We start from the raw sequence: 60,948 nt of genomic DNA on the forward strand, positions 1-60,948 counted from the left end.
CTCTCATCTATTATTAAGAGGGCAGGACAAATCATTTTCAAATTTATATGCTGAAACCTGTCCAGGGACAGGCACGGGGCAGTAAAGGTTGGGGGAAGGTGGGGTGAAATGGTGCTGAACACAAGGGAAGGTGGCTGAGACTGTATTTCTGTATTTGTGGAGAGAGAGCGGCGGAGGAGATGCTGAAGGAGGATAAACGCAGATAAAAACAGCATCAGAGGAAGGAGCGCGCTAGATTAATGCTAACTGCTGTACGTGTGCAAAGTTCCTGCAATGCAGCACACACCTTAATTTTGATCATTAAGAGATGAGAGTCTGGTGGACCTGCAGCAGCAGTATTAGCAAAGATAATGGCATTGATTGGAGGACACCCTCTGTGTGCTCTGTGTAAACAGTGGGCATAAATACCAAAACAGCAGGGTGGTAATGTGAGAGCACAACGTCCAGCCAGATTGATGTTCTTAGTGATTCACTAACCCCCTCTGTCTAACATTCTTAATTGTCTAAACAGCCGCGACCCTGACAGCTGCACAGGTACCTCAGAGAAAGAACAAAAAGACAAGTCTTGGACTGGAAAAAGAGAAAGTGGCAAGACAGCTGGCGACGAAAAACAAGTCGAGCTTTTTAGACATTCGGTTTAGAAGTTAGCACAGAATCTGAGCCGAAAAATGGAAAATGTAAAAAGAAGTGCTTGGAATTTGGTTTACACCAAAGGAAACTGAAATGTGATGTCAAATAAAATCTAAAAAGAGTTGGTTTTTTTGTGTTTTTTTTTTTTTAAAGTGCGTTACACTCGAAGGTCCGCTGGGTTTTTGAGCAGCAAAGACATGAACAAGCTCGTGAAGATCATGACTTCTTATATAACCAAGATTTCTGTGAATTATTTTTTTAAAATCCACACAAAACTCACTATTTTGAAACGTTTACTTTTTCTCCCAAAGAAATAAGCCGAAACCCTTCAACTAAAGTAAATAAATAAATAAATAAATAAAAATAAAACACACAAAAGTCTTCTACTTTCTAACACTTATGAACAAATGAATGCTTTGTCAAACTGCTTCTATACATTAAATTGGTCTCTTACTGTTGCCACTTGTGTGAGGTGTCTGGGCTGGAAAAACACAAGTGGGAGCAAGACCACAGGGGAAAATTAGCAACATACAATTAGAGAAAGAAAATCTCCATATCTGGTTCTCCAGCCTTTATAAGATGAGGTAGAGTGAATTGAAAAGGAGAAATAATGAATTTAGCCGGGTGAAGAGCAAGAGAATCCTCCCTTAGCCTAACAAGCAGCTCGTATCCTCAGGGCAATTAGTCACTGTCATATGAGGGCAAATGTAGAACCCTTTGCATGCTTGTTAAGTAAAAACTTACACAGAGGTCACTGACATGTAAGAGAAATGCAGTGTAACCACTGAGCTATGGAACATTTTCACAGTAAAAGAAGCAGACAAAACTCCAGCAGTACGGAAAAAAAAAAAAAAAAAAAAAAGCTGCGCAGCTTTAAATATAATCAAACTTAGTCTTATTAACCACAGGGAAAGTGTGTAATCAATGAATGTACAGCAGGACACAATGGGCTATTTGGTGCTTTGCCCAATAGTGATCATCTTTATTTGTGTCTAACGTCACTGGCCAAAACACATAAGCCCCCCCGATCAAGACCGTACGTGGAATAAATGTGTTCTGTGTGTACCAGTGTGGTGAGGTTACATTCAGCTGTAAATAACTGCTGAGAGAGCAGACTTCCTGACAGAGTACAGAGCCCAGACTCTTCTGTTGTCTTAATATCTGTTGTGTTTCTGTAAATGCTTGTGTGGGATTTTACTGATTTTCACTCAACCTTTTCACGTGCTCCTGACATATTTCTGCGCGCGCACTTCGGCCCAGTGCTTCACCCAGCTAACGCCAAATAAATCCTCCATGTGCGGCAAGATGAGGAATAAAGGGAATTTCACAGCGGTTCAATGTGCGATTGTTTAATTTCATCATTTCTATGCATTATAAATGTACATTTCTTTCAGGGTTGGATTTTTCCAATACATACAGGGAGGGATATATAGGTCAGAGACCCCGGTGCCTTATCAGTAATTCGCCATTGCCTGGTTATTAAGGACAGCTTAGGTGGAGAGGGCTGGAGTACCAGGAGGGGTTAAGGTGAATTGATTGCCTGTGGACATGTTAAACATGACCCTGTCAGGCCTCCACTCCACTCCTAAAATGCACCAACCTGTGCACCTCACTCCAAGTAATCAGCTGTAGAGGCTTTAATAAAATTCAGAGAGCCCCGAGAACTCCCCCTGGGGACTGTACCAAGTTGGAAATAATCAAAACCCGCGGCAAGAGACATTTGCACTGTGTTACCGTAGGAAGCATAACAAAATGCCTGGTGCTCGGAGCCCTTAAAAAAATGTTTTCAGGAGGAAAAAAAGGGAAAAAAAAAGTTGTGGTTTTATGAGTGTAATGGAAGCACATAGGTTGTTGTTGTTCACTGTTAAACAGATTGGAAAGTAATCACCAAAGTGTCTGTTCCTCTGCTGACTGGGTTCAGATGCAGCAGCTTGCAGCAGAGGGGCAGTGGCAGGGTAATTACGGGGTAACTTGGGCTCAATCTGTCTGTAGACGCCCTCCCTCTTGGAAGGGGGTGTTTTCCTTGATTAGCCCGACTCAGGGTGAAGCCCCCTCTGCAAACGGCAGATTGAAGTTCATCACAGGGGTCTCAGCTGCCAGTATGTTGCAATGAATTGCTTGGTGTAAGAAGGTGTTGACAGGAGCAGCTGGACATCACAGAGTGATGAAAAGAAAGGGAAATTCATGGAGAACCCAGACAGAACGGTCCACTGGGGAAAAGACAGGGAATGGGTCATCTGCTGGCGGAGAGCAGAACTGCAGCCATTGTAGTCTGCCCTCAGGGTGTGTTTGTGTGTGTGTACAAGTCATATTTGTTTATGTGTGCCCCCTTATTGTGGAGGAAGTCTGCGTTTGAGAGTTAAGAACACTGAAGTGTATGAAGTTCAGTCACGCTAATGGATTGGATCACTGCGGCCTCTGGCATTTACTCAAGTGATAACCCTCCCTGAAATAGATATTTAAGTCAAATGATAATGTGAACCATTCAAAAAAAAAAAAATTATAATGTGCCCGAGGCATGTTGATAAAGTGGCAAAAATGGTAAGACTGCATCATAAATATTTCTTTTTTTCTCCCCATGTCTTCTCTCAATTCATGTCTCCTAAAAAAAAATGTGTCATTGTTGTAGACACAAATCAAATTGTCATTATAAATAATCACATTGGACAGGCCATTCAGGTTTCCTGTCAGTGACTGTAGGATATTACACACGTATGTCTATTGTCTCTGAAGTGGTGCTCCTTAGCACAGTAATGGTGACAAATGTAAGTCAAAAATGAGAAATGTGTGTCTGCGTGTGTCTGTGTGTGTGTGTGTGTGTGTGTTTTGATGAATAGAGATGGTGCCCTAAGGTGAGGACAGACTATATTGGTGTGATTCTACCATTCACTATATTAATGAACTGCCTTAAGGTGCAAATTAGGTTTTAATGGGTGTTACTTTTACTGTGTTGGTTCTACCACACACAAAGCCCTAACCCTACCCTTAAAAAAAAAAATCAAATAAAGGCGACAAGCAATCGCAATTTATTGTCAATTCAGTAAAAGCAAAATAAAATACAAATGTTAGAACCTCGAAATCCCTCGAGAGAGAGCGGAAAAAAAATGCTTATTCATTTTTTTTTTTTTTTAAATGAGACTAACACGAACCCTCCGCACTTGAAAGGCCTCAGCTCATCCTGCCAAATTTTCTCTTCCACCAGCTTAGTGTGAACAAAGCCAAACCGTTTTGCATGCCTGCATGTTTGAACCCCTCCTGCTGTATGATTTAGTAGGAGATTTTGAGAAAAAAAAAGTCAAGATTGCTAAAATAAAAAAAAAGAAAAAAAAAAGATGAAAAGATTAAAAAAAAAAAGTGAAGTTTTGTATGTTTTGTGGGAAAAAATATTCCCGGAGAACTGAGGTGTTTGGAGTCAGTGGTTTGAGAGAGCAGCTCCCTGCCTAACGTGGTCTCTCAGCATACCTGACACCAGCCACTACTTAATTAGCTGCCATCATCTCTGAGCCCCAGAGAAAGAAGGACGGGTTAATGATTAACGACAAAAATGCTCCAAAAAAAAAAAAAAAAAACTGACAAAAAACCCACAACATGTCATTCTGTGTCCTCTACATACGTGGACCGCTGCTCTGATTTACTCTCCCCGAAGCTGAGGGAGATTATTCTCGCTCACAAACCTGATGAAAGCCAGATTTACTTCTGTTTTTCCAAACAGGAGTGGATTTTTTTTTTTTTTGTTCTTTAGACACTGTTTGCATTTGTAAATGACGCTGCCCCCCCCATCAGTTACCGATGTGATGTTTTTGACATGCGGTCACATATAACAGCTGACTGTGCAAAGTCTTCTGGGAAATCTGAAGAGTCATGTTTCTGTCTCTATGTAATGGTCAGCCTGTATTGCATTTTTCATGCTTTAACTCCTCCACTGAATCTCAGAGCATACTGCAAAATCAATTGCTTTATTGATCTATAACTAATTAGGGGAAGACAAATGGTCCAACTACACAAATACAGGCTCTATAATGAGCCGATACACTGCAAGACATATTAATTGAGTTCTGCATAATATGAAGCCATTCTTCTATATTAGAGCTTGCATGGTGTTCAACAAGCACTAATGTGACCGAAGTTACTCTACAGATACCTGAATCCAGAGCAACCCTGGACATACAAATGATTTTCTTATATATAAATATATTTATAGCTTACAGTTAAAAAAAAAAAAAAAAAAAAAGATAAAAGATATGATCTCACACCAAGATAAACTATTTTCTGTGCTGTGTGCCAGCTCAGCATGCAAAGATCCTGTGGTAGAACTACCTCTCTGGTGCGACTCGTGTTGTGTGCAGCGATCAAAGGCTAATTAGCTTCACTGACACGGGGTATGGCCCTCAGGTCAAAGATCATGACTGATGTTATGGAGATGATGGTGGCGAAACAGAGAGGGAGAGGAGGTGAGACATCCAAATCCTCATTAACCAGAAATTGTTGCTCTTGCACCAAATCCCAGACTAAAGTCAACCCAACACATCCTCTATTCTATTACACTTAAAAAAAAAAAAAAAGCTGAATGTTGGACTGAGCAACTTATCATTTGGCATCTTGTGTTGTTTTTTTTTACAAAAGGCAGAAAATCAAATAAAATAGATCTACTTTATGTTTCCCTAAAGACCATAAAAAAATAATAATAATAAAAAAAAAAAAAACCTCATACACACACAAATCTACATTATGCAGTTTAGGGTTAGAGCCAGTGCAGCTCGTAGACAGACACACAACCAGGGGCTCCCTCTACAGGCCGGTCACAAACTCCAGCAGCAGGCAGCTCTCCTCCTGACAACATGCTCTCTCGCAATGCTTCATTTGTCATAGCAGATGTTCAAAACTATTTTCCCTGGAAGCCTAAAATCTGAAGAAGTAAATTAATATCCCCTCCCCTCCCGTTTAAGTCCCTCAGACTCAGTTCATAGCCTGCACTAAGTGCCCTTGTTGACTCAATTGGATTAGTACTAATATGTAAACACAGGAGGTAAGAGGGGTAATCCTCTAATGAGAGGAGAAAAAGTGAAATAAATAAGTTGAAATGCCACGCTTTGCCTTTAACTGAGGCATCCTTCAGGTAAGCTGGATGCGTGCAGATTGAAAGCAGGTATTAAACGCAGACCAGGGGATGTTCTGAAATAAACAGTTGTGACCATTCAGTGACAGCGTAATTACTCGTTTGTAACTTAGTTGGATAATAGTAATGCAGCCTCTAGGGGATAAGACAAAGACTTGTTAATTATTAAAGCTTACATCAGCCAGGCACTAGAGAGTTGCAATTATTAATGTTGTTGTTTGTGCTTAAACACTACCTCTGCTGTTAATATGCTCATTAACCAAAATGAGTGATTTTATTGCTCTTCATTTGGTTTGGGGTTTGTTAAACATATCAGAGCTCAGCTGTCATTGTTTGCTGAGGGATAAACACACGTCTAGTAAATGTGGACAGGTGACGAGAGAGGCATGCCACTGATTCCCGTTTAATCACCTCAATTATTAGCGTCTCGATACAGAAAAATCAACTTTTTTTTTTTTTCGTCTTCTTCGGTCATATAGTGCAGCTGTATCAAGTCTGTTAAAGCTGCGACGCTGCCTCCAACTCTGATGTCACCTAAGCTCACACTCCCAATTTAAACAAAAATATCGCCTCGCACTCAGAATGAAACAAGTTGCGTCTAATTAACTAAATGTTCCCTCTCTAAATGTTTCTCATGCCATTTGAAGACCTCATTGAAATGGCGCTACAACATAACTAATGACTCTATTAATAGCTGTTGCAGAAACTAGCACAGCTGAAAAATGTGAATGAGTGAGCTTGGTGCCATCTGCAAAGGTAATTCTGTGATTAAACCAGGTTTTTTCGCTCTTTAAACTTTTCTAGCAGGCGTCTGTCGTGCTCGACAGGCCAGCGCAAGATGAAATTAGGGGAGAATTTACCTCTTATCAGTTGCAATGCTCCTCTTACATCTGGCCAATATTGATTTGAGGTGTCCACACTGTTGCTGCTGCTGCTGCTCTTGAAGACGCTCTAATTGTCGCTGTCGTTAGCTGTTGGAAAGGAAAATGAAGGACATCAACACTGGAAGTATCCAAAAGTCTGGGAGATAATGTTTGACTGTGGCTTACAATAACAATACAACCATAATTGGCACAGGTAGAAATCAGGTGTGCTTGTGGACGGCAAAAATTTGCATAACTTTAAGTTTCAGAACCTTTTTTTTTTTTTATTTATTTAGCTTGTGTCGACTGTTCTTTATAAAATTCACACTGCAACTGCTAAAAAATGCCTCAAATCAACATGTAGCTTGTAGCGTTAGATGAACAGATTCTTGAAATCAAAAGAAAAAAAGAAGGAGAAGAAAAAAGAAAAAGAAAAAAAAGGCAAACAAGCAATTATATTTGTTCACCCTCCATTGTGAGCTAAAACCATATGCAGCTTTAAAGGGTGTTCCTCCTCCTAATGGGCCCCGTGGGGACGAAGGGGTTAATTGATGCAGATGTTGATCGCTTTTACACACAATGCAGGGAGCATCTCCCCGGTGGCTCCTATTAGAGGCAGTTTTAATGAAGTGCTAAACAGAAGGCTTTCCTACAGTGTGGCCTGTCCTCAGGAAGACTCGGCAAAGAAAGCACTTCACAGGAAAAACAAGCTCCTGTATTGATTATCATGCCAAACAACCGAATCCTCTCCCAAATCAATTCTTATTTCTCAACTTATGGAAACTAATGGGAGACAGCGTGAGAGAAAGTCAATCAGAGGCACGGTAGCGCGCGTGAATGAGCGCGTGGTTGTGGAGGAAAAGGGGGAAAAAAAAAAAGCACAGAAGATTTTTAACTTCTTGATGTTAATGGTGCCAATAATTCATCTGTAATTTCAATAACAGAATGCCACTCAATGGGCGAATATCAGCAAGGGTAAATTGTGAGGTGATATGTTGTTTTAGATTAGAAAAAAAATATTCATTTTAATTATTTCATGGGATATTGTCCCTTTTTGAGCATATGCGATGCTTTGAGGTAATAGGTATAGTCCTGAGTACAATGATTACAGCAGTACATACAGAAGAAAATAAAGAATTATCACAAAGAGTCACGCATGAATTTAATTCCAAAAACCACATTTTTCTCTCTAAAAAACTTACACAAGAAGAAAATCGCGCCACATAATGTGTACTAGTCGGTGGAGGTTGGTTAAAGTGATGGTAATGTAATGGGGCTTCTCACGCAGCGTTACCAGCCCATAGTCACTAAATTCTGCTCATTAAAATGACAAACCCAAACACACAGTTACTCAGGCGTGCTCTTCAGCTGTGTGTGGCATCTGGCCCTGACGCACCTCCACCCCCAACTCCCTCGAGCGTCGCACGCACAAACACACACACACACACACACACAGACGCACGCACATAAAGTAAACCCAATCAAATTTTAAAACAATCAGCATTCCTTTCATTTCCAATTTAGTCATCTGCCACAGCCTCCTATTAGTATCCACTATGATCCAGTATTAGAGTCCCGTAAATGAGGACGACAGCGTCCTCCCCTTCAGTCTGGAGGAGTTTTCTACATTTACCACAGTCAGCTTCTCACTCCATCCGTCAGCCTCTTCCATCCTGATTATCAGGAGACACCAATTTCAAAGAGACATCTTAATAGTGATGTCAACGTATTAATTAGAAGTGTTAATGAGCTAAAAGCAACCCAAATTAAATTAATGCAGCAATAGACAGAGAGCGAAATTAGCTTCAATTTCTGTAAATGATTCTGAAGTGTGCACAACATATCAGCCTGTCTGAACATTCCCATCCCCCAAAGCTAATCAAGAGCTACATTGCAATTAGCTGCTTAATTAAAGCAACACTCTGCTCGGAAAATCCGGCACAATTAAGTAATGGCTGTTATAGCATGAAGACAGACTGTATTTTTCTTCTGGAGGGAAAAAAAAATAGAAAACAACATATTCTATCCCTAATGGCCTGCAGGGGATTGAGCCAGCCAAGATGTGCCAAGATGGAGAGGTTTCTATCTCACGCTTCAATGGGGATCTTTGCTCCAGCTGGAAGCCTTGTGAATCAATGACAGCAAGGCAGATCAAACCGCCGGGCCTGGGGTTGCTGAGACATCTGAATTGGCACTGACTACGGTGACTGTGTCCTAATCACCAGTTCTGTTTTAGCAGCTCAATGGCTTCCAGTTGGACAGAGGAGCTCCAGACTATTGACACTTTGCACATATTTCAGCAGTGGACCTGTTAGTGATCCCCGTGGCTGCGGACACTGTTGTCCTTCAGTCTCAGCTGGTGTGGCTGGAATTCACCACGGTGACGAATAAACAGTCTCGGAGCCAGAGGAGAGCGGCTGCGGCTTTACATTGAAATAGCTGCATGGTTAAATTGGATTCATTTAAAAATTATGTAAACATACCACTAGCATGAAGGAGAGGCCTAATTAGAAGAATTTGTACTAGAAATGTAAATTTCCATTATGGGGGAATCCACAGATTTGTTTGTGGAGGATCTAATCAAAGATAAATTGAAAGCTTTGATTTTAGGACTGGAAGACTCATTTCTAATCCCAAACTGTATATATTACTAAATTACAACTGATTGTTTTAGCTCTATTGTCATACTCTGATGATAGAACATATATATTTATTGTCACATATTTCTTTAGCTGTTTTGCCACGAGTGTGTGCCACATGTGGAGCCAATCCCAGCTCTCATTGGGGCGAGAGGCGAGGCCCACCCCGGACAGGTCACCGGCCTGTCACAGGGTGCCACACACACAGACAATCAATCATTCACACTCACATTCACAACTACGAGCAATCGAGATTTGTCGGGCGACCTAGCACGTGAGAGAAAAGCCCCCATGTAGGCACAAGAAGAAGCTGTAAACGCCACACAGAGAGGCCTCCAGCTGTCTAGACCGCTCGCTCTGTGAGGCGCCGTGTCCACGTTCACAATATCTAAATATCTCAACTGCAAGAAGTTTCTCCAGTTCTGTCGTGCTTTGCGTTGTGGGATAATGCAAAGACGCGTTTTACAGTTACAGCGTGTGAGTAAACTTAGGATTCTGAAAAAACCTAAGTCCAGCTCGATTCAATTGTTGGCCGGATATGACTACGACCTGGGTGAATGAGAATATGCCCAGATGTATAAAAAAAGGGATTATCAAAATTCTTTTAACCACTGAAGAGTAACAGCTTTTAGATCCTCTCAAATAACTGAGCCATCAGATCTCACATAAAAAAAAAAAATAAAAAAAATGCAAGTTCACCTGAAGAAACCCCTGCTTCTTGTTTTTTCTCAGTTTTTAGTTCTTTGTTTTTTAAAGCGCCTGAATGAGAACTGAGCTGTGATTAACAGCCTTCTCGTAGGTGGAGTCCAGGGACCGTGGTGCAAACGCCACCCTTCAGCAGGTGTAGGCCACAGCAGAGCATATGCCGTCAGGTAACCAGACTGGTTCGCTCTACAGAGACTCTGCTGTGATCATTTCCCTGGGCCTGCTTCTGCTGGGAACCGGTGTCACTCACAAACACCATCTGCCAGAAAACAGGTCCGCCTGCTAGGAGTGTTTATCAGCTAGGTCAAGCAGCGGTGTCTTTTTCTTAACTAAAAAAAAAACCCAAACAAACAAACAAACGCAAAAAAGCGCCACACGGCTGATGGATAAAACGAAGGGGGGGGGGGGGGTTCGCTGCTTTTATTGCTCTGAATTTCTTCTTTAGGAATCAGCCATGTAAACCTAAAGCAGTAAAAACTCCAGGCGCAGGAGATGGCTCAGACCCGCCAGCGCTTCAGGATAGCTTTCCCTTTGCTGAAGAGAGGGGAGAAAGACACCTGAAGTGTTTGACGCTAAATTAGCTTTTCAAAGACAATAATTAGACTTCTCCCCCTAAAGGTAAATTACCTGCTAACCAAGTGAACTGTCTTCTAATTATAGGATCTTGCCTCTGAGCCATTGCCAAGGATCCTTGTTCTGAGCAAGAAGATGTAAAACACATAAAAAAAATAAAAAAAACATGTTAAAGTGGTAAAGCCTATGGAATGCCGAGTGGAAACGTGTCCAATAGATACATAACACCGAGCTGGGAAACTGACGGATCACTTGTGTAACCTTTAGAGGATTTCAACAAGATAATTTCATACAGCAGCCAGATGGCAGCTATCGTTCCTTATGTGCATTTTAACAGCGGAGGTTGACGGAGCAACACTGGATGGGTGACAGCTAGGTACTTATCTGCGCTTTGCATATTTTTTTTTTTTTACAGCTGATATCGCGACACTGTAAATTGATTTGTAAGACACCCAGGCAGTGAAAGGATATTGAATATTTACACCCGCCATGTAATAAAAACCCATCACGTCTGTGATGGGGAGGCTTCCATTGGCCTTTTAGGCCCGGGTAATTTCTCATTGTTCTGCAGGGACGAGTGTCGAGCCTCCCGCAAGGCGGCGGTGTGGCTCCGGAGCCACAGCAGAAAAAAGAAAAAAAAAAGTGGGGGGGGGGCCACACATTTGAATTCATCAGCCGTGCCGATAGCCTGCCACTAATTAATATGTAAATTTTGCATTGTTTGTTTGTCGCTGTGTCAAACTTTGATGTGAGGAGCAGCTTCCAGGTTAACTGAGATTTAGGAGAGATTGAGGGCAGCAGACCTGCCACGGATCCCAACCAGCCTGTAATCTAATACTTTATTTAAATACATCTACTAATACTGTACGTCTCCACAGCTTAGAACCTGGGAGACAGGCTAATGATATTTTATTAAGCCCGAGTAATTGAGGATCCCATCAAAATATGTAATTAAACACTTAAGCATAATTATCCAACACAGTAGGAACCCGAATTAATTAATTAAAAAAACGTCAATACATCAATTTATTTGAATTCCTTTGTCCCTTTTCTACTTGTAATAATTAACATTTTAATTGCCTTAATTTGTGATGAGTAAAAGGAATTCGCACTTTATTCAGCGGCGGCAATAAAGCAAGAAATCCGAGCTGGTTGGTGATGTGTTCGCAGGAAAATGATGATGAATGTTAGCCACATACAGCCCATCACAGATGAGAGAGGAAGAAAAAAAAAAAAAATTTGGATTTTTTGTGTGTGTGTGTAGAGTAAAAGCGGGGGATGTGGTCTGCTGTGTGTGTCTTTGCTTGCCTGCCTGCCTGGGTATATGTCCATTATCAGCAGGCTGCCTGGGTTTGATGCATACCTGGAGAGCAACTTAATATCCTCAGGCCACTACTACATGTCAGGCCACGAGAAAGATACGCACACAAGACAGAGGAACATCTCTGGCCCCGGTGGAGCCATTTACCTTTCTCCAAGTAGGTTCAAGATATTAATTAAGATAAATCTACCTCAATTCACACATTCTGCCATCTGCCTATTTATCAGAATTATGTTAATCATTTCTGTAGGGCAGAAGAATTATTACCCATTTTGCACGTAATTCGTATTAACATTCAAAACTAAATGATTTTGCATTCAGTTCCATATGGACTCTTTACACCATGACATCTTTTCAGCATACTGTAGTAAAATAAGGGACACACTCATAAGACGCACACAGAGCGCGCGACAGCGACTTCCCTCCGGTCCTCCCACAAACAATATGGAAATGGATCCATTCTAATCATACGCAGCCTCTCAGGATTTATCCGTCATGATGCAGCTCGTGCATGTGAGCAGCTTTAAACAAAACAATAATCTTGCGATGATCCGTTCTGTCTCGGTGGCTGTGACTTGAAGTGATTCAAGGTTGCCTTTTTTTCTTCTTCTTCTTCTTCTTGTTTTGGCCAATAGATGAGCTAGCTAATTAAACTCTGAGGAGATCATTAAGACGAGACGTCTGCTTGAATCACTCCGGCCACTCTGCCATTATCTGGGGCGGGCCGACAGGTGGCACAGGCCTGCATCAGGTGACAGCTCAGCCGACAGATCGTCGCCGTATCACGGTATGCGCACATTTCATAGCATCCCTCGGCGCGGCGCGAGCCACTCCAGCAGACCCACACGTGTCCAGCAAATCTACTCTCGATCTGCTGAGTTGTTGGACTTAATCTGGGCGTAGAGTCTGCAGATGTGTGGACGCTGCTGGCTGATGGCGAGTCTGGGTCAGAGTCAGGGGGCAACAAGGAGGTTGCCAGGGCTATCACAGGGCAGATTGTACTCCTGCACAAGCCAAGGACTAATGAGGGTGAGAATGGGGCCAGGCGATGCTATGTGATTAAATTTAGATCTGGAGGGAGATCTTGACCCATGGTGGCCTACGTCTAAGTGACATTTACCCAAGAGAAACCCACTGCAGCTGAGGCTTATTAACCTTTTATAGATCTAAGCACTGCCGTCTGTCTTAATTGGCAATCGGATTATTAAATAGACCAAATTCAGAGGGATTCGATCCAACGAGGTCGACAACGTGGAAGCTGTTTTGAAACGTGCATCCTGTGACAACGTTTGCATCCGCGCAAGAGGGTCGGTCTTCCAAAGCAAATTCTCTGGGAAAGTTTCAGTGAAATGAGAGTTTTTAAGTGAGTAAGCCTTTGGGAACTGGGAATTACAACAGCACAGTGCGGAGCTGCGAATGGTACAGAGCCTCATTCGGATCCTCTGGTGTTCATAACAAAAATCTGGCAGAAGAAAAAGACGGACAAGTGATAGAAACGGCGCTGGCTGCTTAAAACTGGAGCCATGTAAGGAGAAACAAGAAAGAAAGAACAAAAGCTCGCTGGCTGCATTTTTTTTCTCGATTGAGGACCAATTAGAGTGTCTTGAACAAAGCAAAGAGATAAATGAATTTAAAAAAAGAAATCTGGATAATAATGGATGAACGTGCTTCGGTAATTATACTTCTCTTATACAGGTGGTGGAATTTCATACAGAGTTATTTGCATTACGACTTTATATTCACACAATTTATTTGATTCTGGAGTGAGTTGAAAAGTCGGAGCAAAAGTAAGCTAAAGAAGCTGAAGTTCCAGCCAACAATAATTACACTGTTACCGCCCTTAAATGAAACTGATAAACGATCTAATGATCTGAACATATGAATAATAAGAGATTACTTTTTAAAAAGCTGTTTACAATAATTCTGCAATGAGAACACACAGATCGCCGACGAGTTTGTACCACAAGCTAATTTAAGCCTTAATATTGACTTAAATCAGGCCAATTTGCTTTTCTTCTGAGTGAAGCATGTTTGTGGTTGTAATCTCATACAGTCGTTTTAAACTCTGAGGTCTCTATGTCCTCCATCTTTGCTCTTGAGTAAAGTAGCCATAAGGTTTCACACTTTCCAAACAGCATGATATATCTTGAACCACAAGTCTGAGAAGTCAGTAAACGCCACCCATTGAAGTGTTCAGCGTGCGTTATTTGTTCACGTTTGAATATTTGATGCTGTGAAAATGCGGAGCCAAATGCCGTCACTGCAGCCGGTATTTTGCAGCAGCTTGCGTCCGTTTCCTGCTGTTGATATTCATTTAGCACAAGACGGCCACTTTTATGGACTTCTTACAGTCTGTTAAGATGACCGACAAGCACTGGGAACATTAGTTCTGTGCCACAAGTCCCATACATCAACTGTCTTGTGACGAGTAAGGGAGGGGATCAACATATTCTAAATGAGCAGACATAATCCCACTGAATGTTGAGTTAAGCCATTTCATAATTAGCAGATTTTCTAATGTATGCCAAGCTTTAATGACCTTTGCAAATGAGAATGGTTGTTTGAATTTCCATCCTTCACATCGTTTTATCCCTGCCATATCTGCCTGATAGAATGAGTGCACCAGTTGATGATATGCATAAGCTTAATGAACAAGTGCACACGCTTCTGAATGGAAACTGATGGGCTCAGGCTGGGGATATTGGAAATGCATTTCCACACCTTGCATATCATCATCATGACCATAAGTGGTGTCTCTCTGACCCATTAACAATGCATTTCAAGCCTTTTCCTTCAATTAGGTATACTTCTCAATCAGATTTCTCTCATCAAAATGCTATTACTATACTCTATAAAAATACACTAGGCTTCCAAAGCATCAGCGCCTTTTAACTACTGTAAATAAATAAAGAAATTATCATTCGTTCAGCAGTGCAGATGCCAATCAGGAGGAGCAGCGTTGCCTTCATAGCCGCTAAATATGTTGCTCTGAAGTTCTCCTGCGTAGAAATCAAACCCGAAACTGAAAGCCTCATATGTCAAACTTTGAATGTGGCTGTAATCAATAACTTGACGTTACGTGATGGTGTACGATGAGAAAGTGTTCAGTTTCACAGAGCTCTACGGAGCTTCACAGCACCGGGCTTTGGTTTGTCTGGCCCACAGCAGGGATGGCACGATACTACGGCGGTTAGCACCTAACAGGAAGCTCCCTGCCTGCATGGGATCCCTCCAGGTCCTCCAGCTTCCTCCCACAGTCCAAAGACATGCACATTTATGTTAATTGAAAAAATAACAATTCGATAGCAAAATGCTTCACCTTCACAGACTCTGCACCAACTGTCCAAAGCAAAGGATTTAGAAGCTAAAGGTTTCCTGTGATGAAAAATGGGCTCTGAGCAGAGCTGCTCATCCCTCAGGCAACCAGTCGCTTGATCTCTACCTTTAAACTTTCGAAACTCCACTTAAACGATGAGGATGAGTTTCTTTAAATATAAAAACTAACTCAACCACATCACCACAAGAGCAGATTTTTAGAAACCAGGAAGTGACAGCCCCACAGTAAGAGCGTTTTTTTTCCCCCCTCTGGACTGGAGAGTTTCAGGATATTTTGGCTTTGCCGGCTCACAGAAAAAAAAAAAAAAAAAAAGTTTGATGAAACGACACCTCTGATGTATTTAACGCTCCACAGTCATGCTGCCTGACTCTGCCGCCTGGAAGAAGCCACGTGGTGGGCTCTGCTAAAAGCCACCAACATTCACCGCGGCTTTAATGCTATCATCTCTAATCTGTCTGGGATTTTGCGCGCGCTAACACAGCTACAAATGCAGAGAGCAAACACTTCAACAGCGCTACATAAATGTCTCAATATATTAACAAGACAATAAACAACCTATTCAATTCCAGGGATTTGCCTGAGAAATGTGAGCATTAGTGTACAGAGACAAGTCATCTGCCTTTCTTCCGAGCGGTAGGACGGCTTCACACGCTCTTTTGTCAGACGGGATGGGAGACACAGACGCACAAGCCTCTTGGTTTGTGGCAGATCTGGGCTCACAATGCCATAGATTAGTAAGAGCCTGACCACGGAGCTAAAATAAGCTAATTGCTTAATTAGCTGACCCAATTCTATAAGCTTCTTTTAGCACATTAACCAGAGCTATGCAACAAACAGAGGCTGTGTTTATTTATGGAATTACAATAATGAGGATCAAAAACAAAACATACGGTCAATGGCACTCCTTTTATAGAACCCTTGCTTTGGAAAAATCAAAGTATTATTTGATGCCAGCAACAAGGAGGTGCTTTTTCGTCATGTAAAACTGAATCCAGCCTTTGCATGATCCACAAGGAAATGATGCTTGTCCTTAGTTGTATTTGACATCAATTTCACATCTGCAATGTTTTTGTTTGTCTATTTTTTCCACCGCGTTTTCCTCCATTAAACAACAATTAAGCTGCTTCGAAGGAATGGCTCGACTGCCCTCTCAATATTTTTGGACATTTGGGCAACAAGGGACAAACGAGAAGGGGGCGGGGGGTGTTTGGGGGTGGTTGTGGTGGTGGTGGTGGGGGGGGGGGCTTATTAGATTGAATGATGATTGAAATGGATTAATTTACATTTTCTGCATGCATACTTTACATACATGATCTTTGCTCAGCACAGGGAGTTCTGGGCAAAAGAGCACTATTTGTATGAGATGAACTCATCTATATGCTAATTCATTGGCATGTAGACCTGCTTCATTTCTTCCATTCAGGACTGTTTACCTATTAGCTCTTATAGATGCTAAGGGAAGTACAATATTAAAACCAAAAAGCTAAGGAATACAGAGCATTAGCAGTACATCACCTGTTATTATATTTAGATTAAGGTGGCATCTCTGGCCTTTGTTTAAGCTATAACCAAGGGCCGACTTCCAAGGCACTCTCTGCGAATGAAATAAGCCAGCTCTTTTACTTAAGTTAGACTTGTTGCTGCTGACAAAGGTGCAGCGTTGTTTTTTTTTTTTTTTTTTTTTTTTTTTTAAGTCCCTCAAAGGAGCTCGAGCAGACTACACCCCGATGAAAACCCTACGAGCCCTTCCCTAAATTCAAATGCTCTAATGCTAAACGAAGGAAAACAACTTAGCGTGTTTAACATTTCACAGGTCCATTTTCAGGTTTTATGGCGCTATAATGTTCTTTTGTGCATCAGAATATGATTCATAATATCGCAGAGACTTAGAAGCGCTAACGTGGCCTTATAAGGAGTTGTTTGACAGATCAAGTTACAAGTGATGCCTAAATGCTAATGTAATTTCATATGAACCGGCCTGAAAGAGATCCAATCAGCCATTCCCAATTCGGGCGACTGTTGTGTTTAAGAGGATGACAACCCCCTTTATTATTGTCTATGTAATTCACCAAAATTGCCACTTACAGCCGCTAAGAGCAGGACGTTTCATCTCCAAGCTTCCTCTGGTCTTTGCTACTCATCCCATTTCTACTTCCTCCAAAAGTGCCACCACTTCATTAACCTTGCCAGGCATGAGATAAGAGTGCATCAAAGCTGCCTGCCCACAGAGAGAACAGAGCCCTGCATGTCTCCACTACGCAGCAGCCATCACACACAGACACTGGCATACACACAGTGTGCAACCCATCCAACAGGCAGAAAAGACTTTTTGTGCTCCCAACTGTCATTCAGAAATGTTTTTTTTCTTTTGTGCGTTGGGCGTCATTATGTTTTAAATAAGCAGGGTGGAAAGATTTGCTTGTTCCAAAGGTTTTAATGGAGTTGGATTGGGAAGGAATGCAAAGTAATTGGTCTTCGCTGCCTCAGACACTGCACACACACACTTACTCAGGTGTCTCATAGCGTTAAGGTACTGTACGCAGCGCTGTCATCGCTATGACCTATACACTGAAAAACTTGCAGAATGAGAAAATTAAACAAGAAAAGCATCAAAGGCAGCTTCAGCCCGATGAGTAACAACTCCCGACTTCCTCAAAGCATGAAAGTAGATGGTAGGAAATGTATTAACTGAGTCACAATATTGTTTTACTTGCACCACATACAAATCTCTCTGGTGCATTTAATCCCTCTACCCACAGTTCCTCAGAAAGGAGGATATAAATTATTTTCCTTTGGTGGAAACTGCAAATCCCTGTCTGGATTCTGTTAAAAGGCTTAAAATGTCACTAAATGCCAAGGCTGAGACTCTTGCTAACACGTAGGTCTTTAAGACAAGATGTTAAAGCGTTGAAAGTTACCTGAAATTGATGAGGTTAATATTCTTATCGCAAACGGAGGCTTCTGTGAAAGTGGATATTGAAAATAGCCAGGTAACCCTTCATATTAGAGGCTATCACAAGGATTAGTAGCATAAACACCAATTACACATTTAATTGTTTATTGTCAGCAGCGTTTGGAAAACATGCCACACTGCACGAATTAAAAGGATTGAGGAAGTAGAGGAGGGGAATTTGCCACGACCCAGTATCACCATTAGTATGTATATATGAGAAGATGACGAGAAAATGTCTCCAAAATAACAAGTCAAACTGCTGAATGCCGGGCTATAAATGAGTAATTTACCATGAATATCCTTCTCTATCCCTTTACGACCATATGAATTTCCAAACCACGTTATACTAGCATGGAAGGGTCTGTCAGTGAAATTTGAAATAGAGGACAAAGGGCCACTGAGCAAATAGGCTTTTTTTTTTTTTTTTTTTTTTTTAAGAAACCATCCTCTGAGTTCTCTGCCAATGTGAATCAGAGGTAAAATACAGTGCATTAAGTCGACCTCTGAGGCAGCACAGAGGAGGGTAGAGTGAGACATTCTGCTATCTATTAAGACTTCCGTTATGTATATATTGTGTTCTGAAGGAATTTTACTGATCCACAAAACCAGCAGGAAAGGATAAGAGTGAGTCCCTAAGACCATGTGGTAAGCAACTGCAGTGCAGATTCTTAGGCAAGTTGAAAGTTGCTGCGCCGTTAAGGAGAAAGTCTGGCAGAATCCTGCATGCCCGCTGATAACATGGTTGGATTAAGGATGTTTAAGGGAAGTGAAAATTATTCATTTGAGATGGATGAAAGCTGCACTTGTCAAGTCTACCAGTCATGCACTTTATACATTTCATTTCCACTAGCCAGCATGCATAATTTCCCCTCAATGCAAATTTCTACACACTGAAAATTGTGAGCATATTTACCCCGCTCCCTTAACACATTCTCTGACACAGAAAATGGATCATCTCTATTGAACAGGGAACAAAACAATGCAATTTTGTTTGCAGAGGTGTGAGAATCTAATTTTGTGGCGGAAGATAAAGTCACAAGACTCAGTAGAATACAAACAATAGCTTTCATTTGAAATCAGGAGCGAATCAAAAAGAGACAATGTTTGGTGCCCCTGTTCATCACAATGACACATATGGAAATCATTTTTGCACATGTCCGATTGTCCAAACACACTTCAAGTTACGAGTGTAATTACTGGTTTTAAGTCACATAAGTCTCGGCCTCACTGTTGGTCTAGGAGCGTTGTAACCGAGTATATGCTCTGTATATCTTCCACTCTCTATACAAATATTAGGATCTCTCTGATGAGAATTAAGTCTCCAGCCTGGATGGCCAATAAATTAGAGGCACGCTTCTCGTTTACTCATCAGAGCTAATGAGCCTGATAAAATTACCTCGAGGATCATAATTACAGGCTAGTGGCAGAGGCTCTGGCAGGGACTGGAATAAGATGACACACACACACACACACACACACAGACAGTATTGCAAGTGGCAGCATACAACAGCTAACCTAAAACACCACAAAGCACTCGCCTCGTATTAATAGAAAAACAGACTGATGCTAAGGGGAGCCAACCAAACATTATACATCGTCCATTTCCATTCAGGAAATCTAACCCATTCAGCTAATTAGACATATAGAAACCCCCTTTTTTCCCCCAAAAAATGTACACCATTAACATAATGCAAAGTGCTGAACAATATTACAATTTCCACCTTTCTGTCAGAGGTAGTTCAAACAGATTTTACCACCCTTTCATAAAGATTAAGCACTTCATGGGTAATGACACATTTTAATGAACGATGGCAGCCTGGACACAAGAGCTCACCTCCGAGGATTCCATTTCATCACACATTCACAGGATGAATTGTTTTACTTATGAATATTAATGTCCCTCTAATTTGAGGCTGTTGTTAATGCTTGTCGCTAGGAGCTTGGCAAATCAGGTCCCATTCCTGTTAAAACCATGTATTAGACACCCCCCCTGACACTAAGCCCTCGCCTTTGATTGTTAATTGCAGAAGTGCAAGCATTTGCAGTAGATGGGGCGCAAAGCTTTAATTAACTATAATATCACACATTCAGTCTCGACTGTCACCCACATCACGCGTGGCATTTTGTACCAATATCATCCCCAAACTCTGCTCAGCTAGAAAGATTGTGTTCCAAGTTCATGATCACAATTTCATGCATCTCAAAATGAGGGATATGTAGTTTTTAAGTAGCTGCAACATATCGACTGCACTGAATTATCTTGATGGCGTCTGTAAAGAAGCCTTATTAAAGAGGCATACATTCACGCAGCTCTGATCACCGCGCAGCTTTAATGCAAAGGGGACGCAGCATTGTTGGTTTTCTCGGTGAAAAGCGATGCCTCATCTTGGATGAGTGATTAAAAAAGGAGGGGGGGGGGAAAAAAAAAGTTGTGGGATTGAGGCAAAGGAAGGTGTTATTAAGTCAATAATTCAACCCCTCATACACGCTAATCTTCAAAGGATTTATTGGACAACAGATTTCAAGTTTAAAAATATAAATAGGGTACAAGTACATAGCATTCAATAACACCTCTAAAAATGCAATGTTACAGTACAAGCACTGTGAATGCCATTTCCACACACGACTGACTCCACGCGTCGTTTGAACATTTTAATAGCTCAGGTGCACAGCAATTCTGATGCAGATATTAGTAAAGAGTTTAATGTTTAATTAAACCAGGTTTGAAGATAAAGAGCTCAATACAACCTATAGTTTATAAGCCTTCGCCGGCCATAAGCTAACGCTCAACCTAATCCTCTTTCACATAACATTATTGCATCAGCGCAGCTGAACATTTTTGCAGCATTTATAAAATTAGCAAAGAAATTAACTGTCTGTACTGTGGCAAATTGGATTTCCAAGTTCTTGCCTTATGATACAGCATACCCAGGCTGCCACCTACAGTACAGTGTGAGAGGGGAGCTACCGTCTGCAACATGTGTGGCTCTCCATTTTACACTCCACAGCCATTCAAACTTAATTATCGAGGCTTTGCTCCCCTCCCCCACCCTCGTGGTGATACCCTTAGCAGAAATTTGTTAAAAATCCATTATTAAATAAATACAGATATAATTTCATTTCGGATGAAGGCTGTTGAGTTGAAGGATTGCACATTTATCCTCCTCAGTCCTATGTGGAACAGCCAGTTCCCCCCTTTGCAATGTCCACATTGTGATAGTTGATTGTAAACATCCCCAATTTGTTTTTTTTTTTCCCCTCCATCAAGTGCATTTAAATCTGAAAAAACTTTAAGTGACAGACCCCTTTTCCAGTCATTCAGTAAACATATATTATCTGTGCGTAACATTCACATCCACAGTGACTTTTCTTGTGACAAATCAAACGGTGCTCTATCAGTATGAGTGAAACAGCGACAGCAGTGTTTGCCCCGTAAAAATAAAAAACTCTTTTTTTTTCTTCATAAATGTGAGAAACAATTGTGAAAAAAAGCTAATATTGAATTATAATCCGTGGAGAAATCAAGTGCTGAGTTGAGCCACTGTAACATTTTAGCTAAACTTGTTTGATTTTAAAAAAGAAAAAGCCAGAAACAAGCCCAGAAAACATCATCCTTCGCCTTCTCATTAGTAGAGTATCTACTGCAGTGCTGAAATATAAAAACTTTACGATTTTTTGTTATGAATATAAACACAGTAAGAAAAGTTTAGTTTAAAAAGAAATTCCATCATTCCACCCGTCTTTTACTTCTTCGTCTGAATAGTTTGGAAAGGGAGGATTTCCTCTTATTTTTGGCTTTCTTTACTCCTATTCACCAACAAAGATACATATTAGAAAGACAAAGTCATGTTGGAAAAACAGTTCTGCATGGAGATAGTTATTTTACAACACTTACCAAGATTTTTCATCATCTCATTCAACTGCTGATCCTCCTCCACTTCCCTACAATTGACCAAAAAACAAAACTTGTCTTTAGTGCATCCGATCACTCCTTGAATGGAAACATTCACTAGAAGACTCATCATGTTACCTCAGCCGGTCTTCATCCAGACCCACCACAATCGCATTCCTGCCGTCCACAATCTCCATCAGCCTCTGCATCAAAAGCGCCTCCCGCTGTTGCTCCTCGTTGGACTTTAAATGATCTGTGATCCCAAGTTGACCCGAGCAATCAGTGGAGGAAACAAACAGGAAGGAACAGCGCTGAACCTGCGGCGTCTTACCTGGCTTCTCCAGCAGCCTTCGAAGTTCCCCCTCTACCCCTGGCTGCTGCTCCTCCAGCTCCTGAGTCCTGGCTCTGAGACATTCAACATCAGTCGGACGCAAAAAGAGTGAATCTCATTTCTTATGCACACAACGTTTATCCCAAATTAAAAACAATATTTAGGAAACCCATTTTGTTTGACTGCAACTAAGTTTGAATTCTCCCAATTTATATACAAGTGTATGGGAACTGTGGGGGGGGGGGGGGGGGGGGGGGAGATATTTATGATTCTTAAAAATAAAGTTTATTAGATACAGACTCAGCTCAGAGACTTTAAGCTGTAAAATATTTGCACTCACATGTACACAAGCTCTGATTCCTTCCTGATGTACATCTGTTTCCTTCGAATCAGGTTGAACCAGTCAACCATCAGCGGGTCCATCAAAATGTCTCCCTCTCCGTCTGAAACAACACAAATTTGTTTCAACTCTTAATAAAATACCGGCTATCCTTGATGTGCAATTTGTGACCCTTTCTAATCATGGATAATGGTTAATGAATAAGCACCAGAGTGGAAATACCAGTATAAATAATGCCTGTTTCTCCAAACATATGCATTTAATATCTCCTGCTGTGCACTCTGCAGTAGTATGGAGTTTTATTACAAATTAGCAACGTGCTTCTGATCTGTGAGTAAATGAAATTCTTCTGGGATAAATTAAGCTCTAAGAAAGTCTTCAGACAGCAATATTTAAATGCAGTTTTGCGCTCTTCTGATGTCAAATAATGCAGCGACGGAGGTTAATGGGGAAGTGGGGAAATAATTGTTTTCATTTACATTATAATGTTTTTTCCCCACCCTAACATAATCACGATGCCTCCACTCATCCAGAATCATGGCTCATTTTTATGTTCACCGACTCTTTTGTTTTCATGAGACTGCATTCATTACACAATAATGAAATTAAGTGCAATAACAAATTTGGTTTTTGAGTAATTTGGCTGGTGGAGGTGAGATGGAGGGTGACTCACCTCCCGGGACCATGTCAATGCTCTTAAATGCTCTCTTGCAGCCAATAACACAAAAGGTCTGAACGTTAAAATGGAGCCCCTTAAAATTCGCTGTTAATATCACCGCCACACTCAGCAGAACAGAAGGTATCTTCAACCGTTTAGGCTGAAATTGTCTTCATTCATCATGTAGCCAACATTATTGGACAACTTGGCTGTTGTCCATGCTGTCAAACAGAACACAGCGTCACCATATTTTGCACAGTTAATATTTCGCCTAATCGATTATCAAAGTAGCTGATCGTCTAATGACTCGTGTGAAAAGCGCTGAAGATTTTTTGATTCCAGCATGTTTAGCATGCGAATGTGTTGCCCTTTTTGTCACACCTGAGAGGGAAAAAAAATGTAATGTTTAAAGAGTTTGGAAAAAGCATTTCAAATGCCACCTTTTTAAAATTAAAAGGAGAAGTTCTTCCATTATAATAAAAATAAATAAAATACACACAATCAGCATAATAACAGATAATGAAAATAACTTCTACTTGCAGTCTTTCATTAACTACAGAGGGCCCAGCATTGTATCTGCCCAGTGCTATGAAATTCTACTTCCTAATGTTATCTTAATATGCAAGTTTAAACATGCAGAGGACGTCAACCTACACAGAGGGAAAACACAGTGAGGCACAGATTTGCCTTAATCACTTATTTAATAATGACTAGCAACAATTCAGCAGGGATTAGCTGTAATTTTTTAAATAGCTTTTGCACTTTAAACAAGAAAAAGGGCCGTGTTCAAAAAGTATTTGCCAAACATCCAAACTGGAAGAGAGTTTTCCTAACCCGGTATTCACGTGCACGACAACATCGGGCAGTGATCTTGGCAGCTTGTATTTTTCCGTTTCACCAAGTCGGTCAATGTGCGAGTGGGTGCAGCAATTGATTTTAAACGAATATTGGCTATTGCCAGTTAGTGACCAATCAATCCGACGTCACACCGAAGTCACATTCGCAATAACGGTTGATCTGGATGGTGACGGAGGACAAGACAGCCCTCACACCTTGCCACCGCCACGACGAACATGTTTGTTTTGTTCTTTTTCTTGAACTGCACTCAAGTGCCAGGTTTTAGTTTTTTACGCCGACAAATTCCAGTTGAGAAGTCGATGATCTCCTAGGTGGTGTGCAATTGATGTCAAATTCTGGCCAAGCGACTTCATGCTCAGGCTTCCTTGGTGGCACACAGGGAGAAAGGGGGGGGGGGAGAGGAAAAAAAAAAAAAAAAACCCACAACGCAATCGACCAGAATATATATTACTATAACCAAGTCATGTTGACCTTGAGGAAAGCAATCAGGCCCCCTACTCCCAGTACCTTAAAAGAGAAGCAACATCCCTGTGGGCTGTCCGTGCCTCTCACCTCATTTGGCTGCAGAAACAGTAATAGAAATGGCAGGTAAATCCCCTGCACACACGCACACAAACCTCCAGCTGCTGGTGAATGAATGTGAGGTTTGTGGTGTGTCCCATGTGAAGCAGCCAGGACCCAACTCTGCACCGGAGATACTGAAGCAGCAGAGGCATTCAGCAGTTTGCACAAACGCAGTGAAATATCAAAGTTATTCACAGCAAAAGGGAGGAAAATGGGCGACTGGTGGCATCATCTTGTGCCTTAGAATAAGAGAGATGTTTGAAGGACTTTAAATTGATCTTGAGCTTGGTTCTGATTGGCCCAGTGTTATTTGCATTGCTTTAAAAAAAGAAAAAAAGAGAAAGGAGAAGGGAGAAATACCTTCTTCACAACTGCGGAGCTTCTTTTCCAGCTCTACACCCTCCTTCTCCAGGTGGGCCAAGTTTCTCTCAATATCATTCAGCTCCATCTCGATCTGCTCTGCCGGGACATGGTAGGACATCTTCTCCTGATGTAAAAACAAAAAGGAAATGAAAGAGTCACAGTCAACTCAAGATCATTTTCATCAGAAAATTCCAAATTTGGCCACTTAGATGTGGAGAAGGTTGTCCATTTTTTTTTCCTGGGAATGTAATGAAAGCATTTGTAGAGTTGTTAATTAATCTCTTAAGAGACTTAATGGAGGGAACTTACAGAGGGTGACCTCATTTCAGTCCTGGAGGCGTTGGTGGGTGACAAATACTTTCCCTTTTTAGCGCCTAAGAGGTAGATAAAATAGGATTAGATAGTCCTTTCATGGCAGCTTTTCAGAAAAGCATTGTCACAGACTTCACCTGATGTATTTTCAGTTTAAAAAAAAAGAAAGAAAAAAAAAAAAGACTGCTCATATGATGATGAAAGATGGCTGAGGTTATATATGTGGGTCTTTGATGATTAAAAAAAAGAAGAAGCTAGGAGCCAACCTGACGGATTTCCGTGATTGGCCGGAGCAGCAGTTGAAGAGCTAATAGATTCCACAGCTGGCCGTCTGGGTGGGGATTTCACAGGCGAGCGGCTCCCATGTTTAAAATCTGAAATAAGGACGGGAAGTTCTGCTAATGGCTTTTTCTGTTTCCCGCTGAAACAGACAAAATCTCCAAGAGTCACCCAAACACGTGTAAGGCGTGTACATCTTTGTGGGAAGGGGTGAATGTGGAAGTTGCTACATGAACTTTTAGCCCATGCGACTTTGGTCCAGACTTGAATATCTTAACTTATTGGATGGATTGCCATATTTTATCCCCATAGAGGGCAGATATTTGCCCTTTCCTCCAGGGCCACCTTCAGCTTACACAGCAGCTACTGTTTCAAGGATTAATGTTTTAAAATGTTTCAGAATAAAACTTTAGACAGAAAAAAAAAAAAAAAAAAAAAAATACAGATTTATTATTTTTTTTAAAACAGGTTTATTTGTGGGGCTAACCCTTTTATGCCTTTCTTTTAGTCAGTGACTGGCAGAGAAGCTGACAGGAAACAGAGAAAGAGAATGACCTGCATATGTCCCTGACTGGATTCAAACCAGGGATGCTGCAATTACATGGCACCGCTGTGAACCAGTGCACCAATATAATTCTAATTCTAACAGTATTTAACACAGCTGAGCTTTGGTTCCGCTGTGGTTGCTTTACATAAAGACTTATTGTGGCAAAAGAGCACAAAAAAAAAAAAAAAAAAAAAAAAAAACTGTTACCAACTAATACAAACAGACACAGATGGAAGGCCGATGTCTCAGACTTACTGAGGTTTCCACAAGCCGGTTGGGGTTTCTGTGGCGTGATGCCCATGAAGGGAACAGGATCAAACAGAGCGACGCTGAGTGGAGCTTCTGCAGGTGGTGTTGAGGAGGGAGACCTTGTTGTGATGACACAGACGTTTGAGGACATGAGCTGAGGCATATGTTTCCCAGTGGAGGCTTCAGCGTCAGCATTTCTGTAAAAGTCAGATTTAAATGGAACTTTAGGTGCGTGACTAAGTAAACAAAAACTTTTTACTGCCACAGTGTGGATCAGAAAGAATGAAAACATGGAGGAAAATAAAAAGCCTCACCTTGCTTATTTTGAAATGACAAAAAACATTTAGTAGGCAGAACAACGAAGGGATCATCAGCAGGGGTTAGAAATGAGAGACTGTAGAGTTAAGAGTAGGAAAAGTTCAGGCGCGGCACTCCTCTGGGTTTGTTAGGATCGGTGACAGAGCTAGCGGCTGCACTCTGAGCCAGTCGGCAATGACAGAGACGGATGAAGTCGGATGTTTCTGCGTTCTGGAGAGTGAATAAGCTGAGTGGTCAGGGAAGTGTAAAGGCAAAAATTTTCTCCACCTGTGCGGCACTTCCCGCTCCCAGCTGAGTGAGTTATAGAGCAATACTGATTATTAAGATGATTGATCGTACTCACTTTTGACCTAGCTCAATTTTCGCAGGTCTGAGCTGTGAATGGCCCTCTTGGCAGACTGGATCTGCAGAAAGACAGTTACACATAAAGTAAGGCCACAACTAAATTTTAGTTATTTTGATTTTTTTTTTTTTTTTTTTTTTTATTGCCACTTAGGTCCTCGGGTCTGAGAAGTAGGAACTCATAGAAAGATTTGCTTAATAAAGAGTGTTTCAGGTCATTGCTCAATCTATTAATTGGCTTTAGCTCTGAATAAAATCATGAGGATAAAGCTGCCACTACATGAACTTGTCACCTCTGAACTCACTGAAGCTCTTACAAACCAGAGAGTAAATATCATCTGCTTTGGCCGTGTGTGAAGTCAAAGTAATTCAAGTTTTTGTACAACAAACTTGATTGAGTTCAGCTACTGGTTTCATTGTCTAGTTCCTCACAACAAGGCACTAAACTGACTGATCTTCACCTGCATCTCTATCAAAAGACCCAAAACACAATGTAATCTGTGCGTGAAACAACTTGTGGTCAATGTGTGGTAGTAAGCAACAGAATTACTTTGTATGTCAGGGAGTCTAATCGGTGCAAATGATATTTATACTGAAAACAAGCAGTAATTGTATTGTGGTGCATGCACCTCCATCGCAGCAGAATGACAGTTCAACTACGAAAGTACACTGGCTGTGTGATAAAAAGAGCTTTGTCTTCTATGAATATGCTCTGAGACAGACACAAAGAACGGTGGGGGGATATAGGCAGGATGTCAAACTATGCATCAAGAACAACTGAATTGGATTAGTGGTGCTTGCCTTTGGCAGTTGTGTGTACAGTTGTTGGCTGTGTGCTGTGTGTGTTGATGGCCTTCAGACATGGTGATTCCTTAATGCTTGTCTGGCTGGTGGAGGGCCGTCTTTCCCGGTTTCCTGCTGGGCCTTGGCTGCTTTCAGCCTCTCTACGAGTGGGGCCAACAGCTGAACTTGGCTCATCTCCAAACCTGCAGTGAGGGAAAGAGCTTCCACCATCAGCCTTAATAGCAAAGTCCATTACAAAGCGATAAAGTGGGAAAAACTGGAAATATTAATACAGTACAAAAGGAAAAAGGATGTCCGCTGCTCACCGTCTCTCTGCTGAACGGATGGTGAACAGGCGTTTGTTATTGTTGTTGCAGTTTTCTTCTGCGAACTTTCCAGTTGTTGTCCTGGCCCTGCTCTCCTCATCATCAGGACTTGGTGGGAACCTCGGCCTTCCTAAAACACTTGAGGGCTCTGTGAGCTTCCTGTCGTCAGCCGGCGGAGTCTGGAAAAACCTCTGGCGGGCCGCCTGCGTCTTCTGTGCCGAGGACGTCCAGGACTGGGAAGGTGGAGCAGGAGTGGTCGGCTTCAGAACAACGCTGAGTGGAGCTGACAGCACAGAGGAGGGGCGGGGCGCAGGCTGGGCCGGGCTAGCGCCGTTTAATCGTACAGCTGAGCTGGTGGGTCCCCTTTTGACCCCGATCTCAGCTGGGGAAGGTTTGGAACTCTTTTGGTGGGTGTTACAGATAAAAGTGTCTGGAGTCTTCCCAGGTTTGTAGCCTCCTGCATGAAGCACACTGCAGCATTCACTGCATCTGGTGGAAGCACATCGACAGGGAAGTCTTAATGCAATTAATGCAATTAATGCAATGCATGCATCAAAGTACGGACAAAGGTAGGTCACATACTTACTGGAAACAGCTTCTGTGGTACAGCTTGCCTTCCACAAAGTGCCTCTGAACCAGATGAACGTGGCTCTTGCACGCAACACATTTGCTGTTGAGAGTCCCATTTTTGTTGGCATTTTCTGCCAAAACCACCTTCTGTGAAAGAAAATAAATCCAAAAATACATGATGATTACATAATCACCATTCACCTAACCCACCGAAAATGAGCCAAGTCCTCCTTGTTGTGAAGTACAGCGATTCAATTTTTTTTTTTATTTCAAACAATAATAGCATCGGGGCTGACCTGGGCAGCAGCTCTGGCCAACTTGGGTGAGGTCTGAGCTGTGAGGGTGGAAGGTAAATGTTTGTCACTGGTGTTTTTAGATATGAACGTTTTGGCCACCACTGGGAGATTCTTCTTCTCTGATGGCTCCTCCTTGGAGCCCTCTGCTGGCCTTTTTACACCTCCCACTGAGGAGAAGTTAAAAAACAACAACAACAACAAAAAAAAAAAAAAGCAAAACAGAACAAAACTGTCAACACAAGGCAGCACAGGAGAGGAACAGGATGCCTCAGCCAACAAAGAAATATAGAAGACTAAGAGCTAATTTAAAGCAGCGATGTTCTCACTTGGAGGCCGTCCCTTGAAATAGTTGTAGTACTGGGAGACATAGGTGAGAATGCTCAGCCTGTCAGGGATCCTTAAAGCCACCATGTCCTCTGCATCTAACAAAGCCGGGATCCCCAACTTCTCCTCCGCAACCTGAAAAGCCTGAAGTGTCAAAGAAAGAAAGAAATAAATACCCCACCAACAGCCATCAATTCCTGCCAAGACATAATTTAATGGTAGCGTATTTTGGGCCAAGTAAACAGATACTTTAACTTTAAAAAAAAAAAAAAATTATGTGGCATCCACTGGACACAAACACTCCCTACAATTACAGCATGTGTAAAAATGCCAGACAATACAACCTACTTTAAATAGAGTATTCTGTGGCTCGGCCCAGAGAGGTCTGAGGGGGGCTGCATAATGAATAGCAAACTTCCTGTGCGTTTGTATGGCGGGGTTGGGTTGGGGGGGGGGTAAGAATGAGGATAGAGGGAGCAGCATATCAGGGCATTGTTTCAGATCAGCCTGGACATGCTCATTAAATTCACAGCCGAGTCCTTCTGAATGCTGATAATACAGAAGAGTGCAAAACAAAAATGAAGACTGCGGATCTGAAAACTAAATACAAATCATTTCTTATTTAACAGCCAACACACACACAAAAAAACACACACCCCAGCTGTGAGTAACACGACACCATTCATGAAATATAGACCACACAGAGCCGCAAGAGTCATGTTCTCATGTTCCAGTACAGGAACAGTTGATCAAGACCTACACATAGTCGGAAAGGACTATTCTTTGGTTTTAAGTTGTGAACCAAGGAGTATATAACAGCAGTTGTCATTTGGGGACAGAGTGGAGGATGAAATCAAGGCTCATTCAAAATGAATAGCCCTCGGAGAACGCCTCCCCCGAGCTCTGGTTTGTTGCTGACACCGTCAGGTTCATCCAAGACAACGAGGAAGTTATACAGAGTACATACTGTAGCACTCCTCGGGGCTCGCTTCCCTCAGAGGAAGCCGGCAGAATGGAAGAGGACTAAATAATGGAGAGGTCCCCGGCTGTGCCGCTCAGGTCAAGTCGGGGTTAACAAAATATATTAGGTCAAGTGGACTGAGGGAGAGAAGGAGTCGGAGGGGAGTCGTGTCTTTGACTTAAAAATTTGGTGCCGTTCAAACATGAATGAATATTTAACCAATCTGCAGCACATTTGGTTTGTGGTGAGCGTTGCTGTCTTCACCTCCGAGTCTTTGGGGTTAATGAGGTAGATTGCTTTTCACATTCTGCGCGTGGAGCACAACGTGACAAAAGGTTCAACAAGCTGGTCAGGGTCTTACCAAGCTGTTGTTCTCGAACACATCCTCCTTTCTGAGCGCCTCATAGTCTCTGGGAAACACAAAAAGATACGTCAGGGGTGCTGGTGAAAACTCATTTAAAAACAACTTCTACTTCTGTTGGCTTTCCTTAGAAACAACAGACTATAAAACAGCTGAGCTCACTCTACTGGGGTCAGAATAAAATCCATTTCAGGTCACAGCTGATGGAGAAAAGTGATTCAAACCAAAGAAGTGAACAGCCCAAACACAAACTCGCCCACATTTTAACGACCCATTCCAAGCCTCATACTCACATTAAGTCCGGTCTGAACTTGTGTATGAGGGCACAAAAAGCCAGTCCGTTCCTGAACGAGGTCGTCATGTTGGTGATGGCCACATCTCTGTAGCCCTCACACTGGATTTTGCACCACTGCTCCAGAGCCTTGATGGCAGCCATGCTCGCCGATCAGCGCTCACTGCTGGTGGGGCGCGCAACAGGCGGAGAGGAGGTGGAGGAGGAGGTGTGGGGGGGGGGGGGGGGGGGGGTCAGTGTGGAGGAGCCGGAGGAAGGACCGGGATAAACAAAAAGGGTGTCTCTGCAGCTGCGTCCTGTTTCCTCCTTTCTGGCTGAAAGTGTGCAGCTGCTTCTGCTGGAGGTGGAGCTGATGGAGCCGGATCAGCTGGAGCAGGATCTGATGGAGGTGGAGCTGGATCTACTGCAGGTGGATCTGATGGAGGTGGAGCTGGATCTGCTGCAGGTGGATCTGATGGAGGTGGAGCTGGATCTGCTGCAGGTGGATCTGATGTGCGTCTCTTTGCGCTCATTACACTAATTGCCACCCACAGCTGATCCGTCTCTCACACCCCCCAAAGGAAGCTCAGCCACAAAGGTAAATAATAGATTTTCTGCTCTTTAGACTTAAGTAAGTAAATCCTGCAAAATGAATTGCAGAAACTTGATCCCGATCTAAAAATCCACCAGCTCAGGTGCATTTGAACGCAAGAATGCTGTAAAATCCAACAACAACAAAAAACATCACAGAGGTGAAAAACAGCATTCAGTCTCATATATAACAGTCAAATGTGCCCCCCCCCACCTCAGTACAGGAAGTGAAGTTCATGTTCGTCATTGTGTCACATTCAGAAATTCCCTCATGCTTAAAAACGACCCAAAAATAAAACCAATTGTGATTATTTATTGTTTCGTACAGTTTTTGCCTTTGTTCTTTTTGGCTTTATTTTTAATTCAGCTGGAGCTTAGAGGCGTTTTTGACCAATGAACCAGAGAAACTGGACTGGAAAATGACAAATGATGCTGCCGTGCTTTTGTGTGTTGAAATAGTCTGGTGGAATTTAATCCTGTTATCATTTCTATGTGGACATATGCAATATAAAATAATTCTATTTCATTAGAAAGATTGACGAAATTCATCTTTGTTTTTAGGTCCCAGGCAGGAGAGGAGGATGCTGTAGGATTTCTGAGGTAATTATACACCAGACCTGGTTATCTCAGCATGTCAGGATCATTATACAGTAGAGGAACCACTAACACAATCTGCGACATGCTTTTTTTTTTTTTTTTTTTTTGACCTCAGACATCTTTGTGTGGGGCCTAACAGAGGAGTAATTGAGGCCAGCCACTGTCATATGAGGACTCTGACCTAATTATCCCCCATATGATGGTGTCCCACAAAAATTTGGGGAATTCAGCAACTTTCATTTAGTGATTATGAAGAATCATGCTACTATGCTCCATCTTAACAAGAAATAAAGCAACAAAAATCTTCGGCCCATTTTTAAATGCGGTTTCAGATTTGACCTACTGACCTCGTCAGTGAGGGTTTGGCCTCTGAGATGAAGGGTGTAATTAGTGTGAGACCGGAGCTGAGCTTTATAGTCTCTGAAATGTGAGCGACCCACGTTGACCTCATTCGATTACAAATGCTGTCGACATGAATGGTTTATTGAATGTAAAAAAAAAAAAAAAACAAAAAAAAAACAAGAATGTGAGTAAAACTAAACAGTTTAAAGGTCTACAGGACAGCTATTGGGAGATTTATGATAAAATTACACTTAAAAAAATAAAAAATAAAAAGGCCATCTTTCCTGTTTGAGGACACCTTTATGCCCAGAAGGGGGCAGTGTCAGCCTGCACTCTTTCAGACAGTTCATCACTCCAAACCTGCACAAAAACACACAAACAACGCATAGCTGTATACACACATTATTGGTACCATTCCCATGCAATAGTATGACTCCATTGAATATATAAATTAAAGCTAAAATCAACCCAGAACTGCAGCGCATGTGCGCACTTCAGAACAAACAATTTTATTAAAAATTTACTTGGATTATCGCACACTATGATGGTATTAGTTGGTACAGTCCACTTGTTGTACTTCTGTCCTGTCAGATGGTTAAACATTACGTGAATTCAAACATTAGGAGTCTTAATCTGATGAGACGTTTGGAAGCGGCGTCTTCGTGTTTTACTTTTTTCCCCCACCTGAGTTAAGTGTGACGGATGCAGATGAAGACAAATCCATGGGATTATGAAACACTTTTACGTGCTATGTTTTCTGCGCAGGTATAAGATGTAATGCTTCGTCAATGGTGTCAATGCGATATAATCTGAATTTGTTTCTTTGGCCAAAACCAGACCAAGTGTGTTTAAAGAAAACTTTGTTCTAAGGAAGTCACAGTTATTGAATATGAATCTACTATAGCTGTCATTTCATTATGTTATCATTTTGCTCTTTCGAGGTACTTTGCCACCATCAATGAAAAGTCCATGGCAGTAAGTTTTTGATATGTAATCTACAGTTTCAGAAAAGACGGATATGGTTCATGTTATCTATTAACTGTAGATTCTTCATGATTACATTTGTCAGCTATTTCCATTGTTTCCTGTGAGGACGTGTGGCTGCATGCAGACATCCCGCCTGTCTGTGAAGGTAACCTGAGAGGTCAGGGATGAGCTTGTCAGTGGTGAAATCATTTATAAATGACTAGATTGTCAGCTCTGCCCTGACAGACTTAAAGGATAACATGGAGACATTCATCATTTTGTCTTGTTTGAGACTCCTCGAGTCGGCGTGGTCACAGTAAACAACACATTTAAGATGTGGTTGTGTGGTGGGGGAGGCTTGAAATAGCAAACAGGCAAAGCGGTGACACGTGTGTGTCCAGAAAAGTTTGGCGAGATGTTTAAAAGTTTCACTTAAATAAGAATGGGACTGAAAGATCACAAAGATCTTAGCTGGAATGTACTATTAGGGCTAAATTAAAGTATACACAAGATTTGTATATAACTTTGAAGGAAATCAATAACATTTTATTATATTCAAAATATTTTCAATAAAATCTAAATAATGAAACTCCTCAACCCAAAAAGGCCAAGGAAATACGTGTGGTGGTCTACACGGGGTTTAGCTTTTAGGTTATGATTATCTGTACAAACAGGAAGAAGGAAAAGAATCAATCACTGTGCGTGGCATCGGCTTCCTGTGTTTGGGACTGTGTGTCACCTCCTGACATGTTTACAGTGCTGTGGATTTCAGCCTCGTGCTCTCTGGCTTTGGCCCGCAGGTTTGCAATGCTGCAGGAGCGGAGCTCTTCAGAGCTCGGCCCCTCCGGTCTCTCCCACTTCCCTGACCTTTGACTCGCTGGATGCCTACGCCCACTCAGTGCCACGCTCGCAGCTTTTGTCCATGGGTAACTTCCTCCTTCCTGCCGCTTCTCCCAGCTCTCACTGTCGGAACTCTCTGAGTGCTGCTTTATACTCCTGCTCGCTTTCTCAGATGTCTCATCAATGTCTCTATTTACGTAAGACCCAGCACCGAGCTGGCCCTGGAGTTTCAGCTGCCGCCTCATCTTGGCGCGGCGGTTTTGAAACCAAACCTAGAAGCAATAAATATGAATAGTTTCAAAAGGTTAAAAACATATCAAAGCAAAAATCTTACGATTAAAGTTGGATAACAGCTTTCCCCAGTATCTGATTAGGGGAAATTAGAATCTCCACTTCTAGGGTCAGTGTTGTTCTGTGTACACTGAAGGAGTTGTTGCTCATTGTGGTCATTAGATCTCGACATGGTGATTCCCCCACAATGCAGTCCCGGTAACACAACACTCAGACTTTCAAAACAGAAAGACTGCCATTTTAAAAGACACTCACTTAATTTTAACAATCTCTGACACCTGAAACCTAATATTTGTTTGAATGCATTTTTGGAAGCAGCAAGTGGTGCAGATTCACAGTAGAGATACTGTAAATAAGAAGCATCTACACAGACAGTAAGGACAAGTGCCTGTTCCAGTGTCAGCTATATGTGGGCATGTGACTGCCGTTTTATGAAGATGAACATTGAACTTACCTTAAGTTATTTTAGATCTAATCAATCACTGTGATTTTTGGTACTATTGAGGAAGACTGTGAAAAGAACTGAAATAAGAAGCAACTCTGTTAGTTTGAATGTTAGTCAGCACAAGATGTGAAGCTGAAGCTCTTAACTTTCCTTTAAAAAGTGAATACCACGTGGATTGGATGGAGTGTGAGGTGGACGTTTTCAGAATGAGTTCAGTCTGCCAGTTACCTGTACTCTGGCCTCAATGAGGTCCAGTCTGAGGGCCAGGGCCTCCCTCATGAAGATGTCCGGGTAGTGGGTGGTCTCGAAGGCCTTCTCCAGCTCCTCCAGCTGCCAGCTGCTGTAGTTGGCGCGCGCACGACGCTGCTTCACTGGCCTCTGTTCATCTGGAAAGCACAGCGCGGGCGCCAATTACACAATCGCCAACGGGTGACAAGGAACTAATGGCTCTAGACTGGGTAATTAGTACGGCAATCATTAGACCCACTTTAACACTGCTTGATAATTGATTGTTAGTTACGAGCTGTTAGCCAATCTTTTGTAAACATTTACACTGCGATCAGATGGTGCCCACCGACTGTCTTAGAGACTGTTTTAATACAGTGCCAGTTTTGGCTTGGCAAAGAGACAAGTCAGTCTCGTTCTGACCGCAGCAGCTGTGGTCTGAACTCACCTGTCCCCTCCATCAGCGGGCCCATCCCGACGGCGTGCGTGGCCAGGAGCAAAGCTTCCTTGCATGGCTCGGGCTGGAGATAACTCCTCAAGGATTCGTAGCTGATAAAGGGCCCCGGGATCAGAATCTGAGGCTGGGAAGTCAGTGTGGTTGGGAATGCTGGGAAAAAGTGAGCTGCAGGTGAATGGAAGATTGCGGGCAGGAGAGAGGAGACCAGTTGCCCCGGGCCAAACATGTCCAAGCTATTAAGAGTCCAATATCAAGTGGCAGTCCAGCAAAAAGGGCCAGTTGGTCTCCTTATAGGGATGCTGGCCGGATGGTGAAATGCATCCCAACGTCCCGGAGTTTCAAAAAAGAAAAATTTCCAAGGTTCCGCTAAAATTACTGTCAGCTCAGCTGGTGGCTGGAGCTGCTGGTTGTGCCTCAGCGCAGGTTTTCAGCTGTTGTCAGAGGTGGAGGTGGTCTCACCTTAGCTTTCTGCGCTTCTCCTTCACTCCTTTTCCCCCCTCCTCTCCTAAGTCACATGACCTCCAAACAGGCAGCAGGATTCGGTTTCAAGAACTGAGGTGAGGAGCCGACCTGTGATTCATCTCTCAGTGGATAATGAGTATTACCCCATCCATGTTTGCTGCGTTTGTCGTTACCTTCCCAACCACACATGCCTCATACTCTGTTTCCCTCTCATCTATTAACATTATAGTGACAGTGTGCGTTTCCTCCAAATTGCTTTCTCTCTCCGTCTGCCCGGGGCAAGTTGCAACATCTTTGGCGTCTGAGGTTTCAAGTAGTGAGATGGACAGGATCTCAGTGTGTTTATGTTCATTAGACACGTACACCTTGAAGATTTGCCCGACACTTATCTGACTGGTTATCTAACAGTTGTCAAGTGTATTAAGTCAAAATTACTGCAAATAAGATTTAGTTAAAAAAAAAACAAAAACAAAAAACAAAACACAGGTGGTTCAGACCTGTGGGAAAACAACGCAGCAGGTTTCCAGGATCAACACCTCACACCTGACAACAAGGTGTCACTTGGACGCTTGAGTATTTTAATCCCTGTCAGTTATATCGCATGTATGTTTGATTAATATCTTTTGAAATTTCTAAAATCACGATGCTTTATTTTCCACATCGCCGACACTGACTCGAAGAAACTATGTCAGTCTTCCTCACAATTTGCAGCAGAGAACAAAAGGACACACCCACACACACAGCAAACACACACGCACACGCAAGGCAGGTAAGACAGGTGTAATAAATGGCTGACAACTGTGGAAAACAATACATAACAAAATTGTTAAGTTTAACGACGGAAAGTGCAGCTGTGCATTTTTGCGTTTTTGCATTTTTCATCAGTTTCGAAAAATGATATTTTTATGTCATCTTATGGCATATTTCTACTTGGAGGATGTTTTCGTATCACCATTGTTGTAAAGCATGCTGTAGTTAGTGTTCTGAGACAGTTACAGGATTTTTCCATCTCAGATCAAAGCGCACACATCAACACATTAGCAGCGAAGACAGGAAGATTATTAACACTTTTTTTTTTTTTTTTCTTTTGAGGAAGGCAGCTGTAGCTTAGTGTTGACAGATCTCTGATGAGATGATCGCCAGCACTGCCTGCGCGAATTAAACCCAGGTGTGTCAATTAATCTGTAGATACATATCACCCAGCAACGCACCTCACTAACTGCTCGCTGGCTCAGACGGCGGGCGAAAACACGCGGCTGTCAGTGTTGTCACCGCTGAACTGGCGGGGCTGAGCTGGCTTTGATCAGCCTGAGACCTCTCTGCAGGCGGGAGGCAGCTGGTCAGAGCTGAGGTGAGTCACAGGATGGTCATACCTTTACAAGCCGGGAGGACTGAAGCTCGCTCACCTGTGGCCCTTTCATCTGCACCTGTTCAAACACTACATTAGAGCTTTAGTGGAGGAAATAAACAGCTCCGGATTAGAACTTGACCGATTTGGACTCCTTTAAAGACAACATTTTAGTTAAGTTTATGTTTGGTGTCAAAAGAATTACAAAGATCCAATTGTTGACCTCTAATGCCTGACATTTGCTGATTTCATCATTAGCTTCCACCATAAAGGTGCAAAATGCAACTTTTCCCTTTTAAACTGTCTTAAAATGACCAGACTGATGTTATGTATTTTGTTCGGCTCATGTCATCTCAAATGGTTCCAGCAACTTTTATCATTACAGAAGTCTTTCATTTTAACCAAACGCCTTTTACACAGATGTCGGTGTCCTGGTTGTCTAACAGAAATCAAACTGACCCTTTATCCACTTTTGACACATATTTTCTGTTCTTGGTCATTTTTAAATACAGATTTTAACCCGATGTAGGACTTTAGATATTGGACTTCTGGATCTGAAGTTATCAGCCGAAGACGCTGAGGATACGTTTGTTGCTAAGCAGCTCACAAATCCGGAAGGGCACAAATATTTTAACGTGAAATTGCTTTATTCTGTACATTCGATTATATCATGTGATTATAACCGGGATAAGCAATTAGGGCAGCAGCGGTGAAGTAAACAACAGCTCCCATGATCCCATGCTTCTTGTCACCAAATGCGTGTAAGTGACGGACCCCATATTTGGGTTTAAATTAGAAAATACCGCATATATTGAATTGATATTGTAAATAAATTGGCTACCGTCAATGATTGATAACATAACCAGCTGATTAAAGACAATTTTTAGCCCTTAAGATGTTCGTGTGAGATGGAGAAGGACGGCAGACAGAGACAGAAAGAAATCATTTCTTGGGTTTGCAAGTCCTGCAGGGAAAAGGAAAATAGATTAAAAGTGTCTGGTTTGAGCTGCGGCTAAATAAACACTGTGTGTGGTGGGACTGACGACTGAATAGCTGTCTCCGTTTGTCCCTGGCACACAGGTAGTTACAGGGATTTCTGGTTTGTCTGAACGTAGGCCCCCCTGTTCCTTCACCCTCCCCCAAATTTCTGTGTTTGTCTATGTGTGGGTCCTTTAATGCCCATTGATCCAGATAATCAGGGACAAAATTGGTGAAAAACCAGTGGGGGAGGTTCTGACAGTAGCTTTTCAAAAGAGCTGCTTGTGGATAATTGAAGGAAGCATTAAGACAACAATAGTAATGGCTAATTCCGGGCTTTATTGGCCTCTCAGGTATTTCTCGCTCCCTGGATGACAAGCTGGCACTGGAGAGCTACAGCTAAAATGGCAGTCGGCGTATCATTAGCTGACCTTCAACTGCTGGGGCATAATGTGTGCTATCAGTTTAGCGAGCCATCAGTTCAGCCACCGTACAGATGGCTTTAGTTTGAAACGGACTTGTTTGAGCTTGCATTCATTCATTCATTGGAAACTCAAGGAAAAGGCCTCATCTGAACTTGCCCTCAAAAATCTCAGGTAACATAATGATTCTCACACTTGCACCTTCACTCAGCAATTTCCTGTGATCATTGTTACTTCATCTGTACACAACTAGGCATGGACAGACTCAGAGTTGCAGCCATGCAATTGTAATTTTGTGATATTAAAATTAGTTTGGAAGCCACTCTGATGTGTAAAGAGACGTTTTTTTTTTTTTTTGTTTGTTTGTTTTTTTAAATCGGAAAACGTAAAACATCAGAATTTAAAGCAGACCATGTTTACACAGTCTTACACTACAGTAATATTTTTGTGTGAACAATACATTATTAGCAAACAGGATGCAAGCCTCACAGAGCAACAGCACCATTCGTTGAGAGTTATGTTTGCAACCAATATTGTCCCTCGTTTGGTCTCTTCCCCCTCTGAAGGGAAACGTTTGGGTCTTTCATTGTTCTAAAATATTCACAAAAAACATTAGATTGTCTTTTGAAGTTGTCACCAAGGCTGATATTTCTGATGTAGACTTTTTTCCCCACTGGGAATTTGTTGCAGAAAATACTTAAAATGAGATGGAATTTAAATAAAATGATGTGGGCTATTAACCCTCTTTTTTTGCTTGACAGGCATGGCTGAAGTGGATTAACTGTCACACTCTGCCCTCACTGTGATAAGATACAATCTGACATAATGGAGATCGGGAGCACACCACATTATTATACTTTCTCCTCCACTACAATGGCACTTTAGCTCATAAAACAAGAGTTCTGCCAAATGTCATGCAAAGATGGATGATTATTGTCAGCGCCGCTGTCATGGGAATATATCTATCTGGTGTAATTTGCAGGCTGGAGCAGCAATGAGCACAGATAAGATCAATATTTAATGAAAGTGTAAGTGAAGCTTAAGGGTTGTCACTTAGGCCTCCGCTGTTAATGACATGTCACATTATCATTCTTATCGGATTGGGTCAATCTTAACTGCAATTACTGGCCTCATTTCTTTTTAATTCATTACAAATGTTGAATCATTTCTGTCTGTGCGAAAACATACCAGTAATATATTCTCCAGCTGCTTGCATATGCACTTTACTGTCAACCTGCACAAACCTAAAACTAAAATCTATTAATGGAAGTGAGGATTGCTGTAATTCAATCAACACACCTAAAATGTGTTTGCAACTTGGAAGAAAAGTGCATTTCATGGCTGAGGAAACCCCTATGCTTGGTGCCTCACTCTCCCTGGTAATAGTATCCCACAGTGAGCCGGCTGATTGTTTTAGTCCTGGATCACTGGCCATGGGATAAACCTGAGAGCCCAGCCTGCTTTTCATGTCAAACCCTTCAAGGGAAAGCGGCCACAATCCAAGAGCAATCACACTTGAGACATCAAAGTGCCAGCGAGGAGAGAGGCGAGAGACGGTCCACATTTTTTCCACGCAGGCCAAGTGCAACTCAAGCGTGGAGGAAAAGGAGATGATCTAAGGCGAGGGTGCCATTGAGAGGAAGACGGAGAGCAGACAGATGTGCACGGGCAGGTAGCGGCACATCAGGGCCCCTCCTATAGCTGAGACGCAGAGAAACCTCTGCTGGCCGCATTCCTGTTTGTTGCTCCTTCGCTGTCCACTTTAACAGTGGCAGGAAGACCTACCGACAAACATGTAACTCCCCTTTCAAACTGTATTCCACTTGTTTCTCGCACCCTCGTGGTTAAGGACAAGATGATGAAACATCGAAAAGCGCAAAACTGAAGGGAAAGGTAAGCTGAAGTATGGAAAGTACAAGCACCTCTTCTAGAGATGCCTCAGTAGCCTGACCTTTATGACACATACCACGAAACAGCAGCGTCCACGGTTCGCCTGCTGACATGTCACACCCCTCTCCCCCTCATTTCCCCGTCTCTTTTGCCTCTAAATGTCCAAACATGATCTTGAAAAATGTTTTCTGTGATGGACATATTATTATACATGGCACAATTAGATACTAATGCATCAATGCATCAGTGGTATTTCACTTTTAAGGGTTTGGCATTTCATCGGTTTAATCCAAAGCGCAAGGACCTTCAAAAGGTCTGAACATTAACTTGAAGGGAGGGGTTAAGAAATGATTAATAAGATAAGAATAGATGAAAAAAGAAAAAAAATTCAAACTTTCCTAATATAAAAAAAAAATATTTTTTTCCAAAAGGTAACAGAGTTCCGCAAATTGTTTCCCTTTGAAATGTACTTCAAATAAAGCCGCACAAAAAAGAAATAGTAAAGGATGAAGACCTTAAAACTGTTCCTGATTAAATGTTTACATTAATATATATGAAGATGTTTTATTACCATGAAGAAAAGGAACAAATGAGCAGTTGGCTCGTAGCAGCCGCCTTAGAGGGCACGCAGCCTGGTACGATGAATGAGGGCGGAGGTTGTTAACTTGTCATTGGTCCATCAGACTATTCAGGAGCAGCACAGCCCCCACCTGCCTCTTCCTCGTTGGCTGTCACTCATCTCTGTTCCGCCTCACTGCTGCCCAGCCAATAGGATGCTGGCGCCTGACCAAGAGCCCAGGCGGCTGAGACTTGTGCACTGAGCTGATTGATAACCATAAACAGAGCTGTCGGGGAGTTATAGGACACCATACAGGTGCAATTAACACATCAGACAGAAAGAGCATTGAGAGATTAGCAGGTATGGTGCATGATGGGTAAAGTGAGATTGGGATTACGTATGAACAGTTAGGGGAATGGATGTGCGAATGCATATTCATTAAGCAGGACTTGAAGGCATAATGATGGCTCAGAAGACAAAGAAAAGGGTTATTCCTGTCACAACAACCCGTTTTCTGTGGCCTGGATATATAAAGGAAACGTGGTTTTCATATTGTAGAGCACTTTTATTGCCACTTCGTTAAATTTTAAAAGAAAAGAAGAAGGGAAAAAAAAAAGCACTGCAATAACGTCGTCTGAGACAAGTAGCTTTCTGACCACATCCAACACTGTACCTCACTGAAAAGCGGTTCTTTCTAAATGGCAGATTCCACTGACCCACCAGTGTGGGCATGTCTCTCCCTCACTGAGGATCCTGAACCACGGTGTGGCTTCATCTCCATGTCCTCCCATGTAACAAAACACCAGCAGCAGACTGTGCTGCAAAATGGCCTGCCTGCCCACATCACGTCTTCAAAGCAGCCTTTGGTCTGTGTGATTGAACAATTACTGCCATGCTTAATTTACCATCAATAGGGGCATCCACTTTTCTGGCTTACCAGCATGCCAACACAATGTTTAACTTATCCCTTTGACTCCATCAAGAGGTTTTCGCATGAAGTCGGCAGCACTGAGCAAAACAACTCACACTTTCATGGCAAAATGGCTTCCATCACAGCATGTGCATTGCACCTTTAATTTGTCTGTTACGCCCCAGCGAAGAGCAAGCGTACCAATGACAGCTGTTTTCAGTTTTATCGGGATCCAAGAATTATTGGAATGAAATGAAACACCACGACTCGTCCACCACGACACCCCCGCCTCTCGCTCCTCAATCTTTTTTGAGCTACTAAAATGTTTCTTTTTGAAAGGTAATAATTGGTTTTTGTGAAATTTTTATTTTTACTATTTTATTATGAAACTGCTTTCCAATTAAACTGTGGTAAAATGTCTCCATTTAATAATTGAACTGGAGCAGTTAAGGGCTGAAATATTACCTGTTTCACTTTCTGCCAGTTAAAGCTGAATGAAAAAAAAAAAAAAAAAGATAATTTCCAAAAAGTGTTTTATTAAGATGGCATAACTAGGTGGCATACATTGTGTTCTTGTAACAGTAAAGCATCATGACTTTAAAGTATTCAACTGTTCACAACTATTCGGGCTTCTTATTTAGAGATTTTTCTCGATTGCTTGCAAAACATGAAAACGTAAAGATGGTGGATTACAAAATGTTTTGATTTTGTTTAAAGTTTACTAATGGAACATTTGAACAAAGCATTAAGTGGGTTTGTAAGGCAGCTTTTATCAATGTCATTTCATATTCACACATTATGAATATGAAGCCAAAACCACTTTCCAAATACACAATGACACTTGTGGTGCGAAACAATGTAAATGCTCCGAATTCGTAACTTCAGAAATGCAAAAAAACAAAAAAAATCTCCCTCTAAATTGAGCTTACATGCTTTCATAATATTTTGAGTTTTTAGTTTTTTTTTATTTATGATATATTATTTATTATTCCAATTTTGTATATTATGTGTTGTCTTTTACACTTTAAAAGCATCAACTAATAATGTCCCAGTTTATCTTTTTCAACTGGTGGTTAATATATTGTTACATTATCAGTTAAAAAAAACAATTTACATCCTTTACAAAGTACTAAATGAACTAATTGTGACTTTATTACAATAACCAATTTCACAGTTTTAATTATTACATTTTCATCTCATTTAGAGGGAATTTTAATACATTCTTTGAAGTCACTAAATCATTACACTGGTAGCCAACTGCTCACTGGAGGATCCTTTAATCTGAACCATTGAAGAGCCACAGAGTTCTGCCATCATCAAATTAGAGCCACATTTGAACTATAGGCAATTAAAAAAAAAAAAAATCTAGCTCTGGAATGCAGAGAGTGAAAGACACTATTTCCAATCAGATGTGAAGTTGTTGGCTTTGTTGTTATGTTGTTGCTTCCATGCGAAGGACTTTCATAGACTCTGAGATCATTGAACTGGTGTCAATTTGTCCGTAGATACCCACTAAAAACGCCTTGTGGAGCAAGATGTCTGCATGTTCTGGAGAGAGGGAGGGAAAAAGCTCTTTACATAACGCAGCTATGGATGTGTGACTTCAGTTGCATGCTTCATTAAATCACCTTTTTATTTATTTAAAAAAAAAAAAAAAAAACAAACAAAACCCTGCATGGTCATATGACATATAATCCACATCAGGCAAAGTGGTGACTGCTTCTTACCAGATCACTGTCAACATGGGACTTAAGAGTGTCTTACCCTGACAGAGAAGAACGTATTCTGGAAGATTCCTGAGAGCAGTCTGTACGACGTCGAAGTTGCCGCTGCCCATACAGTACATGAAAGTCGGCAGGAAGTCTGTTGCCAGGCTGAAGCACAGAAAACATCAGGTCAGTAAACTAATGGTTGACAGCGAGAGAAAGAGGTTTCGCATTATTCAAACATCTGGCCTTCTTTCTTTATTTGTCTGCACACATTTCCTCTTTTCTCAAGCACTTTTCTCCCCCCCCCCCCCCCCCCCCCCCCCCCCCCCACACACACACCCCAACCAAGTGCTGTAAACTTACCAGGGATTATTCTGCATGCAGCGCAGAGCCAAACTGAAGGCCATGTTCCGACACAGCTCCTCAGAGGAAACCATCAGTCTCTGTAGATCGTTCTACAAACAAAAACACAGGGTGGTGATGGGACGTATTACACACCGACAGGGACTACACTTGACCCCCCCCCCCCCCCTTTTTTTTTTCATGTGTCTGTCACTTATGACTCACAATGAAGTACTGGATGATTTCTGGACTCCTCCTTGACTTCTCATCAACCTCTGTCAACACTTCCAAAACATCTACAGCAGATGGTGGTGAGGAAAAAGGCTTGTGCATTACTCACTATGACGCAGGATTGATGTGTGTCATATTGTTGCAACGGTATGATAGCTACCTTCCACAGCTTCGCCTCTTGACATCTTTTTCAGGTACATTGTCATGTCAGCTGCACTCAGTGAAACTGAAGCGGATATGTTGACAAGGGGCAGAGAACCAGTGGACACGTCATCTGATAGAGAGAAAAAATATATGTCAAATATTAGTCTATAAGTCTATTCTATTCTGTAAGTCTGGTCTAGTCTATAAGAATGGACACTTTAGAATTGGTTGTGTATGTTGCTGTAAGGTGACTGCTTTAAAAAAAAAAAGGCTCAGCTTTGCTTACCATCCCTTTCTTCTGTTGTGATTTCTGCAGAGGCACTTTTAACTGGTAAAGTGAGGCCAGCTAGCAGAGATTTGAGCTGGGACAGGTCTGGGTTTTCTGCACACAGGCCCCTAATAAGGAGAAAGAGCAAAAAAAAAAAAAATAATAAAATAAAAACTTTAACAGAGCCCATTTTGTTTTATACTCTCAAAAATAGCTCACAGTTTAATATTAGTCACATATTTATTGTTCAAAAGATATGATCATCTTGATGGTACTGACTGTAAGATGTCAGAGTGCTTCTGCAGATAGGGAATGGCTGTGGCTGCATCATGCGTTATGTACTTCTGTGTGAACTGCAGGAATTTGTTGATGAAGAGCAGTGGACAACGGGTCCTCTGGAAGTTCTGTGAGAAGAAAGATGCAGAAAGGCTCATGTCAACCCTAAATCTTCAAGTGAAGATTTGAGCGTGTGTGAGCCACCCACCTGGAGGACCTTCATGAAGGAGAGAAGGCAGTCTTGAAGCGCCCTCTGGTGTTCGCTGTGGAAAACAAGTGGCTGCAGCAGCTCCAGGATGGCGAGCACGTTGCTGAAGAAGGTCATGTGGTTTTGCTGACGAAACTCGTGTATGTTCAGGTGAATGCGACCGTGGAGAAGACCTGCAATCATGGGCAGGTGTCTGGGGAGCAAAGTAAAACCAGTCAGCAGACTATATGTTTGGAGACAGAATGGAAACAACACTACTGTGTAGTTGTTCTGTTTTTATTGCAATTTCACCTGAGCAGAAGGACAGGGTGCGACACAGCCAGTTTCCTACAGGCCAGGTTAGCATCAGACACACGGCTCTCTGCAGATTTTGAGTCTCCTATATCAGCGAGCAGAGTGACGAGGCGATGCACCAGGACATCAAGCTGAGAAATGAAAATAAATGCTGTATTCAGTGTGGTACAGTGACAAATGTGTGGTTTTACACATGATATTTCAAATGACAAGTTAACAAGTACAAACCAAACAGTTCATGAAACAAGGAGGCAATGAATCGGATCTTCAGCACTTCAAGAAGAAATTCAAGATCTGTAAGTGATGATTTTTGAGCTACTCTATTGAGTCCTTCACTCCATATACTGCCACACGTGTTGTTGGAATGATTTACATAGCTCTTAAAAAAAAAAATGTATGCTTGTTCAGGACTTCAAATTGCTGCTATGTTTAATATGCTGTATTTTACAATTTGTGATATAATAAGATCAAATCTCTCCTGTTAAATAATGAACTCCAAATAGAAAGCCTTTGGTCTAAGACTCTTCTTTGTTCTCCTCACAAGAATATATTGAAATACTCACACAAAGGAATCTGCATGTAAATAAAATTAAAGTGTCTCAATTTTTTTTTTTTTTTTTTTAATTAGAAAAAAAAAAAAAAAAAGATTCGTGATCTGCCATGAACCCTCACCTTGCAGCTGCTGCCGTCTGCAGCCCCTCCACTGCTGAAAGTGCCGTCGGGCAGGGTGACGTGCTGGATGACCTCAGGAAAATGCAAATAGATCTGCAGCAGCAAGCTCTGGCACCGTTTACTCATTGCGCTGAAAGACAAAATAAAACAAAAAGCTAGGTATGCCGTGTGCTACAGCTTAAGGAGCAGCCACTAGCTGCAGAAACATGCCATTCACTTTAGGGAAAATACAAGCTATTATTGCCTCAGCACTGTTCAGCTGTCCGTCATAGAACCAGAAGCTTACTAACAAAGTAATCAAGACTGTAATTCTCCATGTTATTGAGTTGTGTAGCTTGAAGCTGTTTAATTGACAGTGACTGGTTGACCAGTTTTGTGTAGCCACAAAAAGTTTGTTACAGCTTTTTGACTCAAGTGAGCTTCACTCTTTAAGTGGCACAAAGATTATAGAGCAGACAATGTTCCCAGTTGGGTTTTGTGAAATTCACTTTCTCCGTCTCTTTCAACTGATTAGTTTAGAGCTGATATGAGACCACAGATTAGAGTGCACATTGAAGCACTTCTCCAGTGTTTCTGTCTATGAGCGACAATAATTAATGTGCATAAATACAAACTAGGCACATGAATAGCATAATGTAAGTCTGAGGTATTTGCCTTCAAGTCACTGCAGTTTCAGAAAATCCTCTTACTGGCTAAGGCTCTTGTCAGGCTGAAATGATGCGCTCCGTACTAACTGAAAAGTTTATTACAGCTATGCATTAAGCAAATCACAGCGACCTTGACCAAAAGTAAAGAGTCCGCTCTTCCACGTTCAATAGTTAGTGTGTAATTGGAATAAACACCAGCTTATCTGACAGCGAGCTTTCGCAAGAAGAATGCTTAACATACAGTCAAGTGTTTATCCAACACAAGGCCAAAGCCCTTTACTTTCAACATGTTTTTATCCTGCCATATTTTCACAAGCAACCATTTTACCAGACAAGCTTAGCTGTACTTAAATACTGTAATTCGGAAGCTAATTTTGCTTGACCTTGGCCAAAGTTTCCTCATTAAAGTGGTTTAATAACCAGAGACACATTCATGAAAGGAGGGTTTGCCTCCACAAAGAGTTGCACCCTGATCTCTGACAGCTAAGTCAGAGCAGGAATTCACAACACAGGCAAGTTTAGAGCTTCAGCCTTAATCCTCTTGGCTTCATTATAATACACTGAGCTTTTAAAGAGATCACAGTACAGACGACTTCTGCTGGTTTTAATTTCACACCAATAGACCTAATTATCGAGTTTCCCCTGGTCCACGGCATTGTGGCTGACAGAGGAAGTCTGAAAAGTTCATCTGCACTGGGAGGGAAAATCTAGTGCGATTTTTCCTCAAGTTTATCAGTACACCAAAATATGGGGGAAAAAATTTAATTACTTTCACTGTTTGGGCTGATTTGAAAGAATGCAAGGTGTCGAAAGGGATGGGCTAAGCATTTCTGGTGTACCTTAAACAATAAACACATATGTCTTCAGACAGAGAGGTTTGAAAGAGTGAAGATTAGAGAATAGAGGGTGAGTTTTGAAACAGTAAAACACAACAATGGCACAACTACACACCTGTCCTCCCATTTCTTTGCGCAGTTGATGAGGTAATCTGAGACTTTCCTGATGTTTTCTATATCCCCGCTGCAGTATGAGTGAAGGAGGGGCAGCCTGGACTGGATGAGGGAGCTGGAGGCCTGGTCCACACTGCTTTTGTCCTCTTGTTGTAAGTCCTGACTGTTCAGCTCTGACTCTGATAGGATCAGGTCCACCAGGCTGATGAGCTCCTCTGAACTGAGTTGCAGCACAAACTTCTCAGTTTTCTTCTGCATGACCAACATGAAAATCACGAGTTAAACATTTAAATAAATAAATAAATAAACAAACAAACAAATGCAGGGGAAAAACATCACATCTCCTGACTGTCTGCAGGTGGATTTATGATCTTACTTGTGGGATCTTTTGGTCGCGTCCTTGCCAGATACGTGGAATATGGCTGCACGCCCAAAGGAAGTCCAGGGCTGAGGATGGGTCCAGTCTGATAAAGGTTATGCAGATATTAAGTAAAAGTTCTCATTGTAAGTGAAAAGGATCTCATTATTATTATAAGTTCTCATGCATGTAATTACTAAAATCAAGTAGAACACTAGTTCAGAAAAAAAAGAAGTACTTGTAATCTCTGCGCTTGCTGAGAAGAGCACTGATACACTGCAGGAGGGTGGACCAGTTTGACTGATGCGTCAGCAGGGCTAAAAGATATGGTCTGTAGGCAGGGGTGCCTCGTGCCTAAATAGAAAACATTGTGAGGAAAGGACACATTAAGAACAACATGCAAACACGAGCTTAAACCTTGCAAGTATAATCACCATCAGCTGGCAAGGCTTATTTTACCTTGTTGAGGGCAAACAGCAGTTTCTGCTGAAGGTCCGGACACACTGATGTGACCTCGGGGTCAAGATGCTCCAGCCAGTCAACAAGCAGCCCAGAGGTCAGTCCAGACTTTGTCACCTCGGAGCTGCTGGCATAGGTCATACTGAGAGGTTACTTCTATGGAGTTGTGGCTGAACCATCTATTCAACGCTTGCAGTGTAAATCATCCTCAGAGAAAGGTATTGGACAATATACACAATTAACAAATGGATTATTTGATTATGTTGTGAGATATTCAATTGTGATATGTGATTGTGATATTCAAGCCGGTATGGTTGGTTTTGCATTTAATTTCACTGAAGAATGACGAGGTGATTTTTGTTTTTTGTTTGTACAAAAATGCTTTTGTTCGTTTTTCTGGAGAATATGTTTTGTAGGTGGGTTGTAGTGTCTGTGTTGCCAACAATGCACAATAAGATTCTGACGTAGTTTAACTACCATGATTTGAATATTGCACTAGGTCATACTGGAGTTTTGATTATATCTAGATTAGCTGCACAGCCCTAAATCTTGTATCTCGCATCCCAATTTCTACCATATACACTCTCTTCCATTTAGGAGATGATTTGTTGCTTTTAATGCTGCTCAGAATAACATGAAGAAAATGTGTCAGACAGTGGTGCCATGGTTTCTACACTTATATCAAGACAATACATACAAACAGACTAAGTGCAACCTTTCAATACGTCGCTGTGAAGTAAACTATTCTGAGACTTTCATGCAATGTGAATCAGTGGAGCCATTGTCAAGCTGCAAAACCAATTAAACCTTCCCGGACCAAATCCAACGGGAGTTTAGAACCGCGGGGCGACAGACAGCAGGAACAGTTTCCGTATTTTTGTCACAGGCAGCTGTGTTTGTCATTTAGTCCTGTCAAATAAAAATGTTTCTTGCATGAGTTGAGAGAGAAATAGAATTGCTGCGCTCACTTGTTAGAATCCACTTCCTTTTTCACAGCTCGCTCCTCGCCTTCCTGAAGCAGCAGGGAAATCACCATAGCAACAGGGCCAGCTGTCCCACTCTGTGTACCAACAGTCATCAACAGAGACAGTAGCTCCTCCAAATATGGCGACTTCACCTCCATCAGACCCTGTAACACTGGAAAATAAGATCTTGAGCTGCATGACCTGCATCCATGTAACAAACCAACTGTTAACAGCAGCTGTCATGCTTCAGTGGCAGTAAACTGCAGGAGCAACAATACAATGTATTATACAAAATGCTCAAAGCCTTTTAATTTAGCTCACATGATATATCAGATGACTTTTATTTCAAATCCTGCTGCTGTTTTCATCACCAAATCTAAAGGAGTTCCTTTTATTGTAACCTAAACTCTTAAACTCAAACTAAACTTGTCTTGTTTAAAATTTTTTTTAAATGGTTCTGGGAGTATTTTTAGTTCTAAGTGTTGAAATTCGTTCATACCTAATCATTCAATTGTTTGAACGTAATGGTTCCATTAATACCTTTGCCGATGAGCTCCGCTTCTGCATTACATCTCTCTCCAGCTTTCAGCATTGCAATTATCGCTCTTAGTGGCACTTCAGTATCCCTGCGATACGCCAAAGCCTCAGCCAGGTGCAGGAAACCTGTCCGCACTGCAGGACAAATACATGTATCCCTTATTTTTTATATGCAAAATGGAATAATGAGCATCTGACAAGAAAAAAAACAAACTGAGGTGCTCACCATCATTGTGCCTGTGTTTGTGAGAGTTCTGGCCAGCAAAAGACCTTAGCAAAGTCTTTAGTGGCCCTCCCTCCACTGTTGGGTTGTCTAACCAGATCAACATCTCAACAATGACCTTGAGGAATAGTGAGGAAAAAGTAATGTCCTGGGACACAAGGCGCTGGACAGAAAAAAAAAAACAAAACAACAAAATATTGAACAATTATTAGAATTCAGTGTTTGATGGATGAACATATGTGATGATATGCCAATATCCTGCATGCTGTACCTGGTAGAGGTGAAGTTGCCGCATAAGGGGACAGGAGAGGGCGTGGCTGCGGTGCATTGACATGACAATGGGTCCTGCGTGGGCAGAGGTGAGCAGGGCAGCAATGGCCTGCAGGAGGCGAAATGCCAACCCACCCTGCTGGACTTGACCCTGCTTGGCCCGCATCAGTTCTTTAGCCAGGGCTTGCTGCAAAGCCAAGGAGAGCTGGCTGGGAGGTGGACCATGCCAGCGGGGGTCAACCTTCAAAGGGAAGATCTGTAGGAGTAATGGATAAAAGAAACAGGTCAGTTTGGCACTGGCACAGTAGAATTTTGGAATAATTTTAACTTTTGTTTAGAGATTGTGTTCAACCCCAAGTTATCCAATGAGTTGAAAGAAAAAAAAAAATCCTACCACAAAGATACAAGATATGAAGTAAGGAGTTTATGACTACCTGAAGCAACATCCCAGTGAGATCATCTTCAGGTCCAACTGAAGGAAGCTGACTAGCCGCTCTCATCTTCACAGAGCTGTGAGGTGTTTCCACAGTAACTTTGGCTTTACTTGTTTCAGTAGAGTCTGTTAGGATGTAATAAGTACATTACATCATGGTTTATACAATTTGCATTCATTCATTCATTGTAGCTTTTTATCATTTGACATGTATCATTTTGCACAAGTATAAAAGTAAAGTGGTAAATCTTGTCAGTTAATATCAAAGACTAATCGTGAAATGTTATATGTAAGCTAGGTTGCCATATAACAGCAAATCACCGACCTCTTCGTGCAGGAAGCGATGAGCTCAGTAATGCATGGAAAGTGTGCCCTCCAGTGGCACCTCGCTCATGCTGCACCTCAACCAGGTGGGCCATATAGTCTAATGCAAAGAAAAAAAATATAATAAAAGAAAAGTGAAAATTCTCAAAAGTCTGTCAAATATTTCAGGAGATCATCTGCAAGAGACTCTTACGCTTGTCCATGATGTTCTGCTCAAGTGTCTGTGGATCATGGGAAACGGCCTGATCCAGGTACTGCAGCAGTTTGCTCATGCTGGAAACAGGGATGCCAAAGGACTGAACGAACAGCAGCAGCTGCTGAGGCTCCAGGTCATGCAGAGCTGTGGAAACATGTGCAAAGGTCCATTAAAGAGTATAATGAAAATACTTTTTTTGGTAAGTTGCATTTGTGCCTGTGAAGCATGAGAAGCTGTACCTGCATCAACCAATCGAGAAACCTCTGATCGGATCATCCTCAGTTTCAACCAGTCAGGCAACAGAAGGGCCTCCTCTGATGTGTCAACCAGGAAGGCGGTGGGTAAAGGTTTCTTGTCGGGGAACCAAATGTCCAAAAGAGAGTAGAAATCGCTCTCTCCTGCACGTAAAAAAAAAAAATGTACACAATTTAAAGCATGTTCTTTTGGAATGCAAACACATAACTTCAATATGAACAGGAATACCTTTGGGCGGTCCCAGGGTCAGCAGGATAACCATGGCGTGGACGACAAGAATGTGCATTGTAGCAGTCTCTCCTGTGGTCCAACGCAAAAATACCTGATCCTGAGATTCAGACTGGAAAAACAAAACAACACAGTTATGTGAATCCAAACTCATCTTCGTAGTTCCACAGTAAATGTGTAATGACAAAAAATTTGGGATTAAACTGCAGTCACTTAAAAGAGATAAAAGATCTGCGAAAATCCATCAGGTGACTTCGCCCAAACTTTGTAACTTGCCTTTACTTCAAGATTCTGGAGGAGACATAGAACACAGTTCCAGTACTCACCCAGCTGTAAAGATCCTCGCCTTCCTTGGTCTTCCTCATCCTCTTGATGTAAGTAGAGAAGATGGTGAGGAAAGCAGAGAGCACGGCATCCGACTCCGGCCTGGAGGAGTGTTTGGAGAAAAGGCTGTTCATGATGGTGGAGCGCTCAACAATCAGTCGGGCTATGTCCTGCAAGGCGCAACAAATACTTCATGTCAGCACTGCGCCACAAATAAAAAACTGGATGAAGAGAAGTATGTCATGCATAAATTTAAGCAACTCGCCGTGATTACCAGAGCCAGGTCATTGTGAGATGCCTGCTCCTCCACTGGTGCATGCTGGGACAGGTATATGAGATAGGCACTGATAGTCTGTGGATCTGTTTCCATGTGAATGGCCTTTGAGGGAGTGGACAGACGAGACACATGCTTCAAACTCCTATTCACTAATCCACCTTCATAAAATTTATATGGAGAGTTCACTGTTAAGTCAGACATCCACCTGTTGCAGAGCAGTGGATGTCATGCCCCTGACGCTGTCAAACAAGGGTAGCTTTGGGAGGTCTTGTAGCAGCCACTGATACCCAGGCAAGAGTTCAGCATCAGTAGAGTCTTCTTCCATGGGTTGGTCCCGCTCATCTCCATCCTTCAAGCCTCCTTCGCTTAGCACCAATGATAAACCCTGCATGCACATAAGAGGGACAGTTTTTTTAAACTGTAACATAGCGCTACTAGAGCATAAGTGATTTTATTTCCTGCTTCCAGCCTATTACCTTCATAGCTAGGACTCTGGATGCGACCTGAGAGGAGCTCAGACGACGCAGAAAATAATCAAGCACCTCGCATGTCGTTTGTTCGTCAGCCTTAGGACCTAACAAGAGATCCTGGAGACGCCCAAGTAGCTGCCTTTGCTTTTGTTGTCTCTGAAAAAGAAGTCAAGATAATTTAGGATGGCAAATGTAATTTGAGATTCTATATATTGTGTGTTAATTTGAGGACAGAGACAACTAAATAAGTACAGACAAAAGCTATTGAGAAAAATTTGAAAATAATATTTAAAAAAGGACAACTTAATTAATTGTCAACTGCAAAAAGCAGCAATAAGATAAAAACGTAATCATCCCACCTGTCGCTTCTTGGCCCTCTGCTCTTTGCTCTCTCCTTCTTCATCATCCTCTATTGGCAAACTGTCGTCTGCTGCATCATGTAGCAGGAATTCACACAGACACTGCACTGGAAGCACATCCAGGGACCCCTCACTCGACTGAACCAAATCAGCCAACCATGGCATGGACTGAGAGGAAGCCTGCGGGTGAGTGACAATGCCCCATGTTTTAAAAAAAAAAAGCAGTGGTATAAGATGGAACAGAGGATTTTCATATATGTTCTCTGGCCAATCTCAAGAGGAGAAGTGTGTGTTCCTGATTTCTCCATAATGTTTAATTAAGCTTTGCTGGGCACTGAGATGACCTGTCTCTGAATGATATTGAGCAGGAAGTCTGGGTTGCGGCTGCGGCAGAGGAGATGCCCCAGGCGCAGAGACTGGTTGAGGCTTTTTACTTGCTCCTGGACCTGTGGTGGAGGTCGACGAGGAGGACCCCTGAACACAAAAAAACCATTAGTTCATCTTCCAGAGAAACAAACTGTAACAAATCATTTATCTAGAGTAATGCAGGACTTAAGTTTAACTGACTGATTTGCAGCTCAATTAAACTGGGTGGCATATAGACAAAAAGTTGCATAAATTGATTGTTATGGATATGTAACATCTCCACATTGAAGCTCCAGCTCCCGTGCACAAATTCTGCTTTGGAGTAAATTCTAATGTTTTGACATATGAGCACGAAATGATTCTGCTATAGTGAATTTCTGTTAAGATACACAGCACGTGCACTGTGAAATCATTTCTCATATCTTACTGTGGATCCAGACTGGTAAGCTGAGACAACAGCAAGCTATTGCTCTCTGTGATGGTCTGTTTGGTGGAGGCAGCTGCCAGGTGGCTCTCAAAGGCCAGAATCTCTTGCTTCTCTCTCTGTGAGATCTGCAGCTCTCGGTTGATCATCTCTGTTTTTGTGTCCTCGTCCGCAACAGTGCAAGGAGGGTAAGTATAGTTACTGAAGACAGGAAGTTGAGTTAGTTCATGATCATCAGAAGGCTTGGCGTTACTGAACTCTGATAACCGTCACCTACTTCGTCATGACCATCTCCATGAGCATCTTTAGTGTAGGATAACCATCCCAGGCAGCCAGACCTAAAGGGGCACATTTATTAGCGTAAGACCTTTTTTATCAATGACTTAGAATATACTTTATACCAAATTTTATGAATGAAACATAAATTAGATTGTACCTATTCTTTGAGGATTAAATGCAGCCACCACAAGCAAAAGCAGCCACGCCTTCCAATAGAGTGTGGATATCGCCAAATTTGGTGGCTGGTACCTTAACCATTAAGAGTCATTTGTTATATTAGACTATAAACCGCATGATAAGTAGATGTTGGGGGGAAAAAAAAACAAAAACACTGTGCTGTACCCCGCAGGCAGCTGAATGTTCTCTGGGTGGTGGTATGTACACAGATTCAGCACCGCATCAATGAGTTGGATCCTCTCCACTCTCAGGACCTCCAGATCTGTTTAATGAGAAACAGTCAAGCATAAAGTCAGGAAGGTTTCAAACTGTTACAATTCAAAACATATTTGCTGAGGTGAAACGATAAGTGGTGAATAAGATGACCCGTGTTTGATTACTTAAAATTAACTGCCTGTTAAACTGAAGTAAATGTGTTCACCAAATGTTCAAACATTCCAAACACTTGGCACGTAACACAAACAGCTTTAACTGTGATCTTAAGCAGTCACAGACTAAGTAGATGTTCACACACCATCAGACTGAACTCCTGCGGCTCTCTTAACCAGGTGATCTGCCAGCTCCATTGCATCAGCCGGGCCCAGGGGCAGGTCACGAGACAGGCCGATCACTAGAATACGCATCAGTGTGTCTTCCAGCAGCGGTACCTCAGAACACAGACGCAGGAAGAAGCTGAGGGAAAACAAGAATGTCAGCATGCTAGAAATGAAAGCTGTAACAGATGCAACACATGGAGACTCACTTTCTATCACTCTCTGGAGGCCAGTTGTCCCACTTGTAATATGTCTCAGGTTGCTCGGTGAAAAGCACTTTGTGAAGGCTGCAGACATGACAGAAAAATTAGAGATAAGTTTATACATATGTGAAACAATAGTTTACAAACTGCCCACATGCATACAGATACCAACCAGTGAACATAGTCTTTTGCACCGACTTTGCTGATGGTGGGAACCACAGTGTGAAGCCACCACACGGCATCTCTCTGTATGGCAGCTATCTGATTTTGGAAGGACCTCAGAACCTCCAGATCTGAAACACAAAAGGCAAATACTTAACTAATACCTTTAACGCTCTACGGTTAGTAAACATGCAGTGAGAACTAAAACACAGCACTCACTCTTCTTCTCGCCTTTGTCCCACGCAATGCCTGCTTCTTTGACCTGGGCAGTGATGCCCAACATCATGGAGACGGTCAGTAAATCCGTCACTTGAATAACAAAACGCTCCTACGAGAAAGGGAAGGATAAACAGCTCAGAGTCAAGTTTGAACGTGGGACGCTTACAGTTAAAGTTTGGATCTACTTACTTTGAATTCCATGTCCACATAGCTGGCCTCTTTTCTCTCCTGCATTAAACCAAAGCAGAATGACTGGAAGTTAATCTCATGCTTGGTTTGCTTGATGATCTCTCTAAGCAAAGCTCTGGAGGCACGGAGATAATCATCCTTATTTGTAAGCAGGTCCTGGAACACCATCGCCAAGAACTACAAGCATGAACAGACAAGACAAAAACAAGATGACTAAAACAAAGAATTGAAAGTGAAAGCAGGTACTAATGGTGTCCAAAATAACATTTCTACTTTAAAAAACAAATCCTCTAATTGCACCTTTGGGGCCTGTTCAGGGCTGTGCTGGAGCACAGTATGGAGGACTTGCATATTGTTGGGATTCCTGGCATTGGATAGCTCATTGAAGATTACCAGCTTCACCATCGTGCCAAGGTTGTCTCTGTGTGCGTTTAGCAGCTCCCTGGAGAATCACATCTGGTTAGCGCGAGTCACCCTCACCATGTAATAAAAGAGTAAGTAAAGCAAACCGAGACATCACACCTGACACACAGCATGTAGTGGTTGAGGAGGACTTTCGGTTTGAGCCTGATTTTGATCAGGTTGGAGATCACCTCCATGTCATCTGATCCGTGGGTGTTGCAGTTCATGCACAAAGACATGAGAAGGTCTTGGGCTGGTCGAGTCAGCTGCCCACACCAAAAACAAAGCAAGTGAGGTCATACTCATTCAGTTCAACATATATCCATTTCGTTTTCACAGTGTGGTGGGGAGGTGAACTTAAATTATATATAATACAGCTCTAAACTGCAATAGTTTTTTTGTGCTATCTTTTGTAAATCACAGCTGATACACAGGGAATGTTGTAGCATAAAAATATCTTGTGATGTTGGTGGTGGTCCGTTTATATCGATTTTTATGGGCAATTGCCTGCTTCCAGTGACTTGTCACTACTGTGATATAAAGCTTTGCAGCTGTTGGTTACACTTCTCACCTTTGGGTTCTGGAGCCACATCTCCAGCCTCTGCACAGCCATGAGTCGTGCCTCTTTGTAGCCGCAGGTGGCCGTGAGCAGACGCAACAGATTTCGGGACACATTGTCCATCGGCTGCCTGCGGTTCAACTGATCCCTGAGGACGTCGAGCACATAGTCTTCCACACTCTCTGCCAGTTCATCATACCTACAGGACCCAAAAGGGTGAGACAAGAGGCAAAAAAATATGTCCCGGCATTTTGGAACTGTTTTTTCTGTGTAATTCATAAATAATTTAGATGTGATAACCTCATGAAATATTTAAGTCTTGTCATGTACAGTAAAAAATTTTAAGCTGAATTGTATTCAAAACTAGAAAAATTCTGTATCATCCTTCACACAAATGTGGGTAGTTTTCATACCTCGGCATCACCTGCCCCTCATCCTCAGGACTCAGTTTTTCCTCTGCTATCAGCAATTCCGTCTGACTGTCATCCTCATCGGGGGTTGAGGGGTGGGGGCTGCTACCTAGAAGCACCAAAACCATTCAACACTTGTTTTCTGCATCAGCAATTCTCATCCCCACCTGCCCTGATGTGTGTGTGTGTGTCTCTCCTTGATGTACTGCACCTGCACTGAGATCTCCTCCAGCACGGCCGGTGTCAGCTTGCAGCAGCATACTCTTTGGAGGCATCTTTGTGCCAAAAGCAGTCTGGATGTTGTCAACAAAATTCTTACAGTGGGAACTGTCAACCCAGATTCTTTCCCCAAGCGAGTCCTCAATGTACACCTGCAAACAAATTTTAAAGGTTATATGTGGCTACAATAAAAAAGAGGACTAAAAACGCTTAAAAATGTATTGTTTAGGATGATGATCCTCACTTTAACAAAAATCTCTGGCCAATTCTCATCTTCCTCATAGGCTGCCATCAGCAGATTGCAAGCAAGAACAGACACCAGACTGTTCCCCTTTGCTTTAAAGTTGATAGAGGCATCACGGCGCAGGAGACTACACAAGGCCTGGTGACCAGAGAAAGTGTGAGATGAGCAGGCAAGTATTTCAAATCATTGTTGGTCCAATTCCAACATCTGTGTTATAGAAAAATAGTTACTTTCAAAAATGTTATTTCAGAGCACTAATTGTGAGATGTACGCAGGCAGTTGATTATCTGATAACTACTCATTCCTTGTGCTAATTTGCACCTCAATAATTCCTTCAGTAGCAAAAACATTGGGCTTGATTTTGGCCAGGAACATGAGACTGAGATACAGCGTGATGTCAGGTTTGGCTCGGTTCATCTTGAGTTGTTTCACTGCTCCACACAGCAGTCCCTCAATACGATCATCATTTCCCTCAGACTCCGCAGCTTCGATCTCATCCAGCAGCACTGCCGGTGACACTAAGATAAGAAGAGTTAAAACTTTACTTGTAACTGAGTGTAGGAAGGTTTACAGTAATTTCTATGTCACACTTAACATATTCTCCATAAAAACACACAAAGCCATTGGTTTACCTTCAATAGGTACCACTGATGGCTCCTTTATTGAGGGGGATATTGCCCTCTTGTCCACAGCTGCTACATCAGCAAGTCTCGCCAGGGCACTCACAGGAGGGGTGGTGGATAGTTTGGGGCGCTTGGCAAGACTGGACAGACCCGATGAGGAGGGCAGAGTGGAGGAAGTCTCTCTCTTACGGTCGGGTGGTAAACCAGTGGATGCTGGTTTCAGAAGAACAGCAGGGGCTTTGGGTTCTCCACCCTGGCTCTTAGATCCGAGGGCGATGAAATCCCCGGGTGGGGGGTGCCCTGAAAATAGCAGACATCACAGTAGATTGTGACTATTATTCCTTTTGTTTTACTGTAACATTGAAGATATGCTGGGAAAAGAACACAATGAGAAGACTGGGTTGAGCAACAAACCTGATGGTTTTGCGGCACTGGGTCGCCTGAGAGTTGTGGGTTTCGGACGATTCATTTTGACAAAGCAGGTCGAGCAGGTGTCATCACCAATTCAACATCGACCTGTGTGTTCAAAAAGACGCAAAACAACACAATTAGCAAATTTAGCGCCCTTATTTAAAAAGCTAGCATCGTCCAACTAATTCCGATCACTCAATCAAAAAATGTCTCGATTGGCATTATCTCTGCAGATGAAAGTTTATCGCACGGGCTTTCAGCCCGTAATGGTGAGTTGTGCTTTTATTTAAAGCTCTAATGAGAATTACAATAGCGGGCAGGGGTGTGTGTGTTAGCATCTTCAATTAGCCTACATGTCTCAAACACTACGAGCAACATAACTCCTAACAACAACAAAAAATAAATAAAAGAGTCTCACTTGTTTAAAAGCTTCATAAAAAAGCGAGTCGTTATCAATCTGAACGCCAGTTTACAACGATACGTAAGATTGGTGCCGCTAAGCTAACAGACAGACTGAGCCATTGTAGCTCCGTCTTCTTCTTCTTCTTCTTCTTCTTCTGCTGCGGCTGGTTCTTCTTCTTCTTCTCTGAAATCGGACTTGAGGCACACACTGCCGCCGATTGCTCGGAGGGTGCAGTTCAGCGAGTCTGTTTTATTTTGAAATTCTTTACCGGAAAAAAAAATCTCAACGTCGTATATCAAGTGAAGTTGACGTCAGCAATAATAACAACAATAATACGTTTATGATAGGCTACGTGTAATAAAAGTGCATGTTTTGATATTGCCTTATTCTCATAAGGCTAGAAGTAACTTGTTCAACTTGTTCATGTAGATAGAACTGATTACTACCATGACATCAAGGAGTTGTATACATACATATATACATACATATATATATATATATATATATATATATATATATATATATATATTTTAAAATGCTAACCAATTTCAAAATATTTCTTTCAAAGCCGATATGTCCCGTTGCCTCACAGCAAGGTTCTGGGTTTGATTCCCGGAGCCTCCATGTCCTCTGTACAAAGGTGAAATGGTGACTATGAATGGCTGTGTGTCTCTTTATATCGACCATGCAACAGACTGGTGAACGGTCCAGGATGAACCCCACCCTGGACTATTTCCTCAGTCTGTCTCCTTATAAAACACCCAACATAACATGTTGATGTGTCACAGGAATACCTCTAGTTGGGAGACACACTCGAAAGGAAACTTCATGTAGAAGTGAAAGTACGGTGAATTAGCAAGTAAAATTTCACAGCTTTCAAAGGTGAAGTGTGCTGTGTGTCTGGGATGTGACATTTACTGAAGAAGAAATTAGACATCAGACATCAACACAATGAGCTCACTTAACCCTCATCCATGACTCAGTTGTCTCATGAGGTGTTGCATTTTAGTGGTGGTGCAATGCTGAGAATTGGACAGAAGATGTCATCATTTTTGACTATCAGATGCTTCAGAGTAACAAGGTTCAGCCCATATTACTAATATCAGGAAATTGCCACAATCATCATGATTTTTATATTTGTCTCTGTTATCCTTCCGACTGATTATGATTTTCACATCAGTAATAGATTAATAGAGTCGGTATTCATGATGCTGTTCTTCTATACTAATTCTATACATGGTATAAGGAGATTTATTAAAACATATTCAGAGTTGGGAATCAATCAATAGCTGTTTTTCTAC

The 60,948-nt window shown here is 42.0% G+C and overlaps 3 protein-coding genes across 6 annotated transcripts; all 3 read right to left on the bottom strand.

Annotated features, from left to right (window-relative positions):
- Positions 1–20,632: 20,632 nt before the first annotated feature.
- micall2a (mical-like 2a) lies at positions 20,633–31,247 on the bottom strand. The gene is made up of 17 exons (XM_029508004.1): positions 31,105–31,247; positions 30,812–30,860; positions 29,492–29,633; positions 29,166–29,332; positions 28,886–29,016; positions 28,300–28,788; positions 28,052–28,176; positions 27,192–27,252; positions 26,537–26,727; positions 25,722–25,829; positions 25,453–25,517; positions 25,141–25,267; positions 22,701–22,803; positions 22,361–22,434; positions 22,168–22,282; positions 22,033–22,079; positions 20,633–21,944 (listed from the first exon to the last, which is right to left on the bottom strand). Exons 1-17 carry the CDS (start codon positions 31,245–31,247, stop codon positions 21,865–21,867), a joined length of 2,217 nt encoding a protein of 738 aa, XP_029363864.1. The 3' UTR covers positions 20,633–21,864.
- A 2,965-nt stretch (positions 31,248–34,212) lies between these two features.
- Positions 34,213–36,080, bottom strand: LOC115048081 (visual system homeobox 2; the record flags this gene model as incomplete). Its single annotated transcript, XM_029509331.1, has 3 exons — positions 34,213–34,690; positions 35,383–35,540; positions 35,828–36,080. Coding segments are annotated over 3 exons (834 nt in total), but the record flags the coding sequence as incomplete, so codon positions are not given.
- A 6,825-nt stretch (positions 36,081–42,905) lies between these two features.
- ints1 (integrator complex subunit 1) lies at positions 42,906–59,796 on the bottom strand. Of its 4 annotated transcripts, none has more exons than XM_029509006.1 (48): positions 59,663–59,796; positions 59,248–59,349; positions 58,843–59,133; positions 58,532–58,728; positions 58,211–58,348; positions 57,959–58,118; positions 57,751–57,856; positions 57,350–57,536; positions 56,899–57,044; positions 56,677–56,818; positions 56,377–56,553; positions 56,188–56,296; positions 55,979–56,099; positions 55,813–55,890; positions 55,585–55,742; positions 55,236–55,332; positions 55,051–55,142; positions 54,892–54,952; positions 54,618–54,815; positions 54,169–54,298; positions 53,825–54,004; positions 53,472–53,621; positions 53,201–53,380; positions 52,993–53,097; positions 52,721–52,888; positions 52,395–52,506; positions 52,151–52,309; positions 51,909–52,055; positions 51,717–51,815; positions 51,393–51,517; positions 50,960–51,214; positions 50,692–50,851; positions 50,469–50,600; positions 49,932–50,100; positions 48,964–49,087; positions 48,743–48,858; positions 48,523–48,610; positions 48,148–48,398; positions 46,550–46,679; positions 45,875–46,008; positions 45,584–45,776; positions 45,379–45,503; positions 45,118–45,227; positions 44,848–44,961; positions 44,682–44,752; positions 44,478–44,569; positions 44,170–44,279; positions 42,906–43,953 (listed from the first exon to the last, which is right to left on the bottom strand). In XM_029509006.1, exons 2-48 carry the CDS (start codon positions 59,300–59,302, stop codon positions 43,838–43,840), a joined length of 6,558 nt encoding a protein of 2,185 aa, XP_029364866.1. In that variant the 5' UTR covers positions 59,303–59,349; positions 59,663–59,796; the 3' UTR covers positions 42,906–43,837. The 4 variants fall into 4 exon arrangements, with proteins under 4 accessions (XP_029364866.1, XP_029364865.1, XP_029364864.1 ...); XM_029509005.1 differs by having other exon boundaries at positions 48,964–49,090; XM_029509004.1 differs by having other exon boundaries at positions 52,984–53,097.
- Positions 59,797–60,948: the final 1,152 nt, after the last annotated feature.

Source organism: Echeneis naucrates, chromosome 8, assembly GCF_900963305.1.
Source record: "Echeneis naucrates chromosome 8, fEcheNa1.1, whole genome shotgun sequence".
NCBI classification, from domain to species: domain Eukaryota; kingdom Metazoa; phylum Chordata; class Actinopteri; order Carangiformes; family Echeneidae; genus Echeneis; species Echeneis naucrates.

Bases quoted from the DNA above. Each gene is read 5' to 3' on its own strand.
- micall2a (XM_029508004.1), bottom strand. From the start codon at position 31,247: ATGGCTGCCATCAAGGCTCTGGAGCAGTGGTGCAAAATCCAGTGTGAG. The intron at 30,861-31,104 runs GTGAGTATGAGG...TGTGTTTCCCAG, and splicing joins AAGTTCAGACCGGACTTAAT to AGACTATGAGGCGCTCAGAA. The intron at 22,080-22,167 runs GTAACATGATGA...GGTCAATTGTAG, and splicing joins CTGGATGAAGACCGGCTGAG to GGAAGTGGAGGAGGATCAGC.
- ints1 (XM_029509003.1), bottom strand. From the start codon at position 59,302: ATGAATCGTCCGAAACCCACAACTCTCAGGCGACCCAGTGCCGCAAAA. The intron at 53,381-53,471 runs GTAATAGGCTGG...ATGTGCATGCAG, and splicing joins CCAGAGTCCTAGCTATGAAG to GGTTTATCATTGGTGCTAAG. The intron at 51,215-51,392 runs GTAGTCATAAAC...TTACTCCTACAG, and splicing joins TCACTGGGATGTTGCTTCAG to ATCTTCCCTTTGAAGGTTGA.